The sequence below is a fragment of the Impatiens glandulifera genome, chromosome 1 (genome assembly GCF_907164915.1).
Source record: "Impatiens glandulifera chromosome 1, dImpGla2.1, whole genome shotgun sequence".
NCBI classification, from domain to species: domain Eukaryota; kingdom Viridiplantae; phylum Streptophyta; class Magnoliopsida; order Ericales; family Balsaminaceae; genus Impatiens; species Impatiens glandulifera.
In genome coordinates, this window is record NC_061862.1 from 55881356 (window position 1) to 55953444 (window position 72089).

At 29.1% G+C, this 72089-nt stretch overlaps 1 pseudogene; it reads right to left on the reverse strand.

Moving 5' to 3' along the window:
- Positions 1 to 16527: 16527 nt before the first annotated feature.
- LOC124928625 lies at positions 16528 to 59151 on the reverse strand (annotated as a pseudogene).
- Positions 59152 to 72089: the final 12938 nt, after the last annotated feature.

Here is a 72089-nt window from a genome sequence, read left to right on the forward strand (position 1 = left end):
CCAGCAATTAAAAACCCTATCAGATCCTGTTTGTAAGCTAGGATGAATTCCCCTGCAAACATAAAGATGTAACTGTCGAACAGTTTCGACAACTGAAATAAAATACAAAACATTTTCAGTTATCATGGAGAATTGAAGATATAGAGGAGTAGGAGGAATCAGACAAAACTTACATTGTTCAAATACCGCATTCTTCCAACTCTTGGACCGCCCACAATCTCATGATTATCTTGCTGCACCTCGTACGGTTCCTCGTCAACGTAACATTTTGATCTCATTGATGATTTTATTCCTATACAAAAGTAATTGGTATTTTTAGTTTCATATATGTGAAAATGAATATTGCGTTAAGAGTTAAGACTAACAGAGTCTCACAATCAATTGTAAGGACCCAACTCCCGTTCAATATTGCCTTCAATACTATGATAGTTCGACCACATCCACCATTAGCATCGGTGGATGCTATGACGTGGGTTACATCGTCTCGCCACCTCATTGTCACCGTGGAACCACATGTGTTAGCGTATTGAACCATCAAGTGTTGTGTAAGAACAATAATATTATCTCAGACAAACATGATGAAAACTTACACAATATGAAAAAAATGGATATATGTCAAGAATAGTACTATATCTTCACTTGTTAATTGATTTGGGCATAAAATCCAGTCTTTGCCAAAAGTGTTTTGGACGAATGCGTTGTTGGTTGCCTGCACATGAAAAACAATAGTATTTGTTAGTAAATACTAGGGTTTCGTGGAAATAATATACAAAATCCTAACACTATGTACGTTTTCCTAAATACGATAGATTTTCATTGAACGTGACATTTTGGTAGTAGGGTTTCCTAAATATTAACGAGATAATGACATCCCATAACATGTTTAGTGGTTTCATAATTCTAAATATGAAAAGTTTACTATTTTGGTGTACGTACCATTGTTGAGACGTGAAGATCTTGCTTCTGGTCTGGTCGACAGGGAACCGGATGTGAATCGCCGTGAAAGGAGGCAGGCTTGAAGAGAGAGAGATGAATCAGGCGGAAATGTTTAAAAAATAATCATATTAGGGTGTATATATATTAAGGATGTTAATCAAAGTGAAGTATGCATCATTCATAAACTCTTAAAGCGAAGTATGCTTCACTAAAAAGCGTCTTTCCATGGAACTTGGGCGAACAAGTCTTCTCTCGAAAAGTGACTATTCATTCCATTTCACATGGCACCTGGTCTGGGCGAATAAGTATTCTCTCGAAAAGCATCTAATCATTATATTTTACATGGCACCTGGTCTGGCGAACAAATCTTCTCTCGCAAAGCGTCTATTCATTCCATTGGACCTGGGCGAAGGAGTATTCGCTCTAAAATATTCTATTCATTACATGGCACCTGGGCGCAGTATTCTTCGCAAGATTCAGGTGACATATATAATAAATGAAGAGAAGAATTCTTCGCTCCAAATCGTCTACTCGTAAATAAAATTTTCATAAAAAAATTAAAAATAAAAACAATTAATTGAAGCGAAGAATTGTTCGCTCTAAATCGTTTCCTCGTAAATAAAATTTCATAAAAAAATTTTAAAATTAAAAATAAGTAATTTGAGCGAAGATTTCTTCGTTGAATGTCATTTCCAATAAATTTATTTAATATTTAATAAATAAAAATATTATATTCTTATTAATTTTGCAATTTACATACATGGGTAAGTGTATTTACATGATAGGTAAACGGTCTTCTCATGGGAGGGTTGGGGGTTTTACATTAACGTCAAGTTTAAAATAATTGAAGCGAAAATTTCTCCGCTTCTGATCGTCTCCTCGTAAATAAAAATTTCATAAGAAATTTAAAAATAAAAATAAAGTAATTAAAGCGAAGATTTTTTCGCTACATATTATTTTTAATAACTTTAATTAATATTTAATAAATAGAAATATTATATTTTTGTTAATTTTGGTATTTACATACATGAGTAAGTGTATTTCCATGATAAGTTTTTGGTCTTCTCATGGGTGGGTTGGGGGGTTTACATGAACGTCAGGGCTCCTGGGCGGGGTAAGCTTCGCTCCTTTCGCTTCTTTCCCTTCTTTCTCACATGGCGCCGGGAGAGAAGTTAGCTTCGCTGGTACATAGTAATATTATATTAATTCCCTACGTTAACTGGACATTCCGTTAACGGCGTTTGGGGTGAACCTGGAATGAAACCCGGATTCCGGATTCTCCCTCCCCCTCTCCTACCCAGCTTGATTTATTAATATAATAATAAAGTTACAATTTGATTGGTCCGCAACAGGGGAATACGGTAATCGATAGCAGAAGATCCAGATTGGTAAATCTTACTATTTCTTATTGACTAATGACAAGATTAGATATTTAGTATTTAATTTTTGATAATTTAATATTTGTTAATGTCTTTTTAGTTAATGACTTTATAGTTTATAATAATAATTTTAATTAATAATTCTTTTGATTAATTAATCAAGAATTATTTAATGGCATTGCATGATTTATGATTATTGTGATGTTATATTTCAAAAATGTCTTATTATTATAAATTTTATTTCAGTTCAATCTTAACTTAATTATAAAAATGATTTGTCTTTCTTCTTTAATTACTTGTTTTTAATTTTAGAAGGAAATTAATGCTCAATATGTTTTCATTCATTTGGTATTACATAAAACCTCCCATGCATACATTCTACCTTCTTCATGGTTTCAAATCAAATATAGATACAAATACATATCAAATTTCACATGAAACAGAAATTCGATAGTTGAGATGACAAAAGAACAGTGAACAGAGTATCGGCGTCCATGATGAAACTTTCGTCCAATTGTTGAGGAGTTTAGAATTGAGTAGTTGTTATTGGCATTGCATTTGATGGCTGGAACGGTATATCAATTTAAAAGTATGTTAATAAATGAAGATTAATAACCCAATTATTAGTAAAGAACTTAAGTCAGCAAATTCTTACCGGATTCTGTGATTCGCTTGTTATTCTTGTTGATTTTCTTTTTCTTGAGTTCTTCTCTAGTCCACCTTTCATTCTCTTACCAGAATTTGTTGACTTCTTAGTTTTGATTCCTTTCGCTTGAACATGGGCACCCTCGGCAGAACATGATACAACTGGTGGGGTTTGCATATTTATATTCTCTTGTAATTTTTTATCCACAAACTTACACTGACTAAGCATAATTTCTTTTACATGCCTATACGTGTCATCTCTTTCGCCTTTGTAAATAAATTCATGGAAAAGCCACACAAAAATCTCGGTATCTTATGTTATGAAGCTCACTCGGATCAATATTACTATTGTCCACGATTGGATCAGTTCCAAATAATCCATTTTTTGTTGTTCTTGTCCACCTCTTTAATATCAACGTAGGAGGAATCTTCAACACGTCAATCGTCGTGAAAATCTTTAGAATGTGAGCACACAAAATCCCGCCAAATTCAAATTTATAGTAGCTACACTCGATATTCTTATCATCATTCTTATGAACTGTAACTGTATGAGAGTATCTCCAAGTGTGGGGGGTTACCTTATATTTTGTGTGTGTCGACATCCTCTAACATTTCTACACCACAATCATGCGACATAAACCATTGTTGTTCAAAGAACTTAAATACCTCTGGAGTGTAAACATTGCATGCATCCTTTAAGAGCAAAACTGGATAGTTCAGACTTGGTTGGCTGGTAATTGATTTGAAATCAGCCTTCAACACATCATATCTTCTTTCATCGATTAGTCTTTCAAAGTGTTTTAAAAATTCTAAAAAATTATGTTTGTAGGAGCAATACCTTTTCAACACACTGTTCATACTCTCACTTCTCTATGTTGACGTCATATCAGCACAAAATATATGTCGTCCATACACTAATGCCCACTTTCGCCTAATGCAAAACATACGTTTCAACCAGTCGTTGTTTTCAAGACCGTAGTTTGTCAACATTTGATTCCAAGCTTCAACAAACACTATCTCTTCTTCAAAATCATATATACATGAAGAAAAATCCTTCGAAAAATCTCTAAAATTATGAAACACGAAGCTTAAATGTATGGCTGCATTTTGAAATATGTGTCAAATACATAGACGATGATTTGTTTCGGGCCATGTAGACGCTAAGGCCTTAGCCATGGCCCCGTCTTAATCTGTAAGAATGGTTTTTGTTTTTTTCCCACACATAGCTTTGGTGAAAGTCTCAAAAAACTATTCAAAGTCATAGCAGTTTCATCGTATAATAGAGCTGCACCAAAAATAATAGATTGTTTATGATGATTCACACCTACAAAAAGCGCAACTGGACGACCTTCCTTATTCTTCTTGTAGGTCGTGTCAAAACTAACAACATCTCCGAAGTATGAATAATCAGACCGCATGTTAGAATCACACCAAAAAATATTCGATATCAAATCGTCCACATCAAGTTGAAAAGCATTATAAAAACCTGGATCATTCGATTGTTTTTTCTGCGAATACTCTAATACACCCCCTGTATCCCCAAAATTACAGTCTCTAGTTCTTTTCGTTCGCAAGTAATTTTTATAATCCTCAGGAAGAAAACCAAGATTCTCCCTTCCAACGATTTGTTTAGACATTAGAGCATGGGATGCCTTTGGAGGAATTCCCACGTGAGTGGCAATCTCGATATGTAAGCCTACAACTGAAGAAATATTCCTATGGCATCTATACATGTGAGTTTTCTTTGGACTTGCAAGAGGATGACAATGCTCACTAATAAAATTTACCACTTCGAACTTTTCATTCTCTGCCCTATTTATCCTCAATTTCGCTTCACAATCTAACCTCGTCAAAGAACGGCTACGTTTCACATAGACATCCCGTTTGTCTTTTACCCGTTCACCCTATGCACTACAAAAAAAAAAACTCTATCCTGTATTTTACCAGCTTTGTCAACATGTTTTGAACTGCACCTTATACCAAATTCTATTAGTTTAGCGTATGCTAAATAGAATTCGTAGCCATCTTCTTCACTCTCAAATTCCCGACCTAAATGTGGAATCAAGTTGGCTATGATGTCCTCCAAAGGTTGGCCGTTTTCATCGATATTCAATTGACGACGACAACTAGCAGATTCGCTGGTAAATTTTAGAACACGTAGAAAATAAATATTGATCTCAACAAAACTTATAGATGCTTGTAAAATGAATGACATATAAGCGAAGCGCGCTTCACTTCACTAGTATTCATAGTAATCCAATAAGCAAAGGGCGCTTCACTATAATAATATTCACAACAATCCTATAAGTGAAGAGCGCTTCGTCTCACTAGTGTTCACAGCAATCCTGTAAGTGAAGAGCGCTTCGCTTCACTAGATATTATCAACAATCCTATAAGTGAAGAGCGCTTCGCTTCAATATGAACGAAAACATCTTATAGTATTATATTAGAGAAGTTAAACACAAAAATATACCTTAAATTATTATTATCATTCTCGTTCATGTGTATTCCTTCCTGATAATAAACAAGAACAGAACATTTCAAGTCAAGTATTCAAAAAACAAACAAAACGTTATGAAGAAAAGTAGAGAAGAAGATGACATTAAAAAACGTACCATTTTAATTTAGGAAAATTGATTGATTATAATGAAGTATAACTCCGACAAAGGAAAGGTCGACTACCATGGAGTATAACTCCGGCGAAGAAAAAGTCGACTGCTTCTCAAATAGGTGAGAGAGAAAATTGTACAAATCTAGGCAGCATGGCTGCATTGATAGCATTAAATGAAAATAGGTGTGTTAGGTGGGGTGAGGTGACTTGATAAAAATAATTTTTGATTTTAATAATTAAATGAATAACATTATTATAAATTAATATTAATCAATCAAGCGCTTGATCAGATAGCGAAGATTGCTTCACAATATTATTTGACAATTGAAAAACATGTATAAAATCACATTTAATTGAGATTTGTAAATACTTGAGGCGCGCTTATTACATAGATTGCTATGTATTTAATACAAATTTATACTTTACTTTAATTTATACATTATTTCATGTTCAAAGATTTCATTTTTGATAATTTTGCTGTTTAAAAAATACAATACTAAGAACCAAAAAAACGAAATCTGAAATCACAAATAATGAAAACAAATTCAAGAATGCAAATATTCAGTAAACAAATTCAATTACACAAGTCTATGTAAAAAAAAGGCTGAAAATCACAAGCAGCAATGGATTTAATCAAGCTTGTGTGAGGAACACCATATTCATCCAAATATGCCGTCAAAGGATTCACTGCCTCAAATACCCAAATCAGTTCATTAACATCGTGCCGAGACTCGTCGTATACAAATATAGTTTTGTCGTCCTCGGGCTCAACAAATGGATTCTCCATTTCTTTAATCGTACCTCCTCCAGCAATTAAAAACCCTATCAGATCCTGTTTGTAAGCCAGGATGAATTCCCCTGCAAACATAAAGATGTAACTGTCGAACAGTTTCGACAACTGAAATAAAATACAAAACATTTTCAGTTATCATGGAGAATTGAAGATATAGAGGAGTAGGAGGAATCAGACAAAACTTACATTGTTCAAATACCGCATTCTTCCAACTCTTGGACCGCCCACAATCTCATGATTATCTTGCTGCACCTCGTACGGTTCCTCGTCAACGTAACATTTTGATCTCATTGATGATTTTATTCCTATACAAAAGTAATTGGTATTTTTAGTTTCATATATGTGAAAATGAATATTGCGTTAAGAGTTAAGACTAACAGAGTCTCACAATCAATTGTAAGGACCCAACTCCCGTTCAATATTGCCTTCAATACTATGATAGTTCGACCACATCCACCATTAGCATCGGTGGATGCTATGACGTGGGTTACATCGTCTCGCCACCTCATTGTCACCGTGGAACCACATGTGTTAGCGTATTGAACCATCAAGTGTTGTGTAAGAACAATAATATTATCTCAGACAAACATGATGAAAACTTACACAATATGAAAAAAATGGATATATGTCAAGAATAGTACTATATCTTCACTTGTTAATTGATTTGGGCATAAAATCCAGTCTTTGCCAAAAGTGTTTTGGACGAATGCGTTGTTGGTTGCCTGCACATGAAAAACAATAGTATTTGTTAGTAAATACTAGGGTTTCGTGGAAATAATATACAAAATCCTAACACTATGTACGTTTTCCTAAATACGATAGATTTTCATTGAACGTGACATTTTGGTAGTAGGGTTTCCTAAATATTAACGAGATAATGACATCCCATAACATGTTTAGTGGTTTCATAATTCTAAATATGAAAAGTTTACTATTTTGGTGTACGTACCATTGTTGAGACGTGAAGATCTTGCTTCTGGTCTGGTCGACAGGGAACCGGATGTGAATCGCCGTGAAAGGAGGCAGGCTTGAAGAGAGAGAGATGAATCAGGCGGAAATGTTTATAAAATAATCATATTAGGGTGTATATATATTAAGGATGTTAATCAAAGTGAAGTATGCACCATTCATAAACTCTTAAAGCGAAGTATGCTTCACTAAAAAGCGTCTTTCCATGGAACTTGGGCGAACAAGTCTTCTCTCGAAAAGTGACTATTCATTCCATTTCACATGGCACCTGGTCTGGGTGAATAAGTATTCTCTCGAAAAGTATCTAATCATTATATTTTACATGGCACCTGGTCTGGCGAACAAATCTTCTCTCGCAAAGCGTCTATTCATTCCATTGGACCTGGGCGAAGGAGTATTCGCTCTAAAATATTCTATTCATTACATGGCACCTGGGCGCAGTATTCTTCGCAAGATTCAGGTGACATATATAATAAATGAAGAGAAGAATTCTTCGCTCCAAATCGTCTACTCGTAAATAAAATTTTCATAAAAAAATTAAAAATAAAAACAATTAATTGAAGCGAAGAATTGTTCGCTCTAAATCGTTTCCTCGTAAATAAAATTTCATAAAAAAATTTTAAAATTAAAAATAAGTAATTTGAGCGAAGATTTCTTCGTTGAATGTCATTTCCAATAAATTTATTTAATATTTAATAAATAAAAATATTATATTCTTATTAATTTTGCAATTTACATACATGGGTAAGTGTATTTACATGATAGGTAAACGGTCTTCTCATGGGAGGGTTGGGGGTTTTACATTAACGTCAAGTTTAAAATAATTGAAGCGAAAATTTCTCCGCTTCTGATCGTCTCCTCGTAAATAAAAATTTCATAAGAAATTTAAAAATAAAAATATAGTAATTAAAGCGAAGATTTTTTCGCTACATATTATTTTTAATAACTTTAATTAATATTTAATAAATAGAAATATTATATTTTTGTTAATTTTGGTATTTACATACATGAGTAAGTGTATTTCCATGATAAGTTTTTGGTCTTCTCATGGGTGGGTTGGGGGGTTTACATGAACGTCAGGGCTCCTGGGCGGGGTAAGCTTCGCTCCTTTCGCTTCTTTCCCTTCTTTCTCACATGGCGCCGGGAGAGAAGTTAGCTTCGCTGGTACATAGTAATATTATATTAATTCCCTACGTTAACTGGACATTCCGTTAACGGCGTTTGGGGTGAACCTGGAATGAAACCCGGATTCCGGATTCTCCCTCCCCCTCTCCTACCCAGCTTGATTTATTAATATAATAATAAAGTTACAATTTGATTGGTCCGCAACAGGGGAATACGGTAATCGATAGCAGAAGATCCAGATTGGTAAATCTTACTATTTCTTATTGACTAATGACAAGATTAGATATTTAGTATTTAATTTTTGATAATTTAATATTTGTTAATGTCTTTTTAGTTAATGACTTTATAGTTTATAATAATAATTTTAATTAATAATTCTTTTGATTAATTAATCAAGAATTATTTAATGGCATTGCATGATTTATGATTATTGTGATGTTATATTTCAAAAATGTCTTATTATTATAAATTTTATTTCAGTTCAATCTTAACTTAATTATAAAAATGATTTGTCTTTCTTCATTAATTACTTTTTCAACCTACTTAATGAACTTAGATTGAATTAATTTTACTGTTTATTAATTTTGTTATACATAGTCGATTAATTAACAATATATTTTTATAATTAAAACCAACCAATTCGAATGTTTAATCGAAACAAATGAAAAAACTTAACTAACATTAGTTTATGTTAAACTAAAGTTTAATTGCAGAAAATAATAAACTTTAACTAATATTAGTTTGTGTTATATTTCAGTCAATTTTTGAATAGTTTTAGTCCATTTTTTTTTAGTGAAAACAATGTTTTATTTATTTATTTATTGTTTTATTAATTTATTGTTTTGTATAAGACAATTATCTAATTAATATTATTATTTTAATTATTAAATAACTTAAGTAAACATGCTTCAACTATCCGTGTCTAGTTTATGAAAAATATGTGTAAGCACGACACATAATATTTCCCTGTTGTGACTGGCCGTTTATTTTTTCAAAAATTAATTTTAAATGAAAAAAATAAGGGTTATATATCCCAAGGGGTACCCATTTTATTATTTTCTAAAACATTAAAATAATTTTTTTACACTCTAGAATTATAATATTTAATATATTACAAACCGTATTTATCAATAAAGACTTACAATATAGTTATATAGCATAAGCAGAGTATCCAAAAATAATTGGGGGAAGCACAAGGAAGTGAAAGTATAATGCATTCTAATTTCTAAATATCAAAAAGAATATTCTAAGTTCTAATATACATTATTAAAAACCTAAATATAGATGTTTATGTTCCCTAAACATTGCTGAAATATAAGTATGACATATTACAAACTCAATTAATCATTGAACATTTTTATATACAACATTGACAAGTTTTAACAAATGAATAGACCACTTCACTTAAAATAATATAAAACATTTTACATATATATAGAATAAGTAAAGTATCCAGAAATAATTGGGAGAAGACTAGGTGAAACTAAGAATGCACCAAAAGTTGTGTATAATTCACTTTGGGCACAAGCTTATTTAATCCTTTTTTGCATTTAATTTAAATCTGTTTTGGTTTAGTATTATTTTCAACATTGTTTAAACATATATTTTAACGGATACATTATAACAAAATTTAATTTAATTTTAAAATATTTCTACTCTTGCACTAAGTTTTCATCCACATGTATTGGTGTCTCTTAGCCCAATCCTTTCCCTAATTCTAAACTTTTGGGTTTTGATAATAGCTAAAAAGGTATGATTGTGTGTCGGATAAATTAAGGATGATTAAATAAATGTCCAGAAGAGTTAAGTTATGATTTAAATTAATTTAATACATTACAAGTATTAATTGTATCCTAGTGTGAGGGAGTGATGTAAGCGGGGAGTGTGCAGTTGTGATGCATATATAAATTGCAGATTTAATTTACATTATTTAAAGTTAATTAAACCAAAAATATAATTAAATATGATTAAAATTATTAATTTCTTAAATTAATTTATTATTAATATCATTAATTACAAATTTTATTGTTTTTCCAAACAAACTAATTATTATTATTAATTTTAAAATATATACATTAAAAGGACAAATGACATGTAAAAAAGAAACAAAGTCATATTCAATACACGAGTGAACCTGACCATCGTGCGGGATGGTGCCATAATACACCATTCTAACAATATTTCAGTTTTGTTAAATTTGAATTTTATTAACTTTTTTTCTTATGAACTATATTCAATACTCATATTACAAGAAGTTTTAGAGTATTTTCAACATTCATATTTTCCGATAAAAAAATATAAGTAAAAATCTATTTATATTTTTTTTATAAAATAATAAGATAATTATAATCAATTATTCAAATACATTGATATTAAAAATATATATAAGAATTTAACATAAAAATTAAAAATTAGATTTATTTGAAAAATATTTTGGTCAGCAATTAATCTGTAAAATTAGATATTCTATATTTCTTATTATATTAGGTTACTTTGTTATCTTGTCATATAAAGGATTTGATTATTAATATATATTTAAGACAATAGTTTTCTTCTAATTATTTTTTATTTTGATTTCATTCTGTTTATAATATTTGTTATGTTTGCTAAAGTGTATTTAAAAATATTTTATATATTTGTAAAAATGTTTCGACTTAAGGTTAAAGATCCTTACAAATTATAAAAAAAATAATATATATTTCCATGTCTTCTTAGCTCAAATAAGTTTACATTGGCTTGAAAGAAGAACTAGTGTTTAACCTTTTTATTTCTATCTTAATAATAAATTTTAAATTCAATTTTTACATTAAACAAAGGAAAACTTAAAGATAAATTATTGATATTTTTTTATTTAAAAAAAACTTAATATTGGACAAAACTAGAAAGCTGATCCGAAATTATCCACTCATCATCGTATAGAACCTCTCAAATAGGGAAATTTGATAAAATGACTCTGAAAATGGGTCTTATTTAAAAATAACTTAGCCCAAAAACAATTGATAAAACTAACATTTTTTCAAAAAAAATTGACCATTTTACTCTTAATATATATTTTTTATTTCCGTTTGTTTTTCTTTTCCCCTCATTTTCTCTTCTCTCATTTCCCTCCTCTCCTCCGGGCGACCATTGCGCTTCCCATCCCTCCCCGCGATCCCCCGACTCCAGCAGCATCGCCGGACGCTTCCCCGCTTCTCTCCCCCGCTACTAACCTCCATCATTCTCCGACGATCGTCAAGCAACGTCGGACGCTTCTTCGTATCAGCATTCACCATTCACCATTCACCGCTTGCATATTTAGGTGAGTTTTTATTTTTTCCATACTGGCATGCTGAGTATGATAGGTTTTAGGGTTTTAGGTGAATATTTTTCTAAATGGTTTGAATGTGGTTTGAATTGTTATTATTCTGACTGAATGTGTGAGAATCTTTTTGTATATTACGTCCCCACGCAAATTGCATTCTTCGTGGGATGCAAATTAATTGTGTCCATTCTGAATGTGACTGAATATGTATATTAAATTCGCAAAGTGCATAGTTTGCGTAAGTGTTGTTTGCGCCGACGCAAGGTGTTAATTCTCCATTCAACTTCTTTTTCTCTTTTTGGAAGAAATTCCTTCACCAAATGTTTGGGATGTGAGAATAACATTTGACACTTCTGTTGTGGGATTATAAAGTGAATATGGTTATAAAAGGTTCTTAATCTAATGCCAAACAGCATTGGATGTTCCCCTCTGGATGTCTTATTCTTTGATAATATATTTGTTTTCTTTGATAATGTCTACTCCAAAACTGATAACCAAACAATTTTAGAATGTAGATATGTGATATGATTATTGTAATCTTTTCATGATTTTTAGTTTCATTCCTAATAATATATTCCTTTTTTCTTACTTGCAGTGGATTTAAAGATCTATTTGACTAACGACATTTTATCATTTTATCTAGAATTTTAAGTGAACATGAAAGAGTCATAGATAAACCATTTGTTTAGAATTGTTCATCTATTATATCTATAACTTCTTCCCTTTTTAGTTCATTTGTATTGTAGGAAAAAACATATTGTTTCTCTTATTAATAATAAAGTTTATGTTCAAATTCCTTTTTCCTACTAAATTCAAGTTATTGGGAGATTTTTTTTATTTAGATTTAATCTAATTAACCAACATCAAACAAACCTTCATTTGTAATTGATATGAAAGGGAAAAGTAAAAGAATCATTAATCAAGAATATCATTTCTAAATTAATTTTAATCACACCACAAACTGGTCAGAAAACAAGATTGAAGAGGTTTCATAAATACTCTCCTCTATATCATATCAACAAATTCCATCTTCACATGAAGCAAATTAAAATAGACCGAAAAAAAAACATTTCAAATGAGTAAAGATATATTCACAATTCATCTCTTCTTCCTTTTAGTTCTAAAACAACCCAAATGTGTTCTTGCCTATGTAAGTCATGTAAAGAAAGCCATCTTCGTCTTTATTTTTCACATAAACCGCAGACAACATAACAGTTGCAACACAATACAATAATTCAACAATAACCTATTTAGAGATTCAATAGAACTCATTATAGCAGTTATCAATCGCAAGTTTGTAACTGACTTGTGGGTGACAAAATGTTCTTGAAAAATAATGAAGATAGCCTATTCAGGGCTCAATTTTCACCACATACACAAATTGACCACGCAATGTATATTTTGCATCCATGCAATTTATAACAAAGTAGTTGTAGTATAGTGGTATTTATTACCGCCTTTCATACAAGTGACTAGGGTTCAATTCTAGGAATTGTTTTGTTATACATTGCGACACAATGTAAAAAAAATAAAACAGTTGCTTGGAATCGAGGTCACTTATATGACATACATGAATAAGTACTACAACTACATTGTTTTAAATTATGTTGACGCAAACTAACTTTTACCTCGACTGCTGCATTGCCTCATCTTGCTCCACCCATGGTCCTCCACCCGACATTTGTAACTCATCTTTTGTATCATCTGCTACAGTTGCATGCGTGATCTCGTGGTCCGGCGAGCTGCTACACTCACCTTGCTACAGTTGCATGTGTGGTCTCGTGGTCTGGCGAGCTGTTGGAGTCGGGGCTCATGGGGAAGCGTCCTTCGGCATTGCTTGGCGATCGTCAGAAGTAGGGAATTCAGGGAGGAAATCGGGAAAGCGAGGGGAGGGAAGCAGGGAAGGGAGAGCAACGGTCTGCCGAGGAGAAGAGAGAAAGAATAAATGAGAGAATGAGGGGAAAAGAGAAAGAAAAAAAATAAGAATAGAATGGTCAGAATTATTTGAAAAAAATTATTTTTGTAAAGTCTAATTTAGATGAATTATTTTTGAGATAAACCCTCTTTTGAGGATCCTCAAATATTCAACCTTTATGCCATTATGATTTATTTATATTAATAATTTTTGTATGCCATTATGATTTATTTATATTAATAATTTCTGTATTTTATTTTTCAGTTATCACTTCAATAATGATTTGTGAACATGAAACCGTGTACACTTTAAAGAAAGAATGGAATAATTAATAAATATTAGTTATATATTATTATTATATATATATAATTAAGTATAAATTAATTTAAAAAATAATAAATAAACTAATCATATATACAAAATCAATAACCTAATTCATTTATTCAAATAAATAATTATTATATATTTTTTAAAATTTATAAACGTAAATTCACTTTATTTTCCAAATCTTATAATAATTATTTGTAAATTTTTTATTTTTATAAATATAAAATGTTAGGATCTAGGTCGGTGCTGGCGGGCCGGGGTCTGGCCGGTTAGTACTTTCACTCAACGGTTAGTGTTTAATCCGGTTAGAGATTAACACCGGGTTTCAATACTACACAAACTGTCACAAACCCTTGAACCGAGTTCAAGTGCGGAAGTGATTTGTTTCAGGTTGAAGCAACACACACACAAGATGAATAAAGATAGAATCTGGAGAATATCGGTTTGGAAATTAGGAGGTCGGTTTAAGGTTTAGTAAATCGGTTAGGGTGGTATGAGTTGGTTAGTACAAATCAGTTAGAACGTAGAGCCGACAGAAAGTAAAGAACAAGACAGGTTTTTTATGGATGTTCGGAGATAAAACTCCTACGTCACCCCTTCTTCTCGAAACCGCGAGAAGGATATTCACTAAGGAATACACAAACACAGTATCCTATCGAGACTTATTTGCTGCTCGATAAACACTCGTACAATTCTCACCGAAATTGTAATCTCACTTCAGATGCACACTTAAACTTTGAATCTTGTAGAGAGATGAACTTGTAATTAATAACTCTTAGAACTTGTAGCTGGTGGAACTGGTAACTGCATTTACTCCTCTTCAGCTCCTTCTTTTATAGGTGAAATGTGTCAACGGTCACATTTCTTCTCCTTGAATCTGATTGGTTGAGCAGAGGTTTAGTGTTTCAGACCTGGCGGTTTAGGCTTCCAATGCGTAGGTCAAACCAGCTAGGTTTGTCTTTTACTTAATGTAGCAACTGTCGGTTGGACAGTTGCCTACACCTGGAAGGTTACGCCTCTGACTTATCTCAGAGTGGAAAGATCTTTTTAGGCGGTCTTCTGTAGCCTGCAGAGTATCACCAAACTTGTATGAATATGGCAATGTTACAGTCTGTTCCTTTGGTATCATCTTCCGCAGATACTCAGTATCTGTTTACACCGATTTGTAGGCTGTACTTAGTTTGATATTCTTGACTTCTTTCTCTAAGTAATTTCTTCATCGGTTTTTCGGTGGGATGCATTTCGGTTTAGGATGTCTACCGGTTGTTCATAGCATCAGGTTAACCGGGCGACTTCTGGTTTTGATTACATCTTTTGCCTTGTCTTCTAACCGGTCTTGTTTTCTTGATCGGTTGGATTCTTGACTGGTCAGATTTTTGACCGATCCTGGTTCTTAACCGTTCCTGCACAGGAAGTTTGTTTTGTTAAGTTCTTATTTTAACCGGTCTAATTTATCTAACATAAAATTTTAAAAACTTAAATAATTTAAATCAAACTTTTTAATTCAAAATATTAACAAAAGTAATGCTCAAAATGTGTTCAACTTACAAATAACACAAGTTACAAGAAAAGATGTTTGTCCACTTCACTTTCACTGGATAATTTCAAAAAATGGCTTACAAAATTAAAATTAAACAGCTGTTTTGGTTATTATTGATAAAGTTTTCATTCCAAATTTCACCATATAATAAATGTGGGGATGATTTAAATTTCATTTTTTTTTATCATATTATCTATCTATTTCTTTTTAAATAGTCCCAATGAAGATTTTCTATAAATCTATTGTATTTTATTTATTTTATCAAATATTAAATAAATATTTAATCATTCATTTTAAATAATCAATTTTTTAATCAAACAAAATTTAAATTTATAATTCAAATATAACCCCAAATTCAAATAATTATAATTTGATTCTCTTAAAATGTATGTTGTGTGTGCATGATGCATTCATGTTTTAGCTGACTGAATTATGAAGGTCAGTTCCAGAATCATGAAACATTTCTAAGATTAGTTTGTACATTTACTGAGATAATTTGAATACTTAGATTTCAAATAAATGGCATGCAAGTTTAACAAATTTAAACCTAAAACTTGAATGTTTAGATATGTAAGTGTAGACGTGAGACAATTTGAATGCTTAAATGCAAATCACTTTAAAACATTCAAATTATCTCATATAATCCTGATCCATTTATTGTTAAAATTGTAAACACAGTTATTATGATATAGAATATCTCAAGATTTGTCATACAATGAAATTATATCTTGTGATATAGAATATCTCAAGATTTGTCATACAATGAAATTATATCTTGTTTGTATCCATCATAGAACAAATAGGTGCAGCAATTTGCTTCGAATATGGCAACATATTTACAAAGTAGTTGTTCAAGACTTTAAGCAGTCATAAGGTCAAAAAAGAAATGAGCCCATTTTTGCCTTTAGCATATACCTTAATTAGTTTATTTAAAAATTGGTGAGAAACCATGTGAGACTAGAGAATTCAGGAAAATGATTTACCATTCAATCCTCGTAGTCTTCCGTTTGCTCTAACAAATAGTTAACAGCCAATTCCTAATTAGCATCACAGGCAAGGAATGCCTCAATTACAACGGCTCTATCAAATCCCATTACCTCAAACTGCAAATGGAGACCACCTCAATAGTACAACACGACAAATTTGTGAACAAAATGAATCAAGAGATTAAAGAGAAAATAAATTATCCATACACGTGCAAATGCTTCCTGCTCTGCTGGTGTGACACCGATAGAATGAGGCATTTCCTGATCAGCATGGTCGAACATATCCCTGAGAATTTAGTAACCATTAGCAATAGAAAAATAAATAACCATAAAAGATTCCAAATAGGATTCTCCAAAAGGTGTCATCGTTTGAAAATAGATCTTAGTTAAAAAATTATTGGATATTTCTCATCTGGATCCGGATTTATATCCAAATCCAGACACATACAGTTTTTGAGTTCACTGATCTTTGGATACATAAAAAACTATGAGATCTCCCCCCTATTGATCATTTGCAGTAAGCTACAAAAAGGAATGCACATATCAAATTAAATTATAGTGTTAGTCATAATATACTGACCTTTCAGAAACGTCGCTAGGCTCATTAAGAAGATGAAGAAACTCTGTGTGATGCTCTTGTATAAGCCTTAACAGTTGTGGATTTGTTTCCCAAGCTCCTGAAGCATGGGTTGCAAACAGAAAGAAGATATGATCTAGCAACCCAAAAACCCATCCAAATAAGCATTTTTGCAAAACAGATTATCAAAAACAGACCTGTAAAATTTGTGGATTTGATTGAACCATAGTGTAATGCTTGGAACTGAAAGCCAAATTCACAAAGAACCCATTAAAAATAAATTGTTCCAGCATCACAGCAGGGACCCTGCTTAAATGATTTTCATTTTTATAAGTTTTTAAAGTCTCATTAGATGACTGAAAGTATTCAATGTGGGTACTCCAAGCTTTGACCAAGGCTACCAATTATGGGTTATGCATCCAAAAATCAAAATGATCTAAAATATAATTTGATCATGATCTTATCATGAGCAAGAAAAAAATCTCTATATCAAATGAGGCAAAAAAAATCACTATTATTTGGATCATGATCTAGAAAATGATTTATTATTTATATACCAAAAGAAGCAATAAAAATCCCACTATAGTTTGGCTGATCCAAAATAATCATGATGCAGAACAAATCTTATACCAAACGAAAAAAATAACTTTCAGTTTTAACTTTGTCGATTTTCCAATGTAATCGTGACAAATATAAGTTTCCAAATGAGATGAATGAAGATTAATCAAAACATGTTGGTTGCTTCTGAGAAAAACAAGAGAACCAAGTCCATCGTTGCCACCACCAGAAACTACTTCCTGTTACATCTTAACCATGCAATAAACAGAAAAAATATATAGAGGACAAAGGAAGAAACTGAGAATGATACCTGCGGAAACAAGTTAATTTAGTGGAGAAGAAGCATTAGAAACTGTGCTCATTCCAGTCTCTTCCAAGGTAACCTGACTTGTAGGAAAGTGAGGCACAGGGACAGCAACTTCTGTTGTTTCTGGAATTCCCTACAATGTTAATAGATATATCAATATCTCACATGCCAAAATAAACTAAAATTAACAAGTTCAAGGGCATACTGAATATAAGTAATCTACAACTCGCTCAGGATTGTTGTAAGCCGCTCGAAGATAAAAAATAAATAAAAAATTAGGATATCGTCATATTTAGAATGTATTTAATAATTCCGCTGATAATTGGAGTGTAACTAAGTTTATCATTATCATTTTTTCTGGGAGAGTTTAGAATAATTAACACTTTTCTTAATTAACATTTTTCTCAATGTTTTTTTAAGTTTTATTTTTTTATTTAAATATTTTTCATTCTTAGTTTTTCATATTTGTGAGATACTGTAGTTAATAAGGCAAATTTGGAGTTTCTATATTTTTATGTTTAGAAAAAGTTTCATATCTCACTTATTTGAACTAACAAGTATTTTTTGTTTATTTAAAATTTATTTGATTTCATGTAGTCTTAAAATTTAGATCATTACTTGGAAACACATCTAAACAAAACTTAATTATTAAATACATTTTTTTTATGTAAGTTAAATCTTTTATTTTATAGAGAGAATGAAATAATTTTAATCATCACTCTTTCTTATAGATAAGGGGTCTTATTTATGTGATGTCATCATATATATTAACAATATAAATCTTACTTATTCATTAATGACAACATTAGATATTTAGTAACATTTTAATTTTGGATAATTTAATATTCATTAATGTCTTTTTGGTTAATGACTTTATAGTTTATAATAATCATTTTAATTAATAATTATTTTGATTAATTAATCAAGAATTATTTTATGACATTGCATGAATTACGATTATTGTGATGTTGTATTGTTTTATTATTATAAATTTAATTTCAGTTCACTCTTAACTTATTTTCTTTTTTAATTTTTCAAGTTCTTGTGAACTTAATTTTACATCTTAATTTTTTATAAATAGTTAGTCGGGATAAACAATTAATTTTTATAATTAAAATTATCCAACCGAAATGGAAAACTGTAATGACAGCAAATAGAAAACTTAACTAACAGGGTTGTATTTTGATTCATTTTTTAATATTGGTTCGTCAATTACTTAGTCTACATCATATGTCTTTTGTCATATTTATTTTAGGTGTCTCAAATGTTAACAAAGAGTTTAATTAATTTTAAGAAAAAAAACAATTATTTGTAAGAAATAATTATTGTAAATGATATATATATTTTTTTACAACTAAGATTTTTAATTTGAGATTCTTAATTTTTTTAATTATTTATAAATGATATTAATAAACAATATTTTAAATTTAAATATTGAAAGGAATTCAAAATTATTGGAAAAATTGATTATACTATTAAGATAATGTTACAACCAATTACTTATATATCTTTTAGACCAGAATCACTCCCACCTAATTCATAAAGAACTTAGTTTGATATAAGTGTATTTATTTTTTATTTAGTGATTTTAGATTAAATTTATAATATTTAACATATTACAACTATATTCATCAACAAAGAATTAAAATATAGTTATATAAATATTAAAAATATTTTATCATTATTAAAAAGAAAACAATTTATATAAGTATTAAATTCAAAATCATTAAATTAGGTACACATAAAAAAATAGCATTAATAAATAATCGTGTGCTCGTGTCTTAACTCAAATCTTAACTGTGCTCGTTTCGTTTTAGATCATATTTTTTAGCCGTCCATTGTTCTAAGTTATAATATACATGATTAAAAACATAAATATATATATTTATGTTTTATAAACATTGCTGAAATATAACTATGACAAGAAACATTACTAGATGAAGTCTTAACAAATGAATAGATTACTGTACTTAAAATTATATAAATAAACTGATAAATATGTATATAGGTTCTCCTCTCACATTTTTTGCAGGATGGACTGTAACACCAGAAATTAAGGAGGCACCATAAATTGTGTATACACTTGTGACATAAGCCTATTTAATCTCTTTTTTTCATTTAATTTAAATAATTTTTTTTGGTTTAATATTATCATTTACTAACTTTGTTTAAATTTATATTTTAACAAGATATAATACAATTTATATCTCGAAAATATCATTATAAATAAGCATTAAAAACAATGTTATAAAACTTGAAACAAAATTTCATTTTAAAATATTGCTACTAATATTGCACTAAGTTTTCATCTTTATTCTAATTTTGTCTTTGATTGATGTCTCTCTACTTCCGCTGCCTTTCTACATCCTTCTCACTCTCACTGGACTTATACTAATTTAGTCAATAAGGAAAGAAGCTTTTGAGTTTTGATCAGAACCATGTATGGATTGTGGAAACGACTTGTAAAGTTAATAGAAGAAAAAAGGTATGATTGAATGAATGTCAAATAACTTAAAGGATGATTATTAATAGGTTAAGTTAATTTATGATTTAAATTAATTTTAAAAAAAATTATAAGTATTAATAATATACTTGAGTGAATGATGAAGAGACATGATTTAAAGTTTAGTGAAGCCAACAAAATTTTATACAATTATTAATTTTAATTAATTAATTAATTTTAATATCATTAATTACCAATTCTTCTTATTTTCTTGTTTTATTTATACAGCACACTAGTGTTGTGTCGTGAGTTGTGCGGTGCAGTAAAATCCACTATCTTATTTGATTAATCTAACATATTTTGGTTTTATTAAATTTAAAATTTAAATATAAATATATATTTTTTAAAATTAATTGAAAAAATGAAATAATTTTTATATTTTATAAATAAACATTTCTTAAAATTAAAATTCTTAAATAAATTTAAAATGAAAAAAGTCTAAAAAATATTTAAAAAATTTCCTTTCTTTTTTTTCTCAATTTATGCGTCAAACTATTTTTTCAAATTTTAAAGTATTATTTTAAATTTATATTTTTAGAATTATTTTATAAATTAATAAGATAACAAATAATTATTTTTTGAAGGTATTTGCATCCCATTATAATCGATTCAAATATATTAATATAAAAAAAGTATATAAGAATTCAACATAAAAATTAAATTTATTTGAATATGATTTTGGTCAGCGGATTAATATGCAAATTAGGTACTCTATATTTCATATTAAGCTACTTATTATCTAACTTTCCATATAAAAGATTTGATTACTAATAAATATATTTAAGACAATAGTATTATTTTAATTATTTTGTCTTGTATTTGTTTTGATTGCATTCTATTGTAATTTTTTTTATGTATTCTTAAGTGCATTTACGAATAAGTTAATTTTTTTTTAAAAAAATGATAAGTTAAAGATGCTTATAAATTATAAAAAAATATTCTTTTAAATAACTAAGTAGATCAATATAATCTATAATGATGCTTAATTTTTAAAGTGTCCGGATTGTTGGGTCAAGAGTTGTGGTTAATTTGGATATATATGTGAGAGTAAATGGATACTTTGGTCGGATTTTAGGTTGACCCGCACATAAACTTAAACGCTTAAAAATAAAAAATGATATAGGTATGTTTCGAACTTGCAATCTAACAAACAAGTACAACCCTTTAACCAAGTGTGAGTGGGATGTAGTTTGCCGAGGAATAATAGGCCGATATCAATTGAAATTGGTTAAACAAATGTGAATCAAATATTTAATCAAAGTGTGAAGTCCTAAATATTAAAAAATATGAATCAAATAGTTGATTGACAAAGTGAAAATGTAAAGTTTCAAGATGAGTGGTTTATTCGGAAAAAATATGTGATGAAATATGTGAGAAGATAAGTTGTTTTACCGAAGTGAATACAATATGAGAGTGTTCTATTTTTTATTTTAATATATTATTTGTGATTTATTAAGAATATTAAATATTGAATACATATTATTATAGTTTTTTTAATTTATTTTGTTTTTATTTTTATCCGTGTGAATCGGACGGAAATTTTTCTAATATTAGTTAAAAAAACGCTATAAATTATTTAAAAAAATATTTTCATTTTAACTAACAAAGTTCAAATGTAAAAATGATATAAAGAGATCAAAACTTAATAGTCATTTAAGACATCAATATTATGTTATTTGGTTTTTAGGCGTCCAAACACAAAATCACAAGTTGGTTATACAATATTTCTATGAATAAAATTTTAATCTTTTTATATCAATATTTCTAACTTCTTGAAATAGTGGTTCTAAGATTTTGTATGCTCCAATTTCAAAGTTATTTTTGTTTTACGAGTCCAATTCATAAAATAGTATGTAATAAGAATAGATTTTTTATTTTGGATTTTCTCTCGAAATTCAATCTTATTTAATTTGATTGTATTGATTCTGTCTTGCATGCATCTCTTATTTTACCAATATTGGTTTCTTCATAAATAAATTCCTTTCTTATAAACAAGCCAATTACTATGTAATCTTTGAGGCTTCCAGTAATAAAACAAGAAAGTATATTTAAAAAGTCTTTCAGTACAATTTTGAAAAGGACATGAAATATAACTAAGCTTATTATTATCTTTCTAATATTTGGAAAGGAGTTTCAAATAATTAAAACTTTCAATGTTTTATCAACTACTGTTTTTCAATTAAAATATTTTTAATTATGAGTTTTTATATTTTTGAGACGTTGCATAAAAATGGCAAATTTTAAGTTTTTTTTTGGAAAATGTTTTATATCTAACTTTATAGAACTAACCAACATTATTTTGCTTATTTACAATTTATTTGATTACATGCAATAATTACTATGAAACAATTTTATGAAACACCTTTAACAAAACTTAATTATTAAATGCATTTTTATGATGTAGGTTCAATCCTTTATTTTATAGAGTGAATTGAAATGATTTTACTTTCTAATAAATAAGGTCTTATCTATAAGTGATGTCACCATATATATTTAACAATGTAAATCTTACTATTTCTTATTGATTAATGACAATATTAGATATTTAGTATTTAATTTTGGATAATTTGATATCTGTTAATGTCTTTTTAGTTAATGATCGACTTTATAGTTTATAATAATAATTTTAATTAATAATTCTTTTGATTAATTAATCAAGAATTATTTAATGGGATTGCATGATTTATGATTTTTGTGATGTTATATTTTAAAAATATCTTATTATTATAAATTAATTTATTTCAGTTCAATCTTAAGTTAATTATAAAAATGATTTGGCTTTCTTCTTTAATTACTTTTTTTAACGTACTTAATGAACTTAAATTGAATTAAGTTTATTGTTTCTTAATTTTGTTATACATAGTCAGTTAATTAACAATATAAAAACCAACCGATTTGAATGTTTAATCGAAACAAATGACAAAACTCAACTAACATTAGTTTGTGTTAAACTAAAAGGTTTAATTGCAGCAAATAAAGGATTGTATTTTATAATTAAGTTTTCTTTTCTGAAATGAAGAACTATCTTTATTCTCTCAAAAGAGAATCTATCAGTCTAAAAGCATTCTATTTGTGGAACACATTCCACAATCTGGATATTTCAAACCTGACTTACTCCACAAAGATTCTTCATTCTTCATTCTTCATCATCATAACTAAGTTTGATGCTGTAAGAAGATTAATTAGATTTTAGTTTAGTATGATCAAGAAGTTATAAAAAAGTTATAGATAAAATTGTAATTAAATAAAAGTCCGAGGACTTGATTGTAATTGTTAATTTATTTATAACCCTAATTCCAGTTAATAGAAAATCAGTTTTTCCCAAATTGCTTTTTCTCTCTCATCTTGCTCTCAATCTCTTCTCTCTCAAACCTCAATTCCGCACATGGTATCAGAGCCTATTGATAACAAGAAAGTTTAGAGAAACTAAAAATGGCTGGATCAAGCAGTGGATACATCAAAAATGGCTCCAGCGAAGAAAACACAAAAATGGCTCCAGCGAAGAAAAAATACAATGTTGATCCGTTGAATCTTCACGGTGCTGACAATCCAAACACAGTTCTAAGCGCCATAACTCTCACCGGAGTAAACTACTTTTCCTGGACAAAGAGTATCAAACTATCGCTTCAAGCCAAAGTGAAACTCGGTTTTCTTGATGGAAGCTGTGTAAAACCAGAAGACGATGATGGAGCAACTCAATGGATGGTCGTAGACGCCATGGTTCGTTCCTGGATCTTAAACACTATCTCAAAAGAAATTCGAGCGAATTTCGAAGGAACGATTACAACACAAGATCTATGGCAAGAAGTCAAAGCTCACTATGAAGGAAACAACGGACCAACACTCTATGGACTAGCAAGAGACATTTCTACTATTAATCAAGGTAACCTAAATGCTGAAGAATACTATTCAAAAATTAGGTTATACTGGGAAGAAATGGCTGGTATTAATCCGCTTCCGAAATGTGAATGTGATGGCTCAAACATAGCAAATTGCCTTGGCTGCAAGGAAATTAAGAAAATTCATCTCATAGATGAGAATGCTAAACTGTTACAGTTCCTATTAAGTCTAAATGAATCTTACGAAAATGTTAAAGATCAGATCCTAAATTCTGATCCATTTCCACCAGTTCATAAGGCCTTTACAATGGTTCTAAACATTGAAAAGAAGAGGGAACTTAACATTCTCTATCATAACTCTCATGCTGCAATGAATGTCATTGAGACAAATGAATCAAGTGAGAAAGTATGCAGTATGATTAATTCAAAACAAGTAGTAATGAACAAGAAAAAACTCCTCTGCAAACACTGCAATATGAAAGGTCACTTGAAAGAAGGTTGTTTCAAACATGTTGGATATACAGATTGGTGGATCAAGCCAAAAGACAAAAGGAGAAATACACAACAGACACATGCTCATGCCAAATCAGTAGTTCATGCACCTATGGATAAGGAAGAAAATAGCCCTTCGATGGAAGACTTCAAACTGTTCAAATCATACTGGAAAACAATGAAGCACAACTCTGGACATTCTGCAGGTATTCCACATAACCTTGATACTAAAGTATTAAATTACATCATGAGTTTAAATGATTTTGAAAATAATAAAGAGACAAACTATGTGGATTATAGATTCTGGAGCTAGTAATCATATATGTCATGATAAGACTAGAATGATAAATCTAGAAATACTAAAGGAACTAGTTAAATTGTTCCTACCAGATGGTTCAATTAAAACCATAAATCATATAGGAATGGTACAAATAAGACCTAACCTAATCATAAAATAGGTATTATATGCTTCAGATTTCAAATATAATTTGTTGTCTGTTTCTAGATTATTAAAAGATAACAAAATTAAATGCATATTTCTTGAAAACCAATGTTTGATGCAGGATACTAAAGAAGGAGTAACCATTGCAATTGGAAAAGAAAGCAACAACTTATTTCTTTTATATTGCAATCCAATTGAAACTAGTCTTTTGTTAAATAAAGGCATGTTGGCCAAACCATATGATTCTTCAAACAATTCTAGTTTTCAAGTTTCTAATCTAGTACTGTCTGTAATAACGATGGTGGTATAAGATGATTTGAAACTTCAATTTTAGGTGAAACCTTACCTAAAAATGTTGATTTATTACATGCTAGAATAGGTCACCCATCTGAAATTGTGATGAAGTTATTGATTGGAAATAAACATATAGGATTATCACACTGTGAATCATGTGAAATGGCAAAGATGCACAGATAACCTTTTCAAATTAGTTCAAGCAGAAAACAAAACCCTTTTGAACTAATACACATTGACCTATGGAGACCATACAAAGAAGTATGTATCATAAATACACCCTATATGTTAACTATAGTAGATGATTATTCAAAATCAACATGGACATACATGTTGTTTGATAAGACAACACTCTATGACAAAATTAAAACCTTCCTCAATTATGTGCAAGCACAATTTGAGAGAAGTGTAAAAATTATCAGATCCGATAATGGATCTGAATTTGTAAATAAATCATGTTCTAATATGTTTCATGACTTAGGAATCATACACCAAAGAACATGTAGTTATACACCACAACAGAATGGCATAGTTGAAAGGAAACACAAACATTTGGCAGAAGTAGCAAGAGCCTTAATGTTTTACTCAAACACACCTAGAAAATATTGTCCATTCTCATTATTAACAGCAACATATTTGATAAATAGGTTGCCCTCAAAAACTTTAGATTGGAAATCTCCATTTGAAATGCTATACAAAACTAAACCTAATTACATAAACTTAAGAGTCTTTGGCACCTTATGTTATGCTTCAAAATTATCTCCACATAAAACTAAATTTGACCCAAGAGCAAGAAAATGTATATTTGTGGAATATCCACAAAACCAAAAAGGATACACTTTGATAGAACTCGAAACAGAAGAAATGTTCGTTTCAAGGGATGTTAAATTCTATGAAAACATTTTCCCCTTTAAAGATGACATAATTAAAAATAAGGATGATGAAATAAACATTAATCCTCAAAATGGAAATGAATATGATGATGAACAAATTCATCATGAAACGGATGAAGAAGACTTCATCCCCAATACAATAGAAACACAACATGAAACTCAAAATGCTCAAGAATCTGAAATAAACACAAACAGTCAAGAAATCATACCTCAAACAAGAAAAAGTGGGAGAAACACATGCACACCAAGATGGATGAATGATTATGTGGGAAATAGTTCAACTAAACCTATAGTCATTAATAAACATACACCACTCACATACCCATTTCAAACCAAAACAAAAGACAATGAATATATTAACTTCCTTTCAAATATCAGTACACATAAAGAACCAAATAATTATAAAGAAGCATGTCTTCATCCTGAATGGAATGAGGCGATGAAAAAGGAGCTAGAAGCCCTAGAAATTAATAATACATGGCTTATAACAGAATTGCCAAAAGGAAAAAAGGCACTAGGATGTAAATGGATATACAAAACCAAAATACATCCAAATGGATCAATAGAAAAATATAAAGCCAGATTAGTGACAAAAGGATATCATCAAATTGATGGAGTTGATTTCAATTAAAGCTACGCACCTGTAGCAAAAATAGTGTCTATACGAATTTTAATAGCCATAGCAAGTTACAAAAATTGGAAACTTGATCATATAGACATAAATAATGCCTTCTTACATGGAAACCTAGAAGAAGATATTTATATGACACCTCCCTTAGGTTATGAAAAGGCAAAATAAAATCAAGTATTTAAACTGGAAAAAAGTATATATGGATTAAAACAATCTGGAAGACAATGGAATATCGAAATCTCAAAAACTCTTATTGAAGAAGATTACAAACAATCTGCAAATGATCATTGTCTGTTTATAAAAATAAATGGGAACAAAATCACTACACTACTAGTATATGTAGATGATATACTAATAGCTGGAAACGACGAAATAGAAATAGAAAACACCAAACAAATATTAAATGCAAAATTCTCAATAAAAGACCTATAAAATGCTAAATATTTCTTAGGCATTGAGATAGCAAGGAATTCAAAAGGAATATACATTAATCAAAGAAAATATGTTCTAGACATTGTACACAATATGGGACTTATGAACTACAAAACATCAAACACTCCAATGCAGAAAGGTTTCAAAACAGAACCTAAAGAAGAAGATGAACTAATTGACCCTGAACCCTATAGAAGACTAATTGGAAAACTATTATACCTTAATATAACTAGACCAGATATAACATTCTGTGTACAACAACTTTCGCAATATATGCTAAAACCAACAAAATCACACATGGAAGCAACAATACAAATAGTCAAATACTTAAAAGGAAATCCTTCATTAGGAAGCATTAAGTTGAAGCATACTTAGATGCAGATTAGGCATCATGCACAATAAGTCGTAAATCTGTAACTGTATTTTGTGTTTTTTTAGGAAATTCACAAATTTCTTGGAAAACAAAGAAACGGAGCACTGTTTCAAGATCGTCTACGGAAGCAGAATACAGAAGTCTAGCAAATACAGTATGTGAGTTACAATGGATAACTTATATATTAAAAGACTTCAACATAAAATTAAATTTACCAATTCAACTTTGTTGTGACAATCAAAGTGCTATTTATATAACAAAAAATCCAATATTTCATGAAAGAACTAATCATTTAGATATTGATTGTCACATACTTCGAAATCAATTCAAAAGTGGTTTCATCATTCTAGACTACATTTCAACAAAAAAACAGGTCGTAGATATTTTCACGAAAGTAGTCGAAGGAAGTCATTTAGCCGAGCTAAAGACAAGACTAAATCTGTAAGATTTTCATCTTGAGGAGGGGATGTAAGAAGATTAATTAGATGTTAGTTTAGTATGATTAAGAAGTTATAGATAAAATTGTAATTAAATAAAAGTCCGAGGACTTGATTGTAATTGTTAATTTACTTATAACCCTAATTCCAGTTAATAGAAAATCAGTTTTTCCCAAATTGCTTTCTCTCTCATCTTGCTCTCAATCTCTTCTCTCTCAAACCTTAATTCCGCACAATCATCATAACTAAGTTTGGAGATGTGTCTTGATTCTTCCTCAGAATACTCATTTTAGACACAAACTAGACAGGTCATTTGAAAGGCTAAAAGCTAGAATGTTGGCCAAAGTGTTGGGCCTTTTGGGTCCAGCCATGCTCATTCTATCACTTATATAGAGAGAAGATATTCTGCAAAGAAGAGAAGAAACAGAGGAAAAAGAAGAGAAGGAGAAGTAGATCTCTTACATTTTTACCTTCAGGTTCCAATCTTTGATTGTCTTATATCTATACTAGCTTAAGTCTAGCTTAAGTCTGAATGAAATTGGTTTTCTCTGTATGTATACCTCAACTTTGGGTTTAAAGTTGAAAAGAATATTTGTATTTGTTTCTTGTTTATAGTGAAATTTGCTGGTTGGCCCCATAGTTTTTTACCCTCCAGGTTGAGAGGGTTTTCCACGTAAATCTGGTGTTGTTTGTTCTGTGTTTGATCTTCTGTTTTAGACTTGGATAACCTGTGCATTTACCCATCTCACATTGCTAGATTACTGTTGGGTAAAATTATTTTGACTAAGTGTTGAAATAATTTAACCACTAAGATTTTGATGATGAAATAACTTATGAGTTTTAATGCAGGTGTATTGAAATAATATTTCATAAGACTTGGCTCTAATGAAGGTCATTAGACAGATTTTGGCATTCGATGCAAAGAATTAGACATACAGTCTAACTCATCGGAGTTAGACGTCTAGTCTAATGAATGCATAGAATTAGACATACAGTCTAACTCATAGGAGTTAGACGTATAGTCTAATGAATGCAAAGAATTAGACGTACAATCTAACTCATCGGAGTTAGATGTGTAGTTTAATGAATGCATAGAATTAGACGTACAGTCTAACTCATCGGAGTTAGACATGTAGTCTAATGAATGCATAGAATTAGACGTATAGTCTAACTCATCGGAGTTAGACGTGCAGTCTAATGGATGCAAAGAATTAGACGAACAGTCTAAGTCATCGGAGTTAGACGTGTAGTCTAATGAATGCATAGAATTAGACGTACAGTCTAACTCATCGGAGTTAGACGTGTAGTCTAATGAATGTATAGAATTAGACGTAAGTCTAATATAAACGGAATTAAACGTAAGTCTAATGTGTACGAAATTAGACGTACAGTCTAACTCATCGGAGTTAGACGTGTAGTCTAATAGACTTGTAATTAGACGTATGGTCTAATAGATATTCGGAGTTAGACGTGTAGTCTAACATATTGGCAATTACACGGATAGTCTAATGTGTACGGAATTAGACGTACGGTCTAACTCATCGGAGTTAGACGTGTATTCTAATAGACAATGAAAGTTAGACGTGCGTCTAACTCCTTCAAACAAGTTTGAGGTAGAACCGGAATTAGGTGCAGTCTAACTTAGTGGAGTAAGACGTGCATGTCTAATTAGTGAAAGTTAGATGTGAGTCTAACTCCTTCAGACAAGTCTGAGGTAGAACTGGAATTATACGTGTAGTCTAATAGACAGTGAAAGTTAGACGTGCGTCTAACTCTTTCAGACAAGTCTGTGGTAGAACCGGAATTAGACGTACAGTCTAACTCAGTGGAGTTAGACGTGCAGTCTAATTGTTATTGGATAATTAGACGGGCAGTCTAATTAGTGAAAGTTAGACGTGAGTCTAACTCCTTCAGACAAGTCTGAGGTAGAACCGAAATTAGACGTGCAGTCTAATGGTTATTGGATAATTAGACGGGCAATCTAATTAGTGAAAGTTAGACGTGAGTCTAACTCCTTCAGACAAATAGTGCACAGGCACTTGTCACAGAGAACTAGGGAAGAGCTGAATACCGACAACAATCAAGAGGCCATAGCAAGTCCAAAGGTAGATCAAAATCTAAGGAAAGACAGTGTTATCACTGTGGTAAAGAAGGTCACATAAAGAAAAATTGTAGAGCCTAGAAAAGACTTCAGAATGAAGACAAAAATCAGAAAAAAGATGATGAAAACAGAAATACCACAGCCACAGTAACTGCAGATGATGTAGTGATTCTTTCTTGTGAAAAAGAACAATATCTACATGTAGAAGGTCACCAAGGAGTTGAGTGGATAGTTGATACAGGTGCTTGCTATCATGCTACACCAAATAGAGAGTTCTTCACGACTTACAAGGCTGGAGATCTTGGTACAGTGAAGATGGGTAATACTAGTCACTCAAGCATTGTGGGTATTGGTGATATTTGTTTGCAGACAGAGCTGGGATATCAGTTAACACTTAAAGATGTGCGACATATTCCTGATTGTACAAAGATGGATTCAAGCATTATCTTGGTAGTGGAGAATGGAATCTCAATAAGGGATAAATGATTATAGCAAAAGGGAAGTCATGGCACTCCTTATACCGAACCCATGTGAAGATACTCAAGAATGGTTTGAATGCAGTACAAGCTGAAAGCTCTTTAAATCTGTGGCATCAACGTCTCGGCCACATGAGTGAGAAAGGGTTACAAATTCTTGTGAGGAAGCTTCACAGAGTCTCTTTTAGTCAAACATCAGAAAGGAAACATAATGTACTAGACTTGGTTTATTATAATGTGTGTGGTCCTTTTGGGAGGAGTCATTGGGTGGCAATCAATACTTTATAACATTTATTGATGATGCATCTAGAAATGTGTGGGTTTCTTTCATGAGAACGTAAGACCAGGTATTTAATTACTTTCAAGAGTTCCATGTCATGGTAGAAAGAGAGACATACAATAAGTTGAAATGTCTTCGCTCTGAAAACGGGGGAGATTATATTTCCAAGGAGTTTAAAACATATTGTGTAAAATATGGAATTCGACATGAGAAAACAGTGCCTAGAACTCCACAACACAATGGTGTGGCTGAGAGAATGAATCGCACCATTGTAAAAAAGGTGAGATGCATGCTGAAGATGACAAAGTTGCCAAAACAGTTTTGGGCAGAAGCAGTTCGCACAGCTTGCTATCTCATAAACAGGTCACCCTATGTTCCTTTGAAGTTTAAAATACCAGAAAGAGTATGGTCTAAGAAGAATATTTTATACTCGCATCTAAGGGTGTTTGGATGCAAAGCATATGTGTATATTTCAAAGGAGCAAAGTTTCCAAGTTGGATGATAAAGCAATTCCATGTATTTTCCTTGGGTATGGAAATGAGGAATTTGGGTACAGATTATGGGACCCAGAAAAGAAGAGAATTGTTAAATGCAGAGATGTTGTGTTCTTCGAGGGTTAGAATGCGATAAATCCATAAATCATTGAGAAGTCAGAGAAAGTTGATGAGTCCATAGAACTCATACCAATTCCTTCAGATGTACAGTCAATAGTAACAGATGAAGATGACCATAATGAAGAAGTCACTGAGGAAACCTCTGACATGAATGGTAGTAATGATGATGAGACTATTTATGATGTTTCTGAGCAGGGGGAGCAACATCATCAAGAGGAGCTAGAAGAGCCCCCATTAAGAAGGTCTAAGAGAGAGCACCAACCTTCTAAAAGGTACCCTTCTTCAGAGTATATTATATTGACAGAATAAGGAGAGCCAAAATGTTTTCAAGAGGCACAAGTTCATAAAGACAAAGTTAAGTGGCAGAATGCAATGAAAGATGAGATGAAGTCATTGCAAGAAATAGGCACATATGAGCTGTTGGAACTTCCTAAGGGCCGAAAGGCATTGAGAAACAAATGGGTGTTCAAGATAAAGAGAGATAAAAATGGAGAAATTATGAAGTAAAAAGCTCGACTTGTTGTAAAGGGTTTTGGACAGAAACAGGGCATCGACTTTGAGGAGATTTTCTCACCAGTGGTAAAGATGACTTCCATTCGTACAGTGTTAGGTCTAGTAGCTAACTTAAACCTTGAGATTGAGCAACTTGATATAAAAACTGCATTTCTTCATGGTAACTTGGAAGAAGAGATCTACATGGTGCAACCAGAGGGTTTTGAAGTGAAAGAAAAGGAGAATATGGTTTGCAAATTGAAAAAGAGTCTATACGGTTTGAAACAAGCTCTGAGACAGTGGTACAAAAAATTTGACTCTTTTATGATGAGTTATGGGTACCAGAGAACCAAAGCAGATCCGTGCGTTACTTCAAAAGATTTTCTAATGGAAAGTTTCTGATCCTTTTACTTTATGTTGATGATATGTTGATTGTAGGACATGATGCTGAGAAAATAGCAATGTTGAAGAAGGAGATGTCCAACACATTTGATATGAAGGACATGGGCCAAGCACGTCAGATATTAGGAATGCAGATTACTCGTGACAGAAAGGCTAAGAGACTTTGGTTGTCACAAGAGAAGTACATTGAAAGGGTGCTTGAAAGATTCTACATGCAAGGAGCAAAAAAGTAAGTTGTCCACTTCCTAGCCATTTTAAATTGAGCAAGAAGTTGTGTCCATCAACAGAGAAAGAAAATGATGAAATGTCAAGTGTACCATACTCCTCAACTGTAGGGAGTTTCATGTATGCAATGGTTTACACTAGGCCAGATATAGCGCATGCAGTCGGTGTGGTAAGTAGGTTCCTCTCTAATCCAGGAAAACAACATTGGGAAGTAGTGAATTGGATTCTTAAATATCTAAGAGGCACTTCCAATTTGTGTTTGAGTTTTGGAAATGGTGAGGCTGTGTTAAAAGGTTACACAAATGCTGATATGGCTGGAGATCTAGATCACAGAAAATCCACTTCGGGTTATGTGTTTACTTTTGCAGGGGGATCCGTGTCATGGCAGTCCAAGTTGCAGAATTGTGTGGCTTTATCAACAATAGAAGCAGAATACATTGCAGCAACCGAAGCTGGTAAGGAGTTATTGTGGATGATTAGATTTCTCCTAGAGCTTGGTATGCAACAAAAAGATGCAATTGTTTTTTGTGATAGCCAAAGTGCCATAGATTTGAGCAAGAATGCTACATATCATTCCAGAATTAAGAATATTGATGTGAGGTTTCATTGGTTAAGAGATGTAATAGAAAACCAGTAGATGAAGTTGAAGAAAATCCACACGGATAAGAACCCGTCAGACATGTTTACGAAGATTGTTCCAAAAGACAAGCTCGAGCTCTATTGTCGGCTTGTCGGCATGAATACCAAGTGATGACTTGAAGATCGATGTACCCCTCTCCGTGGGCTGGAGGGGGAGATTGTTGGGCCTTTTGGGTCCATCCCAATCAGGCAGTTAATTAAATGAGCAAAACCTAAGAATGCTGCTCATTCTATCACTTCTAGAAAGAGAAGACATTCTGCAAAGAAGAGAAGAAACAGAGGAAAAAGAAGAGAAGGAGAAGTAGATCTCTTACATTTTCACCTTTAGGTTCCAATCTCTTATAGTCTTATATCTAGACTAGCTTAAGTCTGAATGAAATTAGTTTTCTCTGTTTGTATACCTCAACTTTGGGTTTAAAGTTGAGAAGAACTTTTGTATATGTTTCTTGTTTATAGTGAAATTTGCTGGTTGGCCCCGTGGTTTTTTACCCTCCAGGTTGAGAGGGTTTTCCACGTAAATCTGGTGTTGTTTTGTTCTGTGCTTGATCTTCTGTTTTAGACTTGGATAACCTGTGCATTTACCCATCTCACATTGCTAGATTACAGTATAAAAGTAATCTTCGTTTCAAAATTCCCAACACAAAGGCTTCAAGTCTTCAACAAATCCTAGCAACTCTCACACGTCCAGATATTTGCTTTAGAGTTGGTTCTATTTTTCAATTAATGAACTCTCCTACAAAGAACATAAGGAAGCAGTGTGGAGAATTCTTAGTACCTTAAGCTCATACCTAGAAAGGGATTATTATAAAATAAAAATGAAGCTAAAATGAGAAGTATAAGTAACAAGTTCAACATGTACAATCTAGCATTAGGAGAAGTGGAAGTAGCTCCAATATTTATCTGGATAAATAGATTTTACTTGTTGAATTAATCTTCGACTTATTTATTTCGAGTAGGTAAAGGACTCTCTATTGATGTGTGCTTTATATTAAACATTTCTGAATAAAAGATATAACTTTAGTCTCTCAATATCCACAAGTGCATATACAAAGTATGCTTTCAGTAATGAGTAGTACTCATCACAAATGAAACAAGGAAAACACCCATAGAGTTGTATAGATGGAAATTTATAATGTGCATGTTTAAAATGCACACTACTGTACAAAATTTATACATTAAGGTTGTTTGTCAATGATTTTCAGGTTTCCACTAGAGCGGGATATTAAGAAGCAGAGGTTATTCATAACTCTGTTTTTCCAGTATCATAGAACTTCTTCCATGCTATTTTAATGTCATTAATTACAAATAGATCTGCTTCTTTTCTTGTTTTTTTATAAATACTAATTATTTTTTTAATTATTGTAAAGATACAATTGACTATGAGCACAATAGTGGGGAAATTTGACGAAATGACACCAAAGATAATCTTATTGGATATAAGTGCCAACTCATTAAATTAAATGTGTTGGTGACACTTATTTTTTTTGAACGAAAATGCCCCCGTTGCGAGACGCAACTGGATGAATTGTGAAAAGTCCAAAATGTTGTTTCTATATAATTAAATAATTCCATTTCTTCCTATTTTATTTTATTTTCTTTCTTCCCTATTCTCTCTCTTCACGGTCTTCTCCCTTCTCCTCCTTCTCTCTAAGAAGAAGACGAACTCCGACGACGGAATCCCAACAAAGGACGTCGGAATTCTAACGAAGGCAGGAAACCATGATGTCCGGTACTAGTATGTTTCCTTTCTCCTTCACTTGTTGTTTATTTCTTTCTTTGAACGCATTGTTTGTTAGGTTTAGGGTTTATGGATTGATTGGTATAAATGACTCCGTTGCGGTGGATTCCAGATGCGTCTCGCGAATGAAGGTGCGTCTCGCGGATGCGTCTCGCGAATGCGGTTGCGTCTCACGACCATACCATTTGTAGTTAATAATTGAATTTCAATGGTACGGTTGCGTCTCGCAATTGATAGTATTATTGTTTTCAATTGCAGCTGAAGTATTTGCTGAAGTATTTGTTGTGTATAATGGAGAGTGGAAAATTGCAGCTAATGGTGCTAAGTCTTTCTGTACAAAATCATGCAAAACATTAGATATACCCCAATATACTACATTTATCGAATTAGTTGATATCATATATCAGAAGATTAACGTGCAAAAGTATACATATGATTTAGTAATTGAAGTCATTTATGATGTTCCACCAAAACTTCCCCCTGTTGTTATTGATGAAGATGATAATTTGGGCACCTATTTATCACGGTTGATTTCGGGTCGCACTTCATCACTACTGTGTGTCTCTGTAGTAGAGAAGTATCCAAGTCAAGATAGTGTACTACCACTGCTTACTCAAAAAACTATACTTGGAGTTGTTCCTCAACCGATTGTATTTAAAAGTAAAAATGAAGGAGGAGGAGGAGAAGATGAACGGGCTCATAATGAACTGATTAATTATGAACGGGGTAGTGACTTGCAAACTACTACTAGTGTCGCACCAGCAATTGCACGCATGCCGCATCGATCAACAATACCTACACCATCTAGTGCAAGAGCATCAATGGGTACATCATCTAGTACAAGAGCATCAATGGGTACACCATCTAGTGCAAGAGCATCAATGGCTATACCATCGACAGATCCGAAGGACCTATCACCGACAGACCCCTCATTTGCGATGTCATTAACTGATGAAACCGTATTGGAAGTCGGTGCGTTGTTTGATAATAAAAAAGAACTTCAACTGAGGCTATATAAATATGCGATGACTAATCATTTTGAATTCAAAGGGGTGAAGTTATAAAAACATCTTTGGTATGTGAAATATTTGGATGAGACATGCAAGTAGAGATTGCGTGCTGTGAAAGGTAATTTGTCTAAGATGTTTGAGATTCGGAAATTCAACCAACAACACTCATGCTCACTTTTGTCGAGGCTAGAGAAAAAAATACAAACACCAGCATGGGTTATTGGGAAGTGCATGAAGAAAAAGTACATGGACCATCACCATAACCACTTGCCTAAGAAAATAATTGAAGAAATACAATCAACTTATGAGATATATTTTACTTATAATAAGGCTTGGAGGGCAAGGGAAATAACTTTAATGGCGGTGCGAGGAACGGTAGATGATTCATATGGAAAATTGTCATCATACATTTACATATTGGAGAAGAATAATCCTGGTACCATAATATACATTCAGATAGACGAGCTCGGTCACTTCAAGTATATGTTCATGTCCTTAGGCCTCTCAATTAGGGGTTTCAAAGCCTTTTGTTGTTCTGTATTATGTGTTGATGCCAGTTTTCTTAAGCACAAGGTGGGAGGTCAACTAATTGTGGCTATTGCATTAGATGCGAACGAGCAACTATATCTTGTCGCATTCGGAGTTATTGATTCAAAGAATAATAATTCCTGGACTTATTTTATGCAAAAAATGAGAGAAGAAATTTGATTAGTTGATGATCTCGTCTTCAATCCGATAGACACTCAAGCATCGCAAATGTCTTATGTGTTGTTTTTCCAGAAGCAGACCACGGTGCGTGCACATATCACATAAAGATGAATATTATGGCCAAATTCAAAACTGATAAATGTCATATGGAGTTTGATTTGGCTTCTCGTGCGTACACTATCCCCCACTTTAATCAGTTTTTTGACAAGATTAGGGTTAAGATCAAAGGATTGCTGCCTATTTGGAAGAAATTGGGTTCCAAGATGGAGTAGAGCATTTTTCCCCGATAAACGATACAATAAACTCACAAGTAATTATGCTGAGAGTTTTAATAGTCAGAGCATGGAAGCTAGAAAATATCTCATTTCAGCAATGACTGAGTATTTAAGATTCACAATACAACATTGATTTAATGATAGAAGAGTAAAAGCGTCCAACCACCAAGAACTTTTATCTCCAACTTATAAAAAGTTATTACGTGAGGGTTTTGAGAAGGCCAAATTTTATACCATATCATCGCTTAACCGATTCGAGTTATATGTGCATGACAATGAGTCCCATTTTAAAGTCAATTTGAAAGACAAGGACTGCACTTGTAGGGTATTTGAAGTCTTCGGCCTTCCTTGTACGCATGCACTGACTTCTGCCCATCACCAGAATGTGGTTTCTTATGACTTATGCTCAAGGTATTATTCGACTCAAAAATTCAATCTATTTAACCAATTGTTTTATCGTTCTATTTTCTTTCTCATAGGTATTACACAACTGTATCTTGGTTGAATGCATATGCGGAGACATGTTATCCTGTTTGTGATGAAAATAATTGGGATGTTCCAGAAATTATCAAACAATGCGTGTGCCTAAAACCACATATAAAGGTTAAGAAAGGGCGTCCACAAACTAAGCGTAGGACATCCCAAGGTGAGGTATGTAAGGTCTCAAGACGATGTAGCTCATGTGGTTGTCTAGAACATAATAGGGCAACATGCAAAGCAGTGATGCTTGCACCATCTACTGCAAGAGAAAGAGCATCATCATCTCAGCAACATGTGTCATCATCTTAGCAGCATGAGCCATCATCTCAGTAGCATGAGCCATCATCTCAGCAGCATGAGCCATCATCTCAATTGTACGAGTCATCATCTCAGTTGTACGAGCCTTTAGCTTAGAAGAGCATTAATGAACTTGTTGTAGAATGAACTTGAACTTGTCGTAGAATGAACTTGAACTTGTTGTATAATGAACTTGTATTGTGTAGAATGAACTTGTGTTGTGTAGAATGAATTTGTTGTAGTGTAGAGTGAACTTGTTGTTGTGTAGAATGAATTTGGTTGTTGTAGAATGAACTTGTGTTGTGTAGAATGAACTTGTTGTTTTGTAGAATGAACTTGTTGTTGTGTAGAATGAATTTGTTTGTTGTGGAATGAACTTGTTGTTGTGTAGAATGAATTTGGTTGTTGTGTAGAAAGAACTTGTTGTTGTGTTGAATGAATTTGGATTTTGTAGAATGAACTTGTGTTGTGTAGAATGAATTTGGTTGTTGTAGAATGAACTTGATAGATTATATTATTTGTTGAAGGGTCTAAACATAATTGATTGTATTATTTGAACATATAATAAAATTTCAGTATTTCAATAGATTATCTTACATTCTTTTCTTTCAGTAGAACATATAATACAATCATCATCTATCATAGAATTTATTTTAAGCGCTGGTCTTTCGTCAAATTTCCCCAATAGTGTTGTGTCGTGAGTTGTGCAGTAAAATGCACTATCAACTTAACTTATTTGGTTAATCTAACATAATTTGGTTTTAGTATATTTAAATATAAATATGTTTTTTTAAATTAATTGAAAAAAATGAAATATTTTTTTTATATTTTATAAATAAATGTTTCTTAAAATTAAAAATCCAAAATAAAATTAAAATTAAAAAAAGCCTAAAAAATATTTAAAATTTTTCCTTTTTTTTCCTCATTTTATGCGTCAAACTATTTTTTTTCAAATTTTAAAATATATTTTAAATTTTTATTTTTCCAAAAAATATAAGTAAAAATAATTCTAAATATTTATAAATTAATAAGATACACTAGTAAAAAACAGTGCAATAACAACAGGAAATACTGCCGCTATTGCTCAATATATTATCGCTAAAAGTTAATAGCCACAGTAATGATGCTTGTCGCCAACCGACGCTATTGCTTCCGTAGCTAAAATATGGCCACAGGAATAAATACGTTAACTATTGGTTGGCTACAGTCATAAATTACTGTGGCTAAAGAAGTAGCTACATGATTTAATTATTGTCGCTAAAAGATAATTACATTAATTAAAAATAATTACAAATTTATTTTATATTTTACTAAATTTAAAATGAATAACAAAATTTCAAATATCTCAATTTTTTTTATTATTAGTAAAACTAAATCATTCATATTATTAAATCAAACATACATAATATTTCTATAAAATACATTGTTTCTCAATTTTATAAAGTAAAAATAAAATACATCAAATATAAGTTTGAACTGATACTCCATTTATTTCTAAAAAATCTCAATCCATAGTCATTAATTTAGTTGGCTTCCCAAACACTTGCCAAAAACCAGCCAAATATCAAACAATGAATGAGAAGATACCAATATCACCCTATCATCAAAGAATACTATAATTTACTAAATATAATAATAATCATGTTCAATCATCAAAATGAAAATTAAGTCAAATTCAATTCAATCTAATTTTGTGTTCACACAAATTATATACCAAGACTGGATAGGGCTTCTGTTCACACAGATTATATATACCAAGACTGGATAGGACTTTTAGACATACAAGCTGGGAAAATATCACCCTGGTCACTACTTTCTACGGTAAATAATAATCTGAAAAATAATAAAAGACTCACCTCAAAATACCCTGAGCAGACTGGGCATTCGTGTGGCTTTCCTTAGCCAAAACCAAACAACATCATACTCATTTTCTGTTTATAGCAAAAATGCTACCATTTTCATCAAAAATGCTATCATTTTCAGCAATTAACGTGAACGTAGTATAAAGATGCTAAATACTTGAATTCAATTTGCACTAACCTTTGTACCAAAAGAACCAACAAGATAATCAATATCCAGTACTTTACGTCCCTAAAATCAACAAAAATTTGAATTACTCTAAATCATAACTTTAGGAACTGTATTACAATAAAAAAATATTAATAGACAAGCAAAAACAATTACTTGAAGTTCAAGGGAAATTCCAAGTATATGCAGAAACTACAGAAAGATCAAGTAATATTACCTGTCTAATTAATTTTACGAACTTTTCCCGAACAATTCTCATATCACTAATATTACATAAAATGTAATATGGAACTGGAATCCCACTCTAATTCTTCAAAAGTGTAACAAAGAGCAAGCAATATGCCAAAGCTCATCTTGCATTCTTCATAAAGACTATTCTCCGCCTCCTCCACAACCATATGAAGTAAAAAAAATAGTGATTTCACATATTCTAACATGGGATTTGCAATGATTGTTTAGCTCATTCTCATTAAGTGATTCTAGATGTGATTAAGCATATACAAAAAATTGTTAACATGACTAAAATCCAAGCAAGCTCAATGATATATTTCCTAAATATCAGCCTCAGTGCATATCTTATCATCATACATCATATTTAATAGAAATTTCAAAAATCAATACACAACAAGTATCCTATATTTTGGCTTCGAATAAATTTAATCAATTTTTCATACTTCACCTACCAATCCACGCCAGTCAACAAACCAACCCACAATTAGTAAAAATCGAAATCTCAACAACAAAATTACTAATATGGTGCTGGAACTATACCCTACAAGTTAGCTACAATATCAATTAGCTAAAATAATGTAAGAATTGTGCTCAAAATGATGTAATATCTGCATTATTCATAAAACATTATAAATACAATAATCATTACCTTTCGGAGGATTATACATAGTCCGGATCAACTTAGAGTTTATTTGATGTAGTTATTTTTTCCTGAAATAATCCAATTTCAAAATGGACCAAAGAAATAGAAGTCATTACAAAAATATGATTTTTGTTTTTTAACAGTTTGGAGGTAATCAACAATTAACAATATTGGATCGACTCAATTGACTGTCGTTATTCTCCAAACAAAGTTATGATAAAATTATTATAATTGATAGTCTCCATAACTATTAATTTATAATTACTCAACTTTTATTTCTAGACACCGAAGAAAACTGTAACCATCTCAAACCTCTGACCCATAAACAGTTTCCTCCAATGAGAATTGAAAACTTGCGTACAGAGTCTCATATTTCTTACTACCTAAAGAATAACAAACATAATGAGTAAACATACAAATACTAAAAGTTGACCCATATGAAGCACATTGTTGGAATTTTGCCAAACAAAAAATATATTTGTTTAAGATTCTGGATCAACAAGAGTAAGTTTTACTAACTTAAACAATCGCAATAAAAATTCAAAAACTATAGTAATGTAGTTAATGTGATCTAATATGTCCAAATGGACTAGGTAAATCAGAAGTATGTATAAACATACAACATCGAAGATAAGAAGTAAATATTTTCAATTATAAGACAGGTAATGGTATAAACAAGTTGTAAGAATGTTAGAAGGAGTATGTGTATGATGATGTATACCTGATCGGAGAGGCCTAGTTTAATGGCGACAAAGGGATCTGTTAGTGTTGATTTATATTAATTATGAAATTGAATATATTTCTTAACATACGAGAACACTCACAAATGCCTTAAGTTATAAAACTGATACCAACTGTTCAAAATAAAGCCATGGAAGTTGTATTATTTAAACAAAGCTTACAATATGAAATTCTCATCTTCTTCCTAGACTAAGCCATGTCCGATTGAAGCGAGCTTGAGGCTTCAACCTCCATTTTAACATTCATGGATGCATCAGTCGCTTAGGCTTCCAAGATAAAGCTTCATTGGCTACAACAATCAGCCTCTACGATCTCATTTTAGGATCCATCAACAACAACAACTAAATGTCAAACAAATGACTATTAGTTCTATCTATCTTTCGTTTTATATGCATAAATAAATAAAGACGTTGTGTTTGCTCTATTTGATCATAAGTACGTACTCTATTTTTCTATCATCTTCAAATAAATTCTATCATAATACTCGTTTATGATGATGAAGTTGTTGTTGTTCTAATATGATGTTTTTATTTATTTATTTTTTTTAAACTAAAAAGCAATTGATGATAAAAATAAGCATATTCAATACAACACCCAAAGATGAAGATGAAAGAAAATGAAATCTAGATCTGTCTCTCATTTCATATCTATCTCACGGTCTAAAATGACATGTCTGGTCAAGACAATCTCATGGACAAGATTCTTGTAAGTGAAGTGCCGAATAACAAGACAATTTCCTTGACAAGATTCTTGTAAGTGAAGGTCCTAACATAGGCTCTTAAGAAATGAGTGTATGAAGGAATTAGGGATAAAATGTACTTGATAAATAGTAAAGACTAAAAATAGATAATGGAATCTACAACACTGCATAATTTGAGATTAAACAATAAAATACTATAGCACAACAGGGATTCAATTGAATGCATACATTTGTGATTACATCATTAAATTAGATAAAAAAAAAGATTAAATTGAGCATTACTACCTAGGAGATATACAATCTTAAATGAGTTTTTTAGATGCCCTAGCCAAGATCTTCTTTGTCAAGAATGAATCTAACCTAAATGATTAAGTGAGTGGAGCTTGATGAAATATTTGATGCCGCAATTTGAGAGATTATCAAGTGTATGCAATGAGTGTCAATCCTACATCTATCGTAAAGTAAGGATAGTCTTAAGATAGAGAGAAAAGAATGAAGGTACTTACGCAGTGTGTGATTGTGTATGTGTGAGTGATCAACAACGCAAACGAATAGTGGAAATTAGTAGAGATTTTCAGCAAAGCAACGATGAACAATAGTTGCTCCTTGTCGTCTAGATCACTTCTTCAATTCATAGCTCTGGCCTTCGGAGTGAGCTTCAGGTAGTGTAGTTTAGGTTAGGGCTTAGGGAAGGGGTTTAAAGCATAATGGTTTTTTATATTCATTTATTAAATAATATTTGGAATTAAAATAAAAACTGACATGTGTACTTTTTCTTTTTCTTTTATTGGTGGAGGATCAATAGCCAAGGTTTTTTTTTACCTTTGCTATTGAATCAAGTATTGATTAATATATTATCTTTATTTTTTTTATTGCCAATAACTTCGAAAAATTTGTACTGTGGCTATTTTTGGTAGCTATTTATACAATTTTTAATAACAAATAATTATTTTTGAAGGAGTTTGCATCCCATTATGATCAATTCAAATACATTAATATTAAAAATGTATATAAGAATTCAACATAAAAATTAAATTTATTTGAATATGATTTTGGTCAGCGGATTAATATGTAAATTAGGCACTCTATATATCATATTAAGCTACTTTATGATCTAACTTTCCATATAAAAGATTTGATTACCAATAAATATATTTAAGACAATAGTATTCTTGTAATTATTTTGTCTTGTATTTGTTTTGATTGCATTCTATTGTAATTTTTTTTATGTATGCTTAAGTGCATTTAAGAATAAGTTAATTTTTTTTGAAAAAATGATAAATTAAAGATGCCTATAAATTATAAAAAATATTCTTTTTAACTAACTAAGTTAGATCAACATAATATTAGTTAAAAACGTTATAAATTATTAAACAAAAACGTTTTCATTTTAACTAACTAAGTTCAAATGTAAAAATGATATAAAAGAGATCAAAACTTAATAGTCATTTAAGACATCTTAAATTAAAGTGAAATTAACGATAATTTATATTAAAAAAGATTTACATTCTACCTAATTAGAAAATGAGTAAATCTTATATGGTTAATTATTTACATTAATTTGGGATGATTATACTTTGTACTTTTTTTAGTTATAATTTCACTAATATAGTGTTAAACATTAAGCATCCTCAAAAAAAATATAAATTAAGCTAACATTTAACATTGTTGATAATTTATAAACTCATAAAATTGAGAATTTATTTACTTAAAAGTTTATTTGAAAATAATATAGTTATATATATAATTAAGTATAAATAAATTAACCATATTTACAAAATTAATTACATAATTAATTTATTAAAATAAATAATAACATTTTATTTAAATTTATAAATATAAATTTACTTTATTGTTTTTTATAAAATCTAATAATCAACAATTTTTATAAACTCATACAATTTTATCATTATAAATTTTAAGTTATAAGAATTTATCTCGTTTAAAAGTTTATCTACATAAAACTTTGGTCAGATATGAACAAAATTGATGGATTAAAATGTCCTCTAAACTTACAAATAGCTCAGCTAAAATGTGTTTCATAATGTTAGATAATTATTTAATATTGTCCAACACAGTAATATGTTGTCCATTCGATCATAAGATAATTTTAAAATATTGATTACAAAATTAAAATAAATAATGATAATTTGTGTTGGGTTACCATTGAGAAAGTTTTCATTCCAAATATACTTTATAATAAACATGAAGATTATTTAAATTTAATTAAAATATTTTTTATCACATTATCAAATCTGTTATTTTTTTAAATAGTCCTTTGATTTTATATTTATCTATTTATCTATTTTATTATTTTCAAATTAAATATAAATTAAATATTTAATTATTTATTTTAAATAATCAATTTTTTCATCAAACAAAATTTTAAATTTAGAATTCAAATTTTATTCAAATAATTCCAAATTCAAATAATTCTAATTATTTACTCTCTTAAAATGCATGGTTTGCATCATTCATAATTTTTACTTGACTGAATTACGAGAGTTTTGTTCTAGAATCATGAAAATTTTCAAGAAATTATGTACATTTATTGCATTTATGAAGAAATTGACAATGTTTTCTTCCTTCATATGAATACAACTCTTTTTTTTTTGTGTTAAACAAACATTGAACATAGAAAATTAAGGATGGGTGAAAAAACTTTTATAAAATGTTGGCAGTTCTTTGGTAGTTCTTTTGTCCCTCTTATGATATTTGGTTTTACGCGTACAAACAAAAAAATGAGAGTTGGTTAGACAATATCTCTAGGAAAACTTTTTAATCTTGTTATATCAATATTCCTAACTTCTTGAAATAGTGGTTCTAAGATTTTGTATGCTTCCCAACTTTAAAGTTATTTTTGTTTGACAAGTCCAATTCAAAAAATGAGTATATATGTAATAAAAATAATTTTTTTATTTTGGAATTTCTCTCGAAATTAAATCTTATTTAATTTGATTGCTATTGATTTTGTCATGTATGCATCTCTTAGCCAATTACTATGTACGTAATCTTTGAGGCTTCCAGTAATAAAACAAGAAAGTATATTTACAAAGTCTTAAAATTTTGAAAATGGCTGAAATGTAACTAAGTTTACTATTATCTTTCTAATGTTTGCAAAGGAGTTTCAAATAATTAAATCTTTCCTCAAGGTTTTATCAACTATTGTTTTTCCATTAAAATATTTTTAATTATGAGTTTTTATATTTTTTGAGATATTGCATAAGAATGGAAAATTTTAAGTCTTTTCTTTTTTCTTTTGTTTGGAAAAAGTTTTATATCTCACTTTATAGAACTAACCAAAATTAATTATTTTGTTTATTTAAATTTTTTTTGATTACATGTATTCTTAAAATTTAGATAATTACTAGGAAACAAATTTATGAAACACTTTAACAAAACTTAATTATTAAATGCATTTTTATGATGTAGGTTCAAGCCTCTATTTTATAGAGGGAATTGAAATGATTTTAATCATCACTCTTTCTTATAAACAAGGTCTTATCTATAAGTGATTTCACCATATATATTTAACAATGTAAATCTTACTATTTCTTATTGACTAATGACAATATTAGATATTTAGTATTTAATTTTGGATAATTTGATATCTGTGATGTCTTTTTAGTTAATGATCGACTTTATAGTTTATAATAATAAATTTAATTAATAATTCTTTTGATTAATTAATCAAGAATTTTTTAATGCGATTGCATGATTTATGATTATTGTGATGTTATATTTCTAAAATGTCTTATTATTATAAATTTTATTTCAGTTCAATCTTAACTTAATTATAAAAATGATTTGTCTTTCTTCTTAAATTACTTTTTCAACCTACTTAATGAACTTAAATTGAATTAATTTTATTGTTTATTAATTTTGATATAGATAGTCAATTAATTAACAATATATTTTTATAAATAAAACCAACCAATTTGAATCGAAACAAATAAAAAACTTTAACTAACATTAGTTTGTGTTGTATTTCAGTCAATTTTTTAATAGTTTAAGTCCATTTTTTTAATGAAAACAATGTTTTTATTTATTTATTTATTGTTTTATTAATTTATTGTTTTTATATAAGACAATTATCTAATTATTATTATTTTAATTATTAAATAACTTAAGTAAACATGCTTCAACTATCCGTGTCTAGTTTCTGAAAAATATGTGTAAGCACGGCACATAACTGGCCGTTTATTTTTTCAAAAATTAATTTTAAATGAAAAAAATAAGGGTTATGTATCCCAAGGAGTACCCATTTTATTATTTTCTAAAACATTAAAATGAATTTTTTTTACACTCTCTAGAATTATAATATTTATTATATTACAAACCATATTTATCAATATAATAAAGACTTACAATATAGTTATATAGCATAAGTAGAGTATCAAGAAATAAGAAATAATTGGGGGAAGCACAAGTAAGGGAAAGTATAATGCATTCTAATTTCTAAATATTAGAAAGAATATTCTAAGTTCTAATATATATTATTAAAAACCTAAATATAGATGTTTATGTTTCCTAAACATTGCTGAAATATAGGTATGACATATTACAAACTCAATTAATCATCGACATTTTTATATACAACATTGACAAGTTTTAACAAATGAATAGACCACTTCACTTAAAATAATATAAAACATGTGACATATATATAGCATAAGTAGAGTATCCAGAAATAGGGTGAAAACTGTTTTTATAGGTGAAACTAAGAATGCACCAAAAGTTGTGTATAAAATTCACTTTGGGCACAAGCTTATTTAATCCCTTTTTGCATTTAATTTAAATCTGTTTTGATTTAGTATTACTTTTAACTTTGTTTAAACATATATTTTAATTGAATACATTATAATTTATATTTGAAAACTATCATATAGTAAAACTAAACAAAATTTTAATTTTAAAATATTTCTACTCTTGCACTAAGTTTTCATCCATATGTATTGGTGTCTATTAGCCCAATCCTTTCCCTAATTCTTATCTTTTGGCTTTTTATAATAGCTAAAAAGGTATGATTGTGTGTCGGATAAGTTAAGGATGATTGAATAAATGTCCAGAAGAGTTAAGTTATGATTTAAATTAATTTAATACATTACAAGTATTAGTAATATCCTAGTGTGAGGGAGTGATGTAAGCGGGGAGTGTGCACTTGTGACGCATATATAAATTGCGATTTAATTTACATTATTTAAAGTTAATTAAACCAAAAATATATAATTAAATTTATTAGTTTCTTAAATTCATTTATTATTAATATCATTAATTACAAATTTTAATGTTTTTCCAAACAAACTAATTATTATTATTAATTTTAAAATATATACATTAAAAGGACAAATGATATGTAAAAAAGAAATAGTCATATTTAATACACGAGTGACCTGACCATAGTGCGGGGTGGTGCCATAATACACAATTCTAACTACATTTCAGTTTTGTTAAATTTGAATTTTATTAACTTTTTTTCTTATTAACTATATTCAATACTCATATTAAAAGTTTTAGAGTATTTTCAACATTCATATTTTTCGATAAAAAAATATAAGTAAAAGTATATTTTTTTTTATAAAATAATAAGATAATAACTAATTAGTTTTTATAGAATTTACATCATTATAATCAATTATTCAAATACACTGATATTAAAAATATATATAAGAATTTAACATAAAAATTAAAAATTAGATTTATTTGAAAAAAAATTAGTTAGCAATTAATCTGTAATATTAGATATTCTATATTTCTTATTAAGTTACTTTGTTATCTTGTCATATAAAAGATTTGATTATTAATATATATTTAAGACAATAGTTTTCTTTTAATTGTTTTTTATTTTGATTTCATCATGTTTATAATGTTGGTTATGTTTGTTAAAGTGTATTTAAAAATATTTTATATATTTGTAAAAAAATGTTTCGACTTAAGGTTAAAGATCCTTACAAATTATAAAAAAAATAATATATATTTCCAAGTCTAAGTTAGCTCAAATAAGTTCACACTGGCTTGAAAAAAAACTAACGTTTAACCTTTTTATTTCTATCTTAATAATAAAATTTAAATTCAATTCTTACATTAAACAATAAAATTTAAATTCAATTCTTACATTAAACAGAGAAAAACTTAAAGTTAAATTAATAATAATTTTTTTTATTTAAAAATAAAAACTTAATATTGAACAAAACTAGAAAGTCAATCCGAAATTATCCACTCATCACTGGATAGAACCTCTCAAATAGGAAAATTTGATAAAATGACCATGAAAATTGGTCTTATTTAAAAAATAACTTAACCCAAAAACAATTGATAAAACTAACATTTTTTTCAAAATATTTGACCATTTTACCTTTAATATATATTTTTTATTTCCGTTTTTTTTTCTCCCTCATTTTCTCTTCACTTCTTTCTCTCTTCTTCTCCGGGCGATCATTGCGCTTCCCATCCCTCCCCGCGAGCCCCGACTCCAGCAGCATCACCGGACGCTTCCCCGCGAGCCCCGACTCCAATAGCATTGCCGGATGCTTCCCCACTTCTATCCCCTGCTACTAACCTCCATAATTTCCCGACGATCGCCAAGCAACGCCAGACCCTTCCCCGCATCAGCATTCAGCATTCAGCATTCACCATTCACCGTTTGCATATTTAGGTGAGTTTTTATTATTTTTTCCCGCTTGCATTCTAAGTATGATAGGTTTTAGGGTTTTAGGTGAATATTTTTTTAAATGGTTTGAATGTGGTTTGAATGAGTATGAATTGTTATTATTCTGAGTAAATGTGTGAGAATCTTTCTGTATATTACGTCCCCACACAAATTTCATTCTTCGTGGGACGCAAATTAATTGTGTCCATTCTGAATGTGACTGAATATGTATATATTACATTCACAAACTATACTTTGTGTCGACACAAAGTGCACAATTTGCGTAAGTGTTGTTTGGAAGAAATCCCTTCACCAAATGTTTGAGATGGGAGAATAACATTTGACACTTCTATTATGAGATTATAAAGTGAATATGGTTATTAAAGGTTCTTAATTTAATTCCAAACAACATTGGATGTTACCCCTCTGGATGTCTTATTCTTTGATAATATATTCGTTTTCTTTGATAATGTCAACTCCAAAATTGATAACCAAAAAATTTTAGAATGTAGATATGTGATATGATTATTGTAATCTTTTCATGATTTTTAGTTTCATTCCTAATAATATATTCCCTTTTTTTATTTGCAGTGGATTTAAAGATCTGTTTGACTGACGATATTTTATCGAAAATTTTCAGTAAACATGGAAGAGTCGTAGATAAACCATTTGTTTAGAATTGTTCATCAATTATATCTATAACTTCTTCCATTTTTGGTTCATTTGTATTGTAGGAGAAAACATATTGTTTCCCTTATTAATAATAAAGTTTATGTTCAAATTCTTTTTTCCTATTAGATTCAAGTTATTGGGAGATTTTTTTTATTTAGATTTAATCTAATTAACCAACATCAAACAAACCATCATTTATAAATTAATTTAATCACACCACAAACTTGTCAAAAACAGGATTGAAGAAGTTTCATAAATACTCTCCTCTATATCATATCAACAAATTCCATCTTCACATTAAGCAAATTAAAATAGACTAAAAACAAAGCATTTCAAATGCGTAAAAATATATTAACAATTCATCTCTTCTTCCTTTTAGTTCTAACACAACACAAATGTGTTCTTGCCACTGTAAGTCATGTAAAGAAAGCCATCTTCGTCCTTATTTTCCTCATAAACCACAAACATCATAGCAGCTGCAACACAATACAATAATTCAACAACAACCTATTTAGAGATTCAATAGAACTCATTATAGCAGTTATCAATCGCAAGTTTGTAACTAACTTGTGGGTGACAAAATGTTCTTGAAAAATAATGAAGATAGCCTATTCAGGGCTCAATTTGATTCTCTTCCTCACCACATACACAAATTGAACACACAATATATAGTTTACATCCACGCAATTTATATAAAAGTAGTTGTAGTATAGTGGTATTTATTACTGCCTACAATGTAAAAAAAATAAAACAGTTAGCTTGGAATCGAGGTCACTTATATGACATACATGAATAAGTATTACAACTACTTTGTTTTAAATTATGTCGACGACGCAAACTATATTTTACCTTCATCTTGCATTGAACGCAAACTAACTTTTATCTCGACTGTTGCATTGCCTTCTAGTGAAGCAACCTGTTCGACACCATGGTCCTTCACCTGACTTGTGTAACTCATCTTTTGTATCAGCTGCTACAGTCGCCTTGCTACAGTTGCATGCGTGGTCTCATGGTTCGGAGAGCTGCTACAGTCGCCTTGCTACAGTTGCATGCGTGGTCTCGTGGTCCGGCGAGCTGATGGAGTCGGGGCTCACAAGGAAACGTCCTTTGGCGTTGCTTGGCGATCGTCAAGAGTAGAGAATTCGGGGAGGAAACCGGGAAAGCGAGGGGAGGGAAGGGAGAGCAACGGTCGGCCGGAGGAGAAGAGAGAAAGAAGAAATGAGAAAATGAGGGGGGAAAAGAAAAAAAAAAGTAAGAGTAAAATGGTCAGAATTATTTGAAAAAAATTATTTTTGTAAAGTATAAGTTAGGTGAGTTATTTTTGAGATGAGCCCTCTTTTGGGATATCTCAAATATTCATATACCTAACTTTATGCCATTATGATTTATTTATATTAATAATTTTTGTATTTTATTTTTCAGTTATCACTTCAATAATTATTTGTGAACATGAAAAGAATGGAATAATTAATAAATATTAGTTATATAATTATTATTTAATATATATATATATATAATTAAGTATAAATTAATTAAAAATAATAAATAAACTAATCATATTTACAAAATCAATAACCTAATTCATTTATTCAAATAAATAATTATTATATATTTTTAAAATTTTATTAATGTAAATTCACTTTATTTTCCAAATCTTATAATAATTATTTATAAATTTGTAAATTTTTATCTTTATAAATATAAAATTTTAAATAATTTAAAAGTTTATTTAAATCAAACTTTTTAATTCAAAATATTAACAAAAGTAATCTTCAAAATGTGTTCAACTTACAAATAAGACAAGTTACAAGAAAAGATGTTTGTCCACTTCAGTGGATAATTTTAAAAAATGGCTTACAAAATTAAAATTAACCAGCTGTTTTTGGTTATTATTCATAAAGTTTTCATTCCAAATTTTACCTATAATAAATGTGGGGATGATTTAAATTTCATTCTTTTATCATATTATCTATATATTTCTTTTTCAATAGTCCCAGTGAAGATTTTCTATAAATCTATTGTATTTTATTTATTTTATCAAATATTAAATAAATATTTAATCATTCATTTTAAATAATCAATTTTTTAATCAAAAAAGATTTAAATTTATAATTCAAATATAACCCCAAATTCAAATAATTATAATCTGATTCTCTTAAAATGTATGTTGTGTATGCATGATGCATTCATGTTTTAGCTGACTGAATTATGAAGGTCAGTTCCAGAATCATGAAACATTTCCAAGATTAGTTTGTACATTTACTGCAAGTGAAACTATTAACCTTGAGATAATTTGAAAACTTAGATTTCAAATAAATGGCATGCAAGTTTAACAAATTTAAACCTAAAACTTGAATGTTTAGATATGTAAGTGTAGACGTGAGACAATTTGAATGCTTAGATGCAAATCACATTAAAACATTCAAATATCTCAAATAATCCTGATCCATTTATTGTTAAATTTGTAAAAACAGTTATTAAGCTATAGAATATCTCAAGATTTGTCATACAATGAAATTATATCTTGTCTGTACCCATCATAGAACAAATAGGTGCAGCAATTTACTTCGAATATGGCAACATATTTACAAAGCAGTTGTTCAAGACTTCAAGCAGTCATAAGGTCAAAAAAAATAGCCCATTTTTGCCTTTAACATATACCTTAATTAGTTTATTTAAAAATTGGTGAGCAAACATGTGAGACTAGAGAATTCAGGAAAATGATTTACCATTCAATTCTCGTAGTCTTCCGTTTGCTCTAACAAATAGTTAACAGCCAATTCCTCATTACGATCACAGGCAAGGAATGCTTCAATTACAACGGCTCTGTGAAATCTCATTGCCTCAAGCTGCAAATGGAGACCACCTCAATAGTACAACACGACAAATTTGTGAAAAAAATGTATCAAGAGATTAAAGAGAAAATAAATTATCCATACACTTATAGAATTGCTTCCTGCTCTGCTGGTGTGACACTGATAAATTATCACTGAGAATTTAGTTTACTAATAAACCATTAGCAATAGCAACATAGATAACCATAAAAGATTCCAAATAGGATTCTCCAAAAGGTGTCATCATCTTTCCAAGCTAGGCTCATTAACAGTTGTGGATTTTGCTTCCCAAGCTCCTGAAGCATGGGCTGCAAACAGAAAGAAGATATGATCTACAACCCCAAAAACCCATCCAAATAAGCATTTTTGCAAAACAGATTATCGAAAACACACCTGTAAAATTTGTGGATTTGATTAAACCATAGTGCGTAATGCTTGGAACTGAAAGCCAAATTCACAAAGAAACCATTAAAAATCAATTGTGCCAGCATCACAGCAGGGACCCTGCTTAAATGATTTTCATTTTTATAAGTAAAGTCTCATTAGATGACTGAAAGTTGTCAATCTGGGTACTCCAAGCTTTGACCTAGGCTACCAATTACCAATGGGCTATTTTGGTATAAAAAAAATCATGTTGATTGTGATTGGTTATGCATCTAAAAATTAAAATGATCTAAAATATAATTTGATCATGAGCAAGAAAAAAATCTTAAATGAGACAAACAAATCACTATTATTTGGATCATGATCTAGAAAATGATTTATATACCAAAAGAAGCAATAAAAATCCCACTATAATTTGGCTGATCCAAAATAATCATGATGCAGAACAAATCTTATACCAAACGAAAAAAATAACTTTCAGTTTTAACTTTGTCGATTTTCCAATGTAATCGTGACAAATATAAGTTTCCAAATAGGATGAATGAAGAGTAATCAAAACTTGTTGGTTGCTTCTGAGAAAAACAAGAGAACCAAGTCCATCGTTGTCACCACCAGAAACTGCTTCCAGTTACATCTTAACCATGCAATAAACAGAAAAAATATATAGAGGACAAAGGAAGAAACTGAGAATGCTACCTGCGGAAACAAGTTTAGTGGAGATGAATTGGGTGCTCCGATAGAAGAAGCATTAGAAACTGTTCCCATTCCAGTCCCTTCCAAGGCAACCTGACTTGTAGGAAAGTGAGGCACAGGGACTGCAACTTCTGTTGTTTCTGGAATTCCCTACAATGTTAATACATATATCAATATCTCACATGCCAAAAGAAACTAAAATTAACAAGTTCAAGGGCATACTGAATATAAGTAATCTACAGCTCGCTCAGGATTGTTGTAAGCAGCACGAAGAGCTCGAGTGACAGTTTCCTTATCCCAGTTGCCACCCCCATATCAATTATTTGTTGAATGGTCTGGTCAAGATTACTAGAAGCAACCAAGTTTGAAGCTGCGTAAGTATAGGTATCAGATGATGAACTGCAAAAGCAACATAGTACCATTGTAGAAGTAGCTCCAATATTTATCTACATAAATTAGAATTTACTTGTTGTATTTCTAGTAGATAAAGGACTGTATTTTATAATTAAGTTTTCTTTTCTGAAATGAAGAACTATTTTTATTCTCTTAAAAGAGAATCTATCCGTCTAAAAGCATTCTTTTTGTGGAACACGTTCACAATCCGGATATTCCAGATCTGGCTTACTCCACAAAGATTCTTCATTCTTCATTCCTCATCATCATAACTATGTTTGGAGATGTGTCTTGATCTCTATTGATGTCACCGATCCTATCAGAAATGCAAATAATGAATTAAATAAAAAATAAATAAAAGATTAAGATATCGTCATATTTATAATATATTTAATAATTCCGCCGATAATTAGAGTGTAACTAAATTTATTTGATTACATGTAGTCTTAAAATTTAGATCATTACTTGGAAACACTTCTAAACAAAACTTAATTATTAAATGCATTTTTTTAATGTAAGTTCAATCTTTTATTTGATAGAGAGAATGAAATGATTTTAATCATCACTCTTTCATATAGATAAGGGGTCTTATTTAAGTGATGTCATCATATATATTAACAATATAAATCTTACTTATTGACTAATGACAATATTAGATATTTAGTAACATCTTAATTTTGAATAATTTAATATTCATTAATGTCTTTTTGGTTAATGACTTTATAGTTTATAATAATCATTTTAATTAAGAATTATTTTGATTAATTAATCAAGAATTATTTCATGGCATTGAATGAATTATGATTATTGTAATGTTATATTGATTTATTATTATAAATTTAATTTCTGTTCACTCTTAACTTTTTTTCTTATTTAATTTTTCACGTTCTTATGAACTTAATTTTACATCTTCTTAATTTTTTTATAAACAGTTAGTGGGGATAAATAATTAATTTTTATAATTAAAATAACCCAAACGAAATGTAAAAGTGTAATGGTAGAACTTAACTATCATGGTTGTATTTTGATCAATTTTTTAATATTGGGTTTTCAATTAATTAGTTTACATCTTGTCATATTTATTTTAGGTGTCTCAAATGTTAACAAAGAGTTTAATTAATTTTAAGAAAAAAAACAATTATTTATAAGAAATAATTATTGTAAACAATATATAATTTTTTACAACTAAAATTTTTAGTTTGAGATACTTAATTTTCTTAATTATTTATAAATGATAGTAATAAACAATATTTTTAATTTAAATATTGAAAGGAATTCAAAATTACTGAAAAATTGATTATACTATTAAGATAATGTTACAACCAATTACTTATATATCTTTTAGACTAAAATCACTCTCCACCTAATTCATAAAGAACTTAGTTTGATATAAGTATTTATTTTGTATTTAGTGATTATAGATTAATTTTATAATATTTAAAATATTACAAACCATATTCATCAATAAAGAATTAAAGTAGTTATATAAATAATGATAATGTTTTATCGTTATTAAAAAGAAAATAATTAATATAAGTATTAAATTTAAAATCATTAAATTAGTTACACAAAAAATAGCATTAGTAAATAACCGTGTAGTCGTGTCTTAACTCAAATCTTAGCCGTGCTCGTTTAAGAACATATTTTTTAAGCATTAAACTTAAATGTTTCTTTACAAATCTCCATTGTTCTAAGTTCTAATATACATGATTAAAAACATAAATATAGATATTTATGTTTTATAAACATTGCTGAAATATAACTATGACAAGAAACATTACTAGATGAAGTCTTAACAAATGAATATATTATTGTACTCAAAATTATATAAATAACCTGATAAATATGTATATAGGTTCTCCTCTCACATCTTTGGCAGAATAGAATGTGACACCAGAAATTAAGGAGGAACCAGAAATTATATATAAACAGTACTTGTGAAACAAACCTATTTAATAATTTTTTTTGCATTTAATTTAAATAATTTTTTTTGGTTCAATATTATCATCTACTAACTTTGTTTAAATTTATATTTTAACAAGATATAATACAATTTATATCTCGAAAATATCATTATAAATGAGTATTAATATTATCATCTACTAAATTGAAACAAAATTTTCATTTTAAAATATTGCTACTAATGCACTAAGTTTTCATCTTTATTCTAACTTTGTGTTGATGTCTCTTTTCTGCCGCTGCCTCTCTACTTCCTTATCACTAGGCTTATACTAATTTAGTCAATAAAGAAAGAAGCTTTTGAGTTTTGATCAGAACGATATATATGGATTGTTTTGAGTTTTGATCCGAACGATATATGGATTGTGGAAACGACTTATAAAGTTAATAGAAAAAAAAGGTATGATTGAATGAGTGTCAAATAACTTAAAGGAGGATTAATCAATAGGTTAAGTTAATTTATGATTTAAATTAATTTAAAAAAATTATAAGTATTAGTAATATCAGTGAGTGATGTAAGAGACATGATTTAAAGTTTAGTGAAGTCAACAAAATATTATACAATTATTAATTTAAATTATTTAACTAATTTTAATATCATTAATTACCAATTATGCTTATTTTCTTGTTTTATTTATACATAATAATAATTATTTTTTAATTATTATGGAAAGACACAATTGACAATGAGCACACTAGTGTTGTGTCGTGAGTTGTGTGGTGTAATCTAACATAGTTTGGTTTTATTAAATTTAAAATTTAAATATATATATATATATATATATATTAAAATAAATTGAAAAAAATGAAATATTTTTTTATATTTTATATATAAATGTTTCTTCAAATTAAAAATACAAAATAAATTTAAAATTAAAAAAGCCTAAAAAATATTTAAAAAAAAAAATTTCTTCTCAATTTATGTGTCAAACTATTTTTTTCAAAATTTAAAGTATTTTTTAAATTTATATTTTTCCAAAAAATATAAGTAAAAATAATTCTAAATTTTTATAAAATAATAACATAACAAAAAATTATTTTTTAAGGAATTTACATCCCATTATAATAAATTCAAATACATTAATATTAAAAAAGTATATAAGAATTCAACATAAAAATTAGATTTATTTGAATATGATTTTGGTCAGCGAATTAATATGTAAAACTAGGTGCTTTATATTTCATATTAAACTACTTTATTATCTAACTTTCCATATAAAAGATTTGATTACCAATAAATATATTTAAGAAGTTTTCTTTTAATTACTTTGTCTTGTGTTTGTTTTGATTTCATTCTATTGTAAATTTTTGTATGGATGTTTGAGTGCATTTACAACTAAGTTAATTTAAAAAATATATATATAAGTTAAAGATTCTTATAAATTATAAAAAAAAAATATTCCTTTTAATTAACTAAGATAGTTCAATATAAGTTAAAATCACTATAAATTATAAAAAAAAATTATTTTTAATTAACTAAGTTCAAATATAAAAATGAAAAAAGAGATAAAAACTTAAACTTAAGAATTCAATTATCATTTAAAACGTCTTAAGTTAAAGTAAAATTATAAATAAATTATATTAAAGAAAATTTAAATTCTACCCATTGATTGCGCAAAGGTCTAGTATGGGCAACTCTTACTCTGACCTAGTGACTTGCAAGTCTAGTATGGGCAACTCTTACTCTGACTTAGTGACTTCTGATCAGAAAATGAGTAAATCTTATATGTTAATTATTTAACTTAGTTTGGGATGATTACACTTTGTAATTTTTTTATGTTATAATTTCACTATTTTAGTGTTAAACATGAAGCATCCTAAAAAAATATAAATTTAGCTAACATTTTTATAAACTCATAAAATTGAGAATTTATTTATTTAAAAGTTTATTTGAAAATATAGTTATATATATATTTAAATATACATGCATTAAAAATAATAAAAAAATAAATTAATCATATTTTTAAAATTAATTACATATTTCATTTATTTAAATAAATAATAATATTTTATTTAAATTTATAAATATAAATTCACTTTTTTTTATAAGATCGAATAATCAAAATTATTTATAAACTCGTATAATTTTATTTTCAAGTTATAAGAATTTAACTCGTTTAAAAGGTTATCTAAAAAGAACTTTGACCAAATATTAACAAAATTCATGAATTAAATTATCCTCTAAACTTACAAAGATCAACTAAAATGTGTTCCATAGTGTTAGATAATTATTTAATGTTGTCCAAGTTACACGGTTATATGTTGTCCAATGATCATAGCATAATTTTAAAAAGTTGGTTTACAATGTTTAACTTGAAAATAGTAATTTGTGTTTGGTTATAAGAAAGTTTTCATTCCAAATACATTTATAATAAGTATGAGGATTATTTAAATTTAATTAAAATATTTTTTCACATTATCAATCAATTATTTTTTTAAATAGTCCTAGTGTGTGATTTTCTATATATCTATCTATCTATTATATTATATTTTATTTTATTTTATCATTTTTAAATTAAATATAAAATAAATATTTAATAATTTATATTAAATAATAAAGTTTTTCATAAAACAAAATTTTAAATTTAGAATTCAAAATTTTATTCAAATAATTCCAAATTCAAATCATTCTAATTATTTACTCTCTTAAAATAAATGGTGTGCATCATTCATGTTTTTACTTGACTGAATTATGAGAGTATGTTCTAGAATCATGAAAATTTCAATGAAATTATGTACATTTATTGCATCTACGAAGAAATTGACAATGTTTTCTTCCTTCATATAAATACAACTCAATTTTTTTTGGGTTAAACAAACATTGAAAATAGAAAATTAAGGATGATGAGAAAACTTTTATAAAATTTTAACGGTTCTCACTAGTAGAAAAGGGTCATATGTAACAAATGTGAGGCGAATATATATGGCTGTTACATACACTACATATTAGTAACGGTTAAATGAGGCCGTTACAAATACTAGATATTAGTAACAGTTTTATAAGACCGTTATTGTTATGTATTATGTGCAACAACTCTTAAAAAAGTCATTACTAATACTAAAGTTGGCAACGTGTACCTTACTTGATAGGTAGTGAAGTACTCATCCCCGAACCCGACGAACATCTCTATTTTTATCCCATCTCCGATTTGTCGGGTACCCGATTCCCAACGATTATCCATTACCCGATTTAAGAACTTATAAGATTATAGAGGTGGAAAAAAATAAACATAATAATTTTAAATTGTTAAAAAAAATAAATCAAAACATTACCTACCTGTATACTAACTTTTGTAGATCTTAAAGAAGATTTTATTGTTATAGAGTGAAGAAAAATTTGAATGGAGCTTGAAAAAAAATTAAAGATTAATTATGAAGATGATGAGTGAGAAAGTTGAAAGAGAAGATTAATGTAGAGAAATAGTTTTTTAGAAATATAAAAATTTAAAGTTGAAGTGAAGTGTAGATAAGAACAAATTAAATAATGTGTTTATAATGACATTTGTAATGAATAGGCATTTAAAAAGTCACATTAAGTTTTAATAAAAAATATTTTATTTTCATATTAATATAGTCGGGTATCGGGTACCCATAGGTATCGGGCATACGGGTACTCATTGACATCCCTAACTAATACCATGGTTTTCTTATTATTTTTCAAAACAAGTGTATCATTAACGAGTTTAAGGAATGCCGTTACAAATTGTATAAAAGTATCTATAACGATTTTCCAAAGAACCATTACAGATACGATGTTTGTCGTTTCATTTCCGAATTAAAAGTATTTATAACAGCTCTTTAAAATGTTGTTACATAAACTTGTATACTACTAGTAACGGTTTTTTCGAAAACTGTTACAGATACACTGTCTGTCGTTTTATTTTCTGAATTAAGGGTATTTGTAACGACTCTTTGTCAATATCGTTACTGATACACAAGGAGTATCTGTAACGGCTAAATGCCAATGCCGTTACTAGTACTCATTAAATGAGCATCTGTAATGACTCACGACATAGCCGTTATTGATACCCTTTTAATTTACTCGATATCCTTTTTTAGTCTTCTTTATTATTTTTTCTTCTTTCTTTCCTTCGCTGTCCGTCGTTCCTGTGCTACTACTGTCGTTGTTCTTGCGCTCCTATTGTCGTTGTTGTTCTTCGTTCCGATCGTTCGTCGTCAGGTTAGTCTATCTTCTCTTTTCTTCTTTCCTTGCTCTGGCTGTTAGGTTAGATGTATATGTTAGATTATGTTTGATTATTTTTATGTTAGATATGTTAGATATGTTAGATTAGATTTGATTATTTGTATGTTAGATCATGTTATATTATTTGTATGTTAGATATATTAGTTTGTTATTATTTATATATTAGATAATGATAGATTATTGGATGTTAGGCATGTTAAATTATTTGTATGTTAGATGATGTTATATTATTGAATTTTATGTTAATTAGATATGTTAGATTATTGGATTGTAGGTTAAATAGATATATTGATTGTAAATTTTTGGATTCTATATTAGATTATTGGTTTAGGTATATGAATGATTTTGAAAGGATATACTTTATTTGACATAGTAATATTTTGTCTAGTCCCAATATAAATTCCTGACAAAACATGGATGATTATACGTCATACTAATCCAAAATATATCTATGGGTAGATCTTCCATTGCATGTCCTTGTGTAAAGTGTGCAACTTGAGTGTACGAGAATAGGACTATTGTTAGAACTCATCTGATTGTATTTGATGTAAGACAAAATTATGATTTTTTGTATTTTCACGGGGAAAGGAGAATTGAACGTGAGAGTGTGAATGTTGTTAGTGATTGTGAGGATGATAAATTAGATGATGAGTTTGTAAATAAACCGATTAATGTACAACAAAATAACGAGAGTAATACCATCGATGAACATATTGACGTTTGTAATGATCACCTAATGAAAGATATTATTGCTGATTTGTACCATAATGTGAACAATGACAATGAACATCTCGTTGATGATGCTAAGGCATTTTACAAATTGTTGGATGATTCGAAACTACCTTTGTATGAAAGTTCTTTAATTCCAAAGTCTCCTTTTTACTTAAACTTCTTCACATGATCAAGAATGTAGGCTAGTGGACAAACACATCATTTAATTTGTTGTTGAGATTATTGAAGGATGAAATACTACCAGTTCATAATCAACCGTCAATATTATGTTTTTTTGATTTTTAAGCGTCCAAACACACAATCGATGAGTTAGTTATACAATATCTCTATGTATAAAATTTTAATTTTTTTATATCAATATTCCTAACTTCTTGAAATTTTTGTTTGACAAGTTCAATTCAAAGTTATTTTTATTTGACAAGTCTAATTCAAAAAATGAGTGTAATAAGAATAAATTTTTTATTTTGGAATTTCTCTCAAAATTAAAACTTATTTAATTTAATTTGATTGTTATTGATTCTGTCGTGTATGCATCTGTACCAATATTGGTTTCTTTCTAAATAAATTCCCTTCTAAAGTTACAGAAAAAAACTCAGCCATTTACTATGTAATTGCTGAGGCTTCCCGTAATAAAACAAGAAAGTATATTTAAAAAGTCTTTTAGTAAAATTTTGAAAAGGGCTAACGTTTTATCAACTATTATTTTTCCATTAAAATATTTTTAATAATGTGTTTTTATATTTTTGAGATATTGCATAAAAATGACAAATTTTAAGTATTCTTTTTTCTTTTGTTTGGAAAAAGTTTTATATCACTTTATAGAACTAACCAACATTATTTTGTTTATTTTCAATTAATTTGACTACACGTAGTCTTAAATTTTAGATAATTACTAGGAAACAACTTTATGAAACACCTTTAACAAAACTTAATTATTAAATGCATTTTTATGATGTAGATCCAATCCCCTATTTTATTTTATAAAGGGAATTGAAATTATTTTAATCATCACTCTATCTTATAAACATGGGGTCTTTATCTATAAGTGACGTCATCATATATATTTAACAATGTAAATCTTACTATTTTTTATTGACTAATGACAAGATTAGATATTTAGTATTTAATTTTGGATAATTTGATATCTGTTAATGTCTTTTTAGTTAATAACTTTATAGTTTATAATAATAATTTTAATTAATAATTCTTTTGATTAATTAATCAAGAATTATTTAATGGCATTGCATGATTTATGATTATTGTGATGTTATATTTCAAAAATGTCTTATTATTATAAATTTTATTTCAGTTCAATCTTAACTTAATTATAAAAATGATTTTTCTCTCTTCTTTAATTACTTTTTCAACCTACTTAAAACTTAGATTGAATTAATTTTATTGTTTATTAATTTTGTTATACATAGTCGATTAATTAACAATATATTTTTATAATTAAAACCAATCAATTCGAATGTTTAATCGAAACAAATGAAAAAACTTAACTAACATTAGTTTATGTTAAACTAAAGTTTAATTGCAACAAATAATTTTTTTTTAACTAACATTAGTTTGTGTTTCAGTCAATTTTTGAATAGTTTTAGTCCATTTAGTTTTAGTGAAAACAATGTTTTATTTATTGTTTTATTAGTTTATTGTTTTTGTAAAAGAGAATTATCTAATTATTATTATTTTAATTATTAAATAACTTAAGTAAACATGCTTCAACTGTCTGTCTAGTTTATGAAAAGTATGTGTAAGCACGACTCATAATATTTCCCTGTTGTGAATGGCCGTTTATTTTTTCAAAAATTAATTTTAAATGAAAAAATAAGGGTTATGTATCCCAAGGGGTACCCATTTTATTATTTTCTAAAACATTAAAATATTTTTTTTTACACTCTCTAGAATTATAATATTTAATATATTACAAACCATATTTATCAATATAATAAAGACTTACAATATAGTTATATAGCATAATTAGAGTATCCAGAAATAATTGAGGGAAGCACAAGGAAGTGAAAGTATAATGCATTTTAATTTCTAAATATCAAAGAGAATATTCTAAGTTCTAATATACATTATTAAAAACCTAAATATAGATGTTTATGTTCCCTAAACATTGCTGAAATATAAGTATGACATATTACAAACTCAATTAATCATGACATTTTTATATACAACATTGACAAGTTTTAACAAATGAATAGACCACTTCACTTAAAATAATATAAAATATGTGACATATATATAGCATAAGTAGAGTATCCAGAAATAGGGTGAAGACTGTTTATAGGTGAAACTAAGAATGCACCAAAAGTTGTGTATAATTCACTTTGGGCACAAGCTTATTAAATCCCTTTTTGCATTTATTTTAAATCTGTATTGGTTTAGTATTATTTTTAACTTTGTTTAAACATATATTTGAACGGGATACATTATAATTTATTTTTGAAAACTATCATATAGTAAAATTAAAAAAAAATTAATTCTAAAATATTTCTACTCTTGCACTAAGTTTTCATCATATGTATTGGTGTCTCTTAGCCCAATCCTTTCCCTAATTCTAAGCTTTTGGGTTTTGATAATAGCTAAAAATGTATGATTGTGTGTCGGATAAGTTAAGGATGATTGAATAAATATCTGGAATACTGGAATAGTTAAGTTATAATTTAAATTAATTTAATACATTACAAGTATTAGTAATATTCTAGTGTGAGGTGTGAGGGAGTGATGTAAGCGGGGAGTGTGCAGTTGTGACGCATATATAAATTGTGATTTAATTTACATTATTTAAAGTTAATTAAACCAAAAATTATAATTAAATATAATTAAAATTATTAATTTATTAAATTAATTTATTATTAATAATTTTTCCAAACAAACTAATTATTATTATTAATTTTAAAATATATACATTAAAAGGATAAATGACACGTAAAAAGAAACAAAGTCATATTCAATACACGAGTGGTCCTGACCTGACCATCGTGTAGGGTGGTGCCATAATCATGGTTCTGAAAACCGTTTCAGTTGTCAATCTAGATTTTTAGGCGAACTTCGGTCCGACCGATTTAACCGGTTGAACCACTTGTTAAATCAGATTAATTTTATTTTTTTTAAATAAATTTAAATATATTAATACATAAATTATATATATAATTTAGACATATACAAAATAATAAAATACATAATAATTAAACTCAATCATTTATTATACAAATTAATAACCTACCATGTAATTATAATAGGACTTAAAATTTAATTCCTACACAACAATAATTACTTACCAAACTTATCCATACCAACCTCTACTATACCCCTGTAGCCTAATATTTCTTTTGATGATCATATGTTATGTTGTAATAGTTTAAGGGTATTTACTAATTAACTATTATAAATTCTATATGTAAAAAGTCAACTATGACAAAACATCTAAACATGTGGATGTTCAGGCATTAAAAGAAATTATTTGAAACCACTTACAAGCATACAAGGAAATGGCCATACAAGTAAGTGAAAATATATGAAGAAAAAAATGTATGTTTTCTTCATATCTAAATCTGACTAGTTATTTTTTGTTTTGGATGAGTTTATGAACAACAATTATAGGATGAACCACAATTACCTCTTCTTCTGCCGTAGAATTACAGTATTATTTACAGTATCATTAAATCATTTTAACAAATCATATAATGACTGGAGTTGTTTTTTCAAAGAATTGAAACACCATCTGATAAGATTGGTCTAGGTAAATTATTTACCATTCATAATATTTAATGTTTTTATATGGTTTTGCTTCTTTTAGGTTATCCCGTATGTTCTGCCACTGGTTATACCTTGAGCATAACTATTGATGTTGTTGGTAAGATTTCTTTTTATTATTTGGTGAAAAAAATGCCATTCGACTATGTTGGTTCTCAGCTCAATTGCTCACTCAAGATATCTATGTTATGTGATCTCGATGGACATCAGGTGAGCCTTTAGTCGTATTCATCTTTTTTTTAAACTTGATCAAGAACTATATAAAAACATTAAATTGTTGTTATCTTTTGTTGAGCCTATGTTTTTATTTTTTGTCGGGTTCATAAGATAACAAAGACGATAAAGACAACGATGATAGAAGTGAAGAAAATCCAGTGTAATATTGTCTACCAGCCAGTTCTATTGGATCTCGGCGTATATATAGTACTTAATTGTTTTTTTGTCTTTTAAGTATACAAATTTATTTTTAGTGTAATTATTTTCTTAAACTATTATAACATCATTAAAAACTTGTAATATATATATGATTTTATATGATAAAATGGTTTAGAGGATTTATGTTTTTTTTATTTAAAATATTAATAATTGGTAGATAATGATTTTCTAAATGTTCTTTTTAAAGATTATTTAATTTAAAAATAATGAAAAATAAAGATTCAAATAAAATTGTTAAAAGAAACTAAAAATAAATTTAAAAATAAAATAGATTTTTGGCGACGCTTAAATTAATGTTACCGACGCTTAAATAAGCGTTGCTAAAACTTACGCCCACCCTGCTTTTGGCGACATAAGAATAAGGGTTGGTGATCTTTTTGGCGACGCTTTTAAGGGTTGGCAGAAGTCTTTTTAAGCGTCGCCGAAAGTCCTTTTTGTTGTAGGGTTACCGTTCCTTAACTTCTCAGATCTAGATACACTGCATCTTTACTCCGCCGATCGTCCTCTTTCTTCCCCGCAATAGATATGGAGGTTATAAAATAGATCTGAGAGACTGAGTAGAGTTTTTTAGGAGAGAGGAGAAATAGTAAACAAGATGAGAATCAGACCTTTCGAACCGGAAATATTCAGTTTGGTTTTCCGGTCGATCTGAATTTTGACCGGTTCGAAAGGTAAGCGTATTGAAGTCAAAATCCGAACCGCCCATTCAGCCATTTCGCGGTCGGACCGGTTGGACCACCAATCGAACCGCGTATTTTAAAACCTTACTCATAATACACAATTCTAACTATATTTCAGTTTTGTTAAATTTGAATTTTATTAACTTTTTTTCTTATTAACTATATTCAATACTCATATTACAAATTTTTACAAATTTTAGAGTATTTTCAATATTCATATTTTACGATAAAAAAATATAAGTAAAAATCTAGTTTTTTATATATAAAATAATAAAATAATAACTAATTAGTTTTTATAGAATTTACATCATTATAATCAATTATTAAAATACATTGATATTAAAAATATATATAAAAATTTAACATAAAAGTTAAAAATTAGATTTATTAGAAAAAAAATTTGGTCAGCAATTAATCTATAAAATTAGATATTCTATATTTCATATTAAGTTACTTGGTTATCTTTTCATATAAAAGATTTGATTATTAATACATATTTAAGACAATAGTGTTCTTTTAATTATTTTTTTATTATGATTTCATCCTGTTTATAATGTTTGCTAAAGTGTATTTAAAAATATTTTATATATTCGTAAGAAGTGTTTTGACTTAAGGTTAAAGATCCTTACAAAGTATAAAAAAATAATATATATTTATTAAGTCTAAGTTAGCTCAAATAAGTTCACACTGGCTTGAAAGAAAAACTAGCGTTTAACCTTTTTATTTCTATCTTAATAATAAAATTTAAATTCAATTCTTAAATTAAACAAAGGAAAACTTAAAGTTAAATTATTGATAATTTTTTTTATTTCTTATTTTAAAAAAAAACTTAATATTGGACAAAAACTAGAAAGCCGATCCAAAATTATCCACTCATCAACGGATAGAACCTCTCAAATAGGGAAATTTGCTAAAATGAACTTGAAAATGAGTCTTATTTAAAAAATAACTTAGCCCAAAAACAATTGATAAAACTAACCTATTTTTAAAAAATTTGACAATTTGACCCTTAATATATATTTTTTATTTCGTTTCTTTTTCTTTCCCTCTCATTTTCTCTTCTCTTCTTTCTCTCTTCTCCTCCGGACGACCATTGCGCTTCCCATCCCTCCCCGCGAGCCACAACTCCAGCAGCATCGCCGAACGGTTCCCCGCGAGCCCCGACTCCAACAGCATCGCCGAACGCTTCCCCGCTTCTCTCCCCCGTTACTAACCTCCATCATTCCTCAACGATCGCCAAGTAATACTAGACGCTTCCCCACATCAACATTCACCATTCACCGCTTGCATATTTAGGTGAGTTTTTATTTTTTCCCCGCTTGCATTCTGAGTATGATAAGTTTTAGGGTTTTAGGTTTTTAGGGTTTTTGGTGAATATTTTTCTAAATGATTTGAATGTGGTTTGAATGAGTATGAATGGTTATTATTTTGACTAAATATGTGAGAATCTTTCTATATATTACATCCCCACGCAAATTGCATTCTTCGTGGGAAACAAATTAATTGTGTCCATTATGAATGTGACTGAATATGTATGTTACATTCGCAAACTTTACTTTGCATCGACGCAAAATGCACAGTTTGCGTAAGTGTTGTTTGCGCCGACGCAAAGTGTGAATTCTCCATTCAATTTCTTTTTCTCTTTTCTGGAAGAAATCCCTTCACCAAATGTTTGGATGGGAGAATAACATTTGGCACTTATGTTGCGGGATTATAAAATGAATATGGTAACAAAAGGTTCTTAATCTAATGCCAAACAATATTGGATGTTCCCCTCTGGATGTCTTGTTCTTTGATAATATATTCGTTTTCTTTGATAATGTCTACTCCAAAATTGATAACCAAACAATTTTAGAATGTAGATATGTGATATGATTATTGTAATCTTTTCATGATTTTTAGTTTCATTCCAAATAATATATTCCTTTTTTTTACTTGCAGTGAATTTAAAGATCTGTTTGACTAACGACATATTATCGAGAATTTTAAGTAAACATGGAAGAGTCGTAGATAAACAATTTGTTTAGAATTGTTCATCTATTATATCTATAACTTCTTCCATTTTTGGTTCATTTATATTGTAGGAGAAAACATATTGTTTCCCTTATTAATAATAAAGTTTATGTTCAAATTCCTTTTTCCTATTAGATTCAAGTTATTGGGAGATTTTTTTATTTAGATTTAATCTAATTAACCAACATCAAACAAACCCTTAATTTGTAATTGATATGAAAGGGGAAAAGTAAAAGAATCATTAATCAAGAATATCATTTCTAAATTAATTTTAATCGCACCACAAACTGGTAAGAAAACAAGATTGAAGAAGTTTCATAAATACTCTCCTCTATATTATAACAACAAATTCCATCTTCACATGAAGCAAATTAAAATAGACTGAAAACAAAGCATTTCAAATGAGTAAAGATATATTCACAATTCATCTCTTCTTCTTTTTAGTTCTAAAACAACCCAAATGTGTTCTTGCCACTATAAGTCATGTAAAGAAATTCATCTTAGTCCTTATTTTCCTCATAAACCGCAGACATCATAGCAGCTGCAACACAATACAATAATTCAACAATAACCTATTTAGAGATTCAATATAACTCATTATAGCAATTATCAATCGCAAGTTCGTAACTGACCTGTGGGTAATAGAATGTTCTTGAAAAAAATAAAGATAGCATTTTCAGGGCTCAATTTGATTCTCTTCCTCACCACATACACAAATTGACCACGCAATGTATAGTTTGCGTCCACGCAATTTATAACAAAGTAGTTGTAGTATTGTGATACTTATTACCGCCTTTCATACAAGTGACTAGGGTTCAATTGTTTTGTTTTACATTATGACACAATGTAAAAAAAATAAAACAGTTGATAGGAATCGAGGTCACTTATATGACATACATGAATAAGTACCACAACTACTTTTTTAAAATTATGTCGACGTAAATTATATTTTACCTTCAACTTGCGCCGGACGCAAACTAACTTTTACCTCGACTGCTGCATTGCCTTCTAGTGAAGCGACCTGTTCGACACCATGGTCCTCCATTTGACTTGTGTAACTCATCTTTTGTATCAGCGACTACAGTCGCCTTACTACAGTTGCATGCGTAGTCTCGTGGTCCGGCGAGCTGCTACAGTTGCATGCGTGGTCTCGTGGTCCAGCGAGCTGCTGGAGTCAGGGCTCGCAGGGAAGCGTCCTTCGGCATTGCTTGGCGATCGTCAGAAGTAGGAAATTCGGGGAGGGAAGCATGGAAGGGAGAGCAACTGTCGGCGGAGGAGAAGAGAGAAAGAAGAAATGAGAAAATGAGGGGGAAAAGAGAAAAAAAAAAGTAAAAGTAAAATGGTCAAAATTATTTAAAAAAAATTATTTTTTGTACAATCTAAGTTAGGTGAGTTATTTTTTAGATGACCCTCCTTTTAGGATCCCTCAAATATTCATATACGTACTTTTATGCCATTATGATTTATTTAAATTAATAATTTTTGTATGCCATTATGATTTACTTATATTAATAATTTTTGTATTTTATTTTTCAGTGACTCCAATAATTATTTGTGAACATGAAACAGTGTATACTTTAAAGAAAGAATGGAATAATTAATAAATATTAGTTATATATTATTATTATTATTATTATTTATATATATATATATAATTAAGTATAAATTAATTAAAATAATAATAAATAAACTAATCATATTTACAAAATCAATAACCTAATTCATTTATTCAAATAAATAATTATAATATATTTTTTAAAATTTATAAATGTAAATTCACTTTATTTTCTAAATCTTATAATAATTATTTATAAATTTGTAAAATTTTATCTTTATAAATATAAAAATTTAAATAATTTAAAAGTTTATTTAAATCAAACTTTTTAATTCAAAATATTAACAGAAGTAATGCTCAAAATGTGTTCAACTTACAAATAACACAAGTTACAAGAAAAGATGTTTGTGCACTTCAGTGGATAATTTTAAAAAATGGTTTACAAAATTAAAATTAACCAGCTGTTTTGGTTATTATTGATAAAGTTTTCATTCCAAATTTTACCATATAATAAATGTGGGGATGATTTAATTTTTTTTTTTTTTATCATATTATCTATCTATTTCTTTTTAAATAGTCCCAGTGAAGATTTTCTATAAATCTATTGTATTTTATTTATTTTATCAAATATTAAATAAATATTTAATCATTCATTTTAAATAATTAATATTTTAATCAAACAAGATTTAAATTTATAATTCAAATATAATCCCAAATTCAAATAATTATAATCTGATTCTCTTAAAATGTATGTTGTGTATGCATGATGCATTCATGTTTTAGCTGACTGAATTATGAAGGTCAGTTCCAGAATCATGAAACATTTCCAAGATTAGTTTGTACATTTACTGCAAGTGAAACTATTAACCTTGAGATAATTTGAAAACTTAGATTTCAAATAAATGGCATGCAAGTTTAACAAATTTAAACATAAAACTTGAATGTTTAGATATGTAAGTGTAGACGTGAGACAATTTGAATGCTTAGATGCAAATCACTTTAAAACATTCAAATATCTCAAATAATCCTGATCCATTTATTGTTAAAGTTGTAAAAACAGTTATTAAGATATATAATATCTCAAGATTTGTCATTCAATGAAATTATATCTTGTCTGTACCCATCATAGAACAAATAGGTGCAGCAATTTACTACTAATATGGAAACATATTTACAAAGTAGTTGTTCAAGACTTCAAGCAAGTCATAAGGTCAAAAAAATTGAGCCCATTTTTGCCTTTAGCATATACCTTAATTAGTTTATTTAAAAATTGGTGAGCAAACATGTGAGACTAGAGAATTCAGGAAAATGATTTACCATTCAATCATTCAATCCTCGTAGTCTTCCGTTTTCTCTAACAAATAGTTAACAGCCAATTCCTCATTACGATCACAAGCAAGGAATGCCTCAATTACAACGGCTCTGTCAAATCCCATTGCCTCAAGCTGCAAATGAAGACCACCTCAATAGTACAACACGACAAAATTGTGAAAAAAATGAATCAAGAGATTAAAGAGAAAATAAATTATCCATACACGTGCAATTGCTTCCTGCTCTGCTGGTGTGACACTGATAGAATGAGGCATTTCCTGATCGGCATGGTCGAGCATATCGCTGAGAATTTAGTTTACTAATAAACCATTAGCAATAGAAACATAGATAACCATAAAAGATTCCAAATAGGATTCTCCAAAATGTGTCATCATCTTTCTAAGTTGGAACACTTTTTTTTTTCTGTCAGAGGATTCAGTTGAGACAATGTTTGAAAATAGATCTTAGTTAAAAAATTATTGGATATTTCTCATCTGGATCCGGATTTAGATCAAAATCTAGACATATAAAGTTTTTGAGTTCACTGATCTTTGGATACATAAAAAACTATGAGATCTTCCCCTATTGATCATTTGCAGTAAGCTACAAAAAGGAATGCACATATCAAATTCAATTGTAGCGTTAGTCATAATATACTGACCCTTCAGAAACGTGGCTAGGCTCATTAAGCAGTTGAAGAAACTCTGTGTGATACTCTTGTATAAGTCTTAACAGTTGTGGATTTTGCTTCCCAAGCTCCTGAAGCATGGGCTGCAAACAGAAAGAAGATTATCAAAAACACATCTACTAAAATCCCAAAATAAGCATTTTTGCAAAACAGATTATCAAAAACACATCTGTAAAATTTGTGGATTTGATTGAACCATAGTGCGTAATGCTAGGAACTGAAAGCCAAATTCACAAAGAACCCACTAAAAATAAATTGTGCCAGAATCACAGCAGGGACCCTGCTTAAATGATTTTCATTTTTATAAGTTTTTAAAGTCTCATTAGATGACTGAAAGTTGTCAATCTGGGTACCCCAAGCTTTGACCTAGGCTACCAATTACCTGGGCTATTTTGGTATACAAAAAAATCATGTTGATTGTGATTGGTTATGCATCTAAAAATTAAAATGATCTAAAATATAATTTGATCATTATCTTATCATGAGCAAGAAAAAAAATCTCTATATCAAATGAGGCAAACAAATCACTATTATTTGGATCATGATCTAGAAAATGATTTATATACCAAAAGAAGCAATAAAAATCCCACTATAATTTGGCTGATCCAAAATAATCATGATGCAAAACAAATCTTATACCAAACGAAAAAAATAACTTTCAGTTTTAACTTTGTCGATTTTCCAATGTAATCGTGACAAATATAAGTTTCCAAATAGGATGAATGAAGAGTAATCAA